The sequence below is a fragment of the Lepisosteus platostomus genome, chromosome 21 (genome assembly GCF_059453375.1).
Source record: "Lepisosteus platostomus isolate fLepPlt1 chromosome 21, fLepPlt1.hap1, whole genome shotgun sequence".
Taxonomy (NCBI): domain Eukaryota; kingdom Metazoa; phylum Chordata; class Actinopteri; order Semionotiformes; family Lepisosteidae; genus Lepisosteus; species Lepisosteus platostomus.
This window is the reverse complement of record NC_142631.1, coordinates 5818276-5890364: the sequence shown is the minus strand read 5'-3', so window position 1 is coordinate 5890364 and position 72089 is coordinate 5818276.

Below are 72089 nucleotides of genomic sequence, written 5' to 3'. Positions count from 1 at the left end.
CCCTCTCTGGGTGCCTGATTTGCTGCCATCTTTAACCGCTTCGTGTCCAAATCGCAGTAGCTACGCGTACGAAATAAAGTTCATCCCAGCTACAAAACATATACATTTTTGTGGTAAGAGGGAGCAAAACATCAGTATTTACTGCTATTAATTAGTGTACGATTTATAGTTGAAATCTGAGCCTAAATATAAAGTTAAAATCTCGACAAAGCAATGTAGGAAATACAGAGAAAATAAATCCTTTCTGACATCTAAAATCAGTTTCGATCAAGGTCTCTAAAACGAACAAGAAAAAGAGGATTTTCGGAGGGCAATTCTGCTGTATTTATATAGAATAAGTGATTTATGAGCAATCTAATTTCTTGTTCGTTTAAAACAGTGAAATGTCAGCTGCAAAAGATCGCACCAGAAACAGTACTCTCTCTGCCTGTCATAGATGTTCAGGAAAGGCTGAATGAAGTCATGTCAAGTACAATTATTCAGTGATCAATAATAACAGTTGTAGGACAAGAAACAAAAGATAGTGAAAACTTAAGGCTAAAACTCAAATTCATTCTACAAATTAATGCAAATGAAAATTCAGGACGTTAAAGTGCACAAAAATGTACATGGGCAAAAAGTTTTAGACATGGAGCAGGTGTTGCTTTGAAATAAACAAACAGAAAAAAAGCCATGACTATAGTGCAGAAGAGGGATGCAGGAACACTTGCTTAGATATACAAAAAGGTGTATGTTACAAAAGAACATGCAAACATGTTCATCATGTACATGAACATGTACATCAATTTCCCTTCGCGATCAATAAACTCTTGTCTATAAACATGAAGCAGAGTGAGGAATCAGAAAATTAGCATGCATAAAAAACAGCAATTCTGTCAATGAGCCCTAAATGAATTAATAGCAACCATGGTTTCATGGAGGGCTTCTCAGATAGTTGGGCATTCAGGTAGATTGCCAGGTGAAAGGATTTGTAAACATACTTTGTTAAAGCAAGTCAGTTTTTTCCACAACACATAAAATACATTTTTCCAAGAAAGTTTAGCCTTTGTCACTAATGAAACCACTAAATAAAGACATAAATATAGAAATCATAAGATTTTTTTTATTCAATGTTGGTAGCAGGATGAACTGTGCTAAGTGTATATTTTGTCGCAGAGTTGCTGCAAGATGTTAACAGTGAAAAAAGGTATTTAGAAATGAGTTATTTCAAGAAGAACATTTTCAGAATAATTGCAAATCTAGCAGGATAGAGAAAGCACAGAAAACAGGCAGTTAGATTGATCAGATTAGTATGAAAAGTTATTTAGCAAAGGGAATGAGAAGAGTGACAAACTAGTATGCTTTAGATCTTTTTATCTGAACCAGGGAAAACTGATCATGTTTCTCTATAACAATAATAAAAAACTTTATTTTATATATCACCTTTAAAAGTGGCATCTCAAAGCAATACAGTAGATATAAAAACAGATAAAAGGACCACAGATAACAAAGTAAATACATATAAGAAAGACAAGCAGTTAGAGGTGCTACCAAAATTAGAAAATGAAGCAGATACAGACACTAAGTCTTCTGAAAAGAAAGGTTCTGAGGTTAGATTTAAATGCACTCAGGGTACGTGACTGATATCACTGGGAATACAAATTGAGAGCTCTGGGGTGCAGGTAGAGAAGACCCTGTCACCCACAGAATGTAGATGTTCTTGAGGACAGCTAGAAGACCAGAGTCAGACGGACAAAGGTGGGGAGTAGACAGATAATAAGCCATATACTGTAGGTACTGAATGAGGATGAGGATTTTGAAGTTGACTCGAAACCTGATAGATAACCAATGCAAGGACTTGAAAACAGGTGCAATGCATCCCTGATAGGATTCTCGCTGTCATATTCTGAACATATTGAAGATTGCTCAGTGTGGATTTAATTTCCCCAGTGAACAGGATGTGCATTTATTAATTCTAGAAAAAAAAAGCCTTTCTTGATTTCTCTAGTTCTTAGTTTCTCTAGTTCCCTTTAAAATAAACTATTATTCCACAATGCAGAGTATTAAATGGCCAGTATTTACACATGATATTTGTGATTTCAAAAAATTAACACAAGCAGCTTTTGGATATTTAAGTGTTGGCTGAGTTATTGCAGGATAAAAGACTAGAGATGTTGGTAAGAAGAAGATAATTTTGGGATAGCTGAGGAATACACTGATAACAAGAACACTTCCTAATGGGGTTAGGCATATTTTTGATGAAGATGATGAAGTTAACAGACTGTATGTTTACATAGATACTGAAATGAGGATTGTATTTTAGATTTTGTGTAGTTGCTAGCGTTGAACTGTGTGTTGGATGCACATGAATTGAAGGAATGGGCAAACATAGCTGATGCGGATCCACAGAGCCAGCATATTAAGATGTTTATAATTAGAGGCAATTTGTTTAAATAACTAGGTATGGATACTGATGTGCAAGAGAGGTGGAAAGGCTGTTTCCTTAAGCCAACACTATAAAATATTTTATTCTCAGTGAGATGCTGCCATTTCATAGTGGGTTTCTAACACTGTGTATAGTTCCATCCACACAGTGCCTTTACTTCCATCCATTTCTAATCTCTTTATCCAGTACAGAGGATTTGGAGCCTATCCCAGTAAGCGACGGACACAAGGCAGAATACACCCTGGACATAGCGCCAGTCCATCACAGGACAGACAGACACAAACACACACACACCAGGGCCAGTTTAAATCTAACCTCAGAACCTTTCTTTTCAGAAGGCTTAGTGTCTGTATCTGTTTCATTTTCTAATTTTGGTAGCACCTCTAACTGCTTGTCTTTCTTATATGCATTTACTTTGTAATCTGTGGTCCTTTTATCTGTTTTTACATCTACTGTATTGCTTTGAGATGCCACCTTTAATGGTGATATATCAAATAAAGTTTTTTTATTATTGTTATAGGGAAACATGATCAGATTTTCCCTGGTTCCGAAAAAAAGATCTAAAGTATACTAGTTTGTCACTCTTCTCATTCCCTTTGCTAAATGACTTTTCATACTAATCTGATCAATCTAACTGCCAGTTTTCTGTGCTTTCTCTATCCTGCTAGATTTGCAATTATTCTGAAAATTTTCATCTTGAAATAACTCATTTCTAAATTCCTTTTTCACTGTTAACATCTTGCAGCAACTCTGCGACAAAATATACACTTAGCTCAACCTGACAGTTCATCCTGCTACCAACATTAAATAAAACAAATCTTAAGATTTCTATATTTATGTCTTTATTTAGTGGTTTCATTAGTGACAAAGGCTAAGCTTTCTTGGAAAAATGTCTTTTATATGTTGCGGAAAAAACTGACTTGCTTTAACAAAATATGTTTACAAATCCTTTCACCTGGCAGTTTACCTGAATGCCCAACTATCTGAGAAGCCCTCCATGAAACCATAGTTGCTATTAATTCATTTAGGGCTCACTGACAGAATTGCTGTTTTGTATGCATGCTAATTTCTGATTCCTCACTCTGTTTCATGTTTATAGATAAGACTATTGATCGCGAAGGGAAATTGATGTACATGTTTGCATGTTCTTTTGTAACATACACCTTTTTGTGATTTTTTTGTATATCTAAGCAAGTGTTCCTGCATCCCTCTTCTGCACTATAGGCATGGCTTTTTTTCTGTTCGCTCAATTTCTAAAACTTTTTGCTCATGTGCATTTTTGTATTTTTTACACCTCTAGCACTTTAACGTCCTGAATTTTCATTTGCCTTAATTTGTAGAATGAATTTGAGTTTTAGCCTTAAAAATCTTAAGTTTTCACTATCTTTTGTTTCTTGTCCTACAACTGTTATTATTGATCATCGATTTATTGTACTTGACATGACTTCATTCAGCATTTCCTGAACGTCTATGACAGGCAGAGAGAGTGCTGTTTCTGGTGCGATCTTTTGCAGGTGACATTTCACCGTTTTAAACGAACAAGAAATTAGATTGCTCATAAATCACTTATTCTATATAAATACAGCATAATTGCCCTCTGAAAATCCTCTTTTTCTTGTTCGTTTTAGAGACCTTGATCGAAACTGATTATATAATTACACGAATTACACGAATATAATTATATCTTATTAATTTCTTGAGATACGCGATTCTTTTAATACAGTCTTTGCTGTGCTCTAGAGGATCCTTGTGATATTTCGAGCTCTGGTTGAATGATAAGTGTCGCAGTTTAAATCATTTTCGTAGTTAGAAATTATGGAACGCTTTGTTAAAAGCAAGGGAGTTTTTATGTCCGTTGCAGTTCTTTTGCAACATGAATATAATTATATCGTTATTAATTTCTTGAGATACGCGATTCCATATTATATTCCCTATTAATCAAATTCTAAAAGTATGCTTGTTGACTCCGGTATCACGTTAGTTAAAGACTTCGAAGCTTAAATTGTTTAGGGAGAAATGGAATACTGGTGTGTATGTTATCTTTAAAGTACCGAGACCAGCCATATGCTGTATGTTTAAGTTCCAAAATTAATATAGTTTATGGACTTCACACGCGTTGCAGTATGCTCCTATTCTTTTTATGCTCAGGCACTAAGATTTCCCTTCTGCTTTGTGTAAGGATGGTATCAAAACCAATCTTAAGTGGTGAGAAAGCTGTGCTCAATGTATTTAAGGGACTTAAAAGTAAAAGGAGATGCTTCATATTGCTTGACTAATTTTAAAAACTAAGTCATAAATGCAGACGCTCCCTCGGTGCGCAGCTCTGGTACGCCGGCTCTTACACAGTGCCTGTCGGCCGTAAGCGTTACAATATACATACCCAACACTGCTTGTACCCATCTGTCATGCAAATAAAACACCTTGAATTGAATTGAATTGAGGGGAGAGGGGGGGAATACTAAAGCCAATACTGGCTCAATACCCTCAATGGGCTTTGACGTGCTAATGCGTTGGTTTAACAGTCCGGGTGTGGCAAGCTTCCAATGTCAACTCGACTCGATTGGAAGACAATGAACGTATTTTAGCCCTTAATGAATTAATAGCAAACATGGTTTACATAAAATACATTTTTCCAAGAAAGTTTATAATAATATGATCTATAGTTGAAATCTGAGCCTACTGTAAATATAAAGGAAAAGCATTTTCAGAGAGCAATCACGCTGTGTTTATGTAGAAAAAGCGATTAGGTTTATGAGCAATCTAATTACCTATTCGCTTAAAACGCTATATAAAATAAAGTTTATTTAGAGATGAATGATCAGTGTCGCAGTTTAAATAATTTTTGTAGGAGGGCTTGGACAGATTCCAAGTGCATTTTTGCAATTTACGTTGCATTGCCCAATGTTCTGTTGTAATACAGGCTAGAATACAGTTACAGTAGTCTAAGCTTTATCAGCCTATTTAAAATAATTTTTTTGAATCCCCGGCGGAACACACTCTATAGGAATCAGCGCTTTTATACAGTATATCGCCTTTAAACACATATATTTAAACACGCGTTTCAAATCAATATAAATGTATATTTTGTAACGCATAGGTGACTATTCATTGTTATTAAAAAGACTTAAATTCGATCATGTTGTGATATTTAGAAATATAAATTTGTTTGGTGCGAGTAAGGTTTTATTTAATCTCTGACCAAGGGAAACGTTTCATTTTTTCAAAGAAATGTTTGTTAAAAAATAAAGTCATAGGTCCATGGGATTCAATCACAGACCATGTGACATGGGAGTCAGGAAACTAACACACAGCGCCAACGGATTTAATAACGCAATAAAAATGCTATAAAATAATGTGACTAGGCACAGAAAAAGTTTACAGCACAGTACAATAATAAATGCTGACCATGACTTTAGAAGCATAAATTACCTTACACTCAATTTAAACACAAGCTGTCTTTCTGTATGAACCTCTAAGCTGGTTCATACAGAAAATGTAGAAATGCATTAGCCTGATTATGATTAAAAAACACATAATTAAACACGCGTTTGCGATTTAAATCAGAACACGATTTAAATCAATATAAATGTTTATATTGTAACGCATACTGTCCAGCCTCCATTTCTCTATAAAAATTTACTCTGTTGCACACACACACACAATAGAAGTGTATTTTTTTCTTTAAAGTACCAAGACCAGCTATATACTGTATGTTTGTGTTCCAAAATTAATATCGTTTATGGCCTTCACACGCGTTGCAGTATGCTCCTATTCTTTTTATGCTCAGCTACTAAGATTTCCCTTCAGTGGTAAAATTCAATATCTACAACGGGCACAGTAAAGACATTTACAGTAAATCTTTCTACGACAGACCAACGGACCACGAGTGCCCCTGTCGGTCAACCAATCACGTACCGCGTCATCTTGCGTCATGATACGCGATACCGCAGCCAATTACCTGCGGTACGTGTCTGTACCGCGCACTTTGAATGGCTGCATCTGTAGATGAGAAAGGGTATCAGCAAATGACATTCGATACAATGTCAGTTAAAGAGCCTAAGAGAGAAATAGCAAAAGTTATGGGTGTTAGTATGGGAAAAAAGGACTGGGGACTGGCGAGACAGGGAGATAGTTCTGGCTGCTGCACTATAATGAGACAGGGAATAGAGACTGGGATGGGGGTCGTAAAGGGGAGGACATTCTGATTGATCCGATCCCCAATCCCCCAGGTCCACCAAGCGCCTCGTTAGCTCCAGTGACTTTGAATCATGATGGAGTTTGCAATGTGCTGGGGGGGGACTGAAAAAGGGGGCAACAGAGACTGTTTACAGCACAAGAAAGTGGTCAAATACTTCTTAATCTCCCAGATCTGAAACCTAATGATCCAGATACAGATTTTTGGAGTAGGTTGCGTAGTGCAGCAAGACATTTCAATCTAAGTATGGAAGACTGTCAGCAGATGACAGAAGTTAAATGTCTGAGTTTGTAGTGGCAGATGATTAATTGGATTAACTGGGAGGACCCACCACAGACTGTGTCGGCTTGGGAAAATAGTTATGCAGACTTAAAAGGACAGGTCCAAACAGCTATGGGGAGTGGAGTGTGTACTTGGTCCACTATTATGCAGAGCGTCAGAAACCTGACGAGCTGCCCAATGTACTGTATATATTGATAGAATGGGTCAGAGATATAGAAAGTGGGCTGATATTAATGGAGGGAGGCACGATTTGAATGATACTGAAGGGTTAAAAATTCTTTCTCTGTTCAACAAAAATGGCAGCATCGTTTCAATATCTGCTTGGAGCCTCCAGACACAAAGAATGCTTGTTTTAAGAATCCCAAATAATTATTTTGTGTAGAAGGCCAATTATAACTACCTGTCTGAAGAAAACACTGATATAGCTTAGTTACGTACAATAGACATCTTCCGATATTCTCCCTAACCAATAGAAATTAATTGAGACTGAAGTTTTTTTTCTTTTGAGACTTAAGCTCTTTGTATTCCTTACTGAGTACTGTAAGTGTATAAAAGGTCAGCTGTAACTTTTCTTGTTGGGACCATCTTCCTTATTGCATGGAGGGTGCTTCCCTTTGGCCCAATATAAAATATACACCTCTTCTGCTCAGCAAAAAGGTCTCCAGTGGATTTTTACTCTACAGTGTTTTCAAAATACAAATGTTAAACAAACCATTTTTGGTAAGTCCTGCAAAAACATTGACTTGACTCAGTTAAGTTTCTTAAAGTAATTACAAGTCTTTATTATATTACAAGTATACAGTTCACTGCAACTTATTACTTTTTAGATTTGTCCCCCAACATTTTAAAAATTAAAAATGTAATCCCTTACAGAAGTAATTTATAATCCTAATGGATTTTTAAAACTTTTCTCAATACAGTTTATACCTCCAGCATTTATTAACAAAACTTTGCAAGCGTGGTTTTAAGCATATACATTATTTATTACTGAGATACAAAATTTATAGAATTTTGTAGGTGAGAGGAGTTTGAAAGAGTGGGTAGCTTATATAAGAAAATAGGACAGAGATAAAGTACTGAAATTTTGTAAAAATATGAACAAAATTTTGCACTTTGTTCATATTGTTTGCTTTTTTGCCAGCAGAGAATATATTCTGAATAAAGGATGTCCTACAAAAAGAGTTTCATAAGTAAAATCATGGTGATAGAAAATAAATAAAAAATAAAGGTTCCATTAAAATCACTGCTTAATTTTGCTGTCTAGGATCATCGCTTAAGCAAGTGAAAGAAAACATACAATGTTCCTGAGATGTGATGAGCAGATGCACTTTATTTGTTTGGAATTGTAGTGCTTAGAATTAATCTAAAATATGATTAATCATGTTTGGTAAATCTGTCTCTAAACAGAGAGGGATTTAAAATGGACAAATAGTGTTTTTGATTGACAGTGATATTTTTTTTTCCATCTGATCCTGTTTCTTCCACAAAATGCAAAACCAGAAATCATTTACTGTACATTTTAATATTAAAAAATAAATATACTATATGCTATATGCAAAAATAATTAAGAGTCATACAGATGCAGCCATTCAAAATGCACGGTACAAACCCGTACCGCACGCAACTACCCACAAGCCACCGAAAAATGACCAACAGGGGCACTCGTGGTGCATTGGTCGGTAGTGAAAAGATTTAATCATTTAATCTCTTTACTGTGCACATTTTAATCCGCTTAGTATTGAATATTTATATGGAATTTTACCACTAAAGGGAAATTTTAGTACCTGAGCATAAAAAAAAGAGGAGCATAACGCATCTGAAGGTCATAAACGATATTAATTTAGAAACATAAACATTACTGTATGTAAACTGTACTGTGTATGGTTGGTCTTGGTAGTTTAAAGAAAAAATACACACCAGTCTTCCATTTCTCCCTAAACATTTTAAGCATGAAAGTTTTATGAAACGGTACCCAAATATGCGATTGCTGTATAGAATGAATTTTAATTTAAAAAAATTATTTAACACGAAAATTAAGCTGTTTACATCTTCCGCCTGAGAACATAGTCACCCGTTGCTACCCGACGCAGAAACACAGCCACTAAATAGCAAAGAGAGGACATTAGCTATCCAATATGATTAAGAAATAAATGATTATTTTGTTTATGTCTTTTGCACATTTATTTGAACATTTCCATCGATTGTACAAGCACTTGGAAACTGTCCAATCCCTAGTTCATCAGGCATTTTCTTTTACGCTGCAGGCATTCTCCCGGCCTGGCTTCTGTGTGTGTCTTCTAGGATATAATGCCAGAGATTTTTTGTTAAATTTGAGTTTCCAATAATGCGGCAGCAAACTCTTGTTTTTATGTATAATATAACAGACAATCTCCTTTGCTTTTAACTGAGAATTTAATAATTTCCTAAAATGAAAATGATTTACTTTATTTCCCTCACGGGATCAATAAAAGTATCTATCATCTATCTATCTAAACTATGGGACAGAATTCTGGGGTCTCCCTATACCAGAGATTACTTTAGGGCTTCAGAATGGTGATTGGCTGACACCATCTGACACCCCTCTGATTGGGGAAAAAAGACGTGCTGATCTGCTCTACACACCAGGAAGTCAACAACATATGTTGTTTCTATTCCAAACGTGTATTTTAAAAGTTTAATTAAGAAGTTAAACCTTACAGCGTACACAGATTTCTAAACTGATCAGGAGGAAGAAAAACCCATGTTTCGTGCATAAAAAGTGGTTATTAACTATCAAAACCTGTTTTATTTATTTTATTTTTATTAAGATTAAGAGTTCCCGTCACCCCCATTCCCATTTAAATCACAAACCCGTGTTTAATTAAATGTCTTTTAACGTAAATTGTTATCTTTGTCTTCTGCATAATATTGTTCACCACTCTGTCCAGTACGTTAATAATAAACTTTATTTTATATAGCGTTTTAAACGAATAAGTAATTATATTGCTCATAAACCTAATCACTTATTCTACATAAATACAGTGTAATTGCTCTCAGAAAATGCCTTTTCTTTTTATTTAGGCTCAGATTTCAACTATAGATCGTACACTAATTACTAACAGTAAATACTGATGTTTTGCTCCCTCTTACCCCAAAAATATTAAAAATAATGTTTTGTAGCTGGGATTAACTTTTTTTCGAACGTGTCTCTACCCGCTAAAATGCCAAATAGGAGTAGTTTTTAATTCAGTTTGAATTATAACTGTACGTACTGTCTTCGTATTTGGCCAGGGCTTTAAAGAGAGGGCACGCCAACATTTTTCAGTGTTGTCATCTGTGCTTTAAAGGTACCCCTGTCGTGGAAGAAATTGACCTCGGAACGTTCACCCAGCGTAATTATTGTATTTCATTGCACTTTGACAGATTGTCTTTAAAACAATTGTTGTCAGAATATCCCCACCTACAAACAAGAACAAAACTGCAACGATTTTATTAACTGGCTGTTTCCGTAACCTAAAGTATATATTTAAAGTAATAATTTAACAATATATGTAAATGTTTTAAGATATGTTTATGTTGTGAATGTCTGTAGATTGTATCTTATTTTTAGTTTTTGTTTTCTTTCACGTTAATTTTATAAGGGAATCTTGATTAAAATACTTTTATTTTTTCACAATCTGGTAATGCCAGACAGAATTCACATTCGCTGCAGCCAAATGGCCTTGCAGATCAGATATCAAGGAACAAAACAATTATCACGCCCAGCTCCTCAATGGAATCGCTTTAACATACTAATGCGCTGCTGTAACACTCTGTGTCTACAGTACATTTTGAACAAACAGGTTTCACAGGTATTTTCAACCCCCAACTACTGTTGTTTCATCGGTTGTTATCCTGTAAAGCGCTTTGAGGGGCCACCTTTAAAGGCACTATATAAAATAGTTTCTTATTGTTATCATTAATATTGATCATATTTTTCCTCCCAGAACTTGTAAATTGTTGTTATTGTTGTTGTTATCCTGTAAAGCGCTTTGAGAAGCATACTGTCCAGCTTGTCAGGTGCATTCTCTTGTAAAATAATAAGTAGAGCTTTGGGCTTATTAGTGCTCCGCTTACAGCAACCCAATGTAAATACATTTTGTCTCCAAATCCACCACCACTTGTCACATAGCCCTGCCAAATGATGCAAATTCCGCTGCAATGGTTGTGTGCAGGAATTTTTCAGTATGGCATCTCCATGTTCAAGTAAACACTACTCTGTGTGCAAATGCAAATGCATTTAAAAAAAGTTTTTTTTTTTAAAAAGCCACCTTTAAAGGTGCTATATAAAATAAAGTTTATTATTATTATTAATATTGATGATATTCTTCCTCCCAGGACTAAATTGTTGTTGTTATTGTTGTTATCCTGTAAAGTGCTTTGAAGCATACTGTCCGGCATATTGTATTTCCTGCCAGGCACCGAGGCAGCCGGACCCCCAGGGCGCTTACCGTGAACTTTGGGGCTGCAAGGGTGAAAAACACCCCTTCTACCTTGCCCCAGTCCGCGAGGAATGTATCCTGGGGTTGGACTGGTTGCAGCAAGTGACCTCGCCGCTGGAGGGCACCCGCCAACCCTGGCGCAGCACCCTGTCCCTCACGCCCAGGTCAAGGCAGGGTGATGGTCGAACCGGTGTCGACGAGGGCCTGGCAGGGTCTGCCCTCGATGAGGCAGGGAAGAAATAAGCCCCGGCTGTGGCCAACCCTTCCCACGGCAGGAAGGGTGAAGCACTCCTTCTGGCTTTCCGGAGCGGGGGTAGCGTCGCTCAAGGGCGGCCTTCCCCCCTTTAGGCCACCCCACTCCCGTTTCCCAATGGCCTCTGGAGTCCTTGGGGATCCAGAGCCTGGCACTCCAGGGCGATGTGCCCCCTCTCCCCACAGTGATGGCAGATGACCAGCCGTCGTCACTCCCCCAGCACCGCTGCGCTGGCCGTCTCCTCCTCCCCATCTGATTCCCCGTGCACCCCTCCGTTGGTGCCCACCAGTCTCCTTGAATACGGCATCAGCCTGCTCAGCCAGAGCCAGGGCCTGCTCCAAGAGGACCGGCACGGCCAGCATCATGTGGCGCTGCACCTCAGTCGGCACCAGAGCCCAGAGGAACGCCTGGAGCGCTATCTCCCGGTGGGCCTCCTCCGGGAGAGTATGGTAACCCTGGCGGGCTAAGTAGGCCACGTCTGCGGCGACTAGACCCACTGGCTCTCCCGCTAGGCAGCAGCGTTGGGCCAACCTTGCCCGCAGCAGTCCCGGTGCCTCCCCTCTCCTGCCAAAAAGTCTCCACAGGGGTGACACAACTGAATTTAAAAAAAATAAAAAACGTTTTTTTGACAGCTGGTTTTTGTTGACAGCTTGACACAAGTTTATCAGTGAAAAGACCACGGGCATTCTTCCTCCCCCCTACATTTTCAGAGTAGAATAGAATTTATTATCAGCACAATTTATTACAGTGCTAAATTTAATATTATTGATTACTAATAGTTTATGCTAACACCTAGCTTTCTTAACTAGGTGGATTTGCGCCCTACAGTTCAACCTGTGGTACCGCTGTGTACTGTACATACAGTACAGTATGAACACGTGTTATTTTGAAATATAAAAAATGTCAATATATTTTAGGAGAAATTGAGTATTGGTGTGTATTTTTTCTTTAAAATACCAATAACAGCAACATACCGTTTACATAATATGTTTATGTTCCTAAATTAATATCGTTTATGACCTTTATGACCTTCATTATGCTCCTCTGCGTTTTATGGTTAGCTACTAAAATTTCCCTTTAGTGGTAAAATTCCATATAAATATTCAATACTAAGCAGATAAAAATGTGCACAGTAAAGAGATTAAATGATTAAATATTTTCGCTAACAACCAATACACCACATTATCTTCCGTGTCGCATTAACATTGGAATGTTTTTTTTTACAAGTGTCAAAAGAAGCGATACACAACCTGTCTCCTCTATAAATCTTCACTTTACAGAGAAATTCCACAGAGAGCCTCACAACATTGTCCAATACTCTTCTCGTGTCTAATTTTTAGTTAAACAGGATTTGAGCTACAGACCATAACAGACCAAAAAACAGAATCCACCTGCGATTCGGGTGTTAACAAAACATGTTTACAAAGAAAGTGAAATACAGTAATACTACCAGCTATATAGATACATAGATTTAGAAATTTAGATCCTTAAATTAATATCATTACTAATTTATTTAGATACGTGCTTACATATTCTTGATTATTAAACAGATAATTCGGTCCTGGAATCTAACTGGCTGACACCCTTCTGAAGTGGTACCATAATCTCTGGTATACGGACGCCCCTGAAATTTGACTTGTTACTGTGTGATAAATTTTGAAGACGTAGATAAAGAAGCTTGGATTCTCATGTATCTGGTACACATATCTTTTAGAACAGTCTTTGTTGTGCTCTTGAGGATCCTTGTGATATTTTGAGCTCTGGTTGAATGATAAGTGTCACAGTTTAAATAATTTTCGTTTTTAGAAATTATTGTTAGAAAGCAAGGGAGTTTTTATGTCTGTTATACTAAAAGAAAATGTCCGACGAACTAAGGATTGGACAGTTTTTCAGTGCCTGTACAATCGATGGAAATGTTCAAATAAATGTGCTAAAGAAATAAACAAAAAAAGTAATTTATTCCTTTATCATATTGGCTAGCTAATATCCCGTCCTTGTTAGTTAGATCAGTGAAATGCTGTGGTGTTACTTTTTGTCTATGAAAAATTAAAGTATTTTCATTTAAAATGACGGTTACAAATAATGTGGACATGCGTAATACTTTGAGTTTACAGCTTGTCCAAGGTCATTCATTATTAGTAATATCTTCAGTCACCCTGGAGTCCATGTGGATCCTAATGCCCCAGTATGGTGACGGGGACACTATACTGTAAACAAGCGCCGTCTTTCGGACGTAAAACCGAGGTCCTGACTCTCTGTGGTCATTAAAAATCCCAGGGTGTTACTTGAAAAGAGTAGGGGTGTAACCCCTGCGTCCTGGCCAAATTTCCCATGCCTCCTTATAATCCCCCTCTATGAATTGGCTACATTACTTTGTTCTCCTCCCCCCCTCCCACTCCGACGGCAGGCGTAGCAACGCGCCGGTTGGAGTATTTCTCGGTTGCAGTTAATGGCAACGTCAGCTGAAAGATTTGGTTCAAACCACCAAATGGAGACTGGTGTGCCGACAAGCGGACCCTGCTGATGCGGGATTAACGCTAGGAAGGAAAGAGAGAGAGAGTTATATCTTCGGTAAAGGCTTTGATGCATAAAATATTTATGCATAATTAAAATATTTATGATAAAGGTAGGTTGTGTACTTTTGCCCAACTGAGCAATCTTGCTTTCATAAAATATACCAACTTTTTAATGACTGATGATTAACATGCTGTAATACACAGTTTAAATTTAAAAGCTCAAATGCTGTATATGAGAGGTTAAGCTTTATTAGCTCCTCCTGGCGGTTTTACAAGGTGATTCCGGATACTTTCCGGTATGACGTCAAATGACGCAGTACACCGCGTGATACTGCATGAAACTGCGTTTTGATGCGACATGCCAACCGGGATATACCGCGAAATACCTCACCCGTTTTGAATGGCTGCATCTGTACAGCCATGAAATGTTTTGCTCCATGAAAAATACACATAAAATGTCAACCAAATTTAAGTGAAGGTTGGATTTTTATTTATTTTAATTTGATAAAACATTACCTCGAGGGTGAGACATATGCTGTCTTCCAAATCCAGGTAGCTCAGTTAAATTAGTATGTGTTTTTAAATACAAAATGTCTATATTCCTTTTCTGCAGGATAGACTATATTCACTTATCTATCTTCAATCTCAGGAAGTGCATTGGTTTATTGGAGCCCATTGATTTTGATCACTCATTCTAAAGTTGTGGATTTTCTTCCATTGTCTTCATATTTCTCACTCCATCCCTACCAGCCTCATATATCATCAAGAATACAGGAAAGAAAGATGGAAAGCAGGTTAGTGGGATTGATAGTGGAGGCTGCTGCTGTTGTTGTCAGGTCTTTGTTCTATTTTAACTACTTTATTTACACCTACTATGATTACTGTACTGTCACAGCTGACTGATTTCATTCAGGAGGAGAGTGAACATACTGTAGTGTGATGGAGGGGTTGGCTGATATTTGGGTGTAAATGTTTTTGTTGGGCTACAGTTCTTTGTTTGTTACATCAAAAATTGGAAGAATCTGATCCAAATGTATCACAAACTGTGTCCATAGGAAATAAAACATTTTTGTATTGATTCATGCACATTAAGTTATCAAGAATAGAAGAGGAAACAAAAGCAAGGACCCCTTTTGATCATGTCAAATTATACATGACCTATACTGTGCAAGGTGTGATTAGAAGATTAATGTTCTAAATTTTAGTTTGAAAATGAAATATTCATTCCAGGTTCGATTTATAAGAAATACTATTTTCAGATCAAGGAGGTAAAAAATTGGAAATTCTTTTCATTTTATTAAATAATTTAGTGCTCTTGCTCCTGTACTCATTAAGAATCTGGATAGAAGACACAAATGGGACAATCAAATAAAAAAAAGAACATCCAGATGTACTGTACTTCTGTGCTGAATTAAAATATGCATCTGAATTTAAATTGTAGATCAATTAATAGGAAGATAGTAATCTTAAAGGCAAAGATTACACTTTACTCAAAAACATAGCCATGTTTTAGGCAGTATTTTTAATTGAACTCATTTGGCGCAATAATTTTGCTCAGAAGAAGACTAGCTCATACTTTATTATAGTACTGACGTACATAGACATTTTCCCAGCAGCCTTTTGAACATTTACAGTATCTTCCAGTTTATTCCAGCATCCATTTCCTGCTAGAAGCAGAGGTGAGGCATTAGTCTTTAGCGTATGACCTACTGTGAGAAGGAAAAGAAAGCTTTCTAGTATTCTACTAAACAGTATCTTAACCCAGACCTGTATACAATATTTTTGCACTGTATTCTACACCATATACGGAGCTGCTAGAAGAATTGCTGGCATACATGTGTTTCTAGCTCAAAATGGCTTTCATTGATCAATTGAGAGCTATTCTAGATTCTCAGCAACACCACAGCATAGTGTATAAATGAGCCACTGGCATTTTCAGGAGATCCTTGGCTGCACTTAACATGTCAGATTCAGTTGCACATTGTATTTATAAATTTTGTGAAACTGAGGCATGGAACATAATGTTTCAAATAGTAAATTGTCATTCCAAAAGAAACATGGAATTTAAAATATATGGAACAGGATATGTAAAACAATAAATCTGTTTTAGTAACTCTTAATTTAATTTCCTGAAAGTATTGGTTGCCAAGTTTTTTGTGTCATTGCCCTATGAGGAAAAAACAAGTGTTAGCATAGGGCAGTGGTATACTTTTTGTTAATATGACTTCAAGTTTTTTTTTCCATTAGTAAGGTATGTTTTATCATTTTACTAATTTTATACTACTTTTGATACTAATTTTATCAATACGAGCTGTTTTTGTCTTCCAGCACAAATAGGTCAACTTCCTCTGCAAGTGTTAGCTTTGAAATCTTTAATTCCTGCCTCATCACTGTAAGGAATGAGAAAACGTACATACAGTAGTATCCAGCTTCTTTATAGTCTAGTAGAGCTCTGTCTCTGACCAAATAGTGGGTCAAACTCTAAAGGTAAGATTTGAATAAAGAGCCTTAATAGAATATCTCACCAGACTGAGGAGAATAACAATAGAAATAAGAAACTAGAATACATACGAGGGAAATGAATGTGGAAATCTGGGCTCAGCTTTGGAAGACAGACATCTGAAGGCCCACCTATCCACTGGGCTCAGGAGCAGTGCAAGGGTGAGGTCTTATTCCCAGACATCCTGACCTACTGAGTCTGGGGCTCGGAGCGCCTTGTCCCATCAATGTTTAAATTATTTATATTCCTAATTTCCTGTTCCATGTGTTCTTCTCAGATGGATCTCCAGGCACCTGGACCTTGTTCTGTGCCTTGATTTCCCCCATTGGACTTCCTTTTGGACTCGTTCACCTGTGCTCCCCCCATGCAACAGATCACTATCATCATCATTCATTTTATCTATCCAACCTGATCCTGCTGTGTCTTCCCTGATGTCCTACAAAAGTCACTTCCGGATTATACCGTCTTGCATAGGGTCTTTAACAACGCATTTCATGGGAGTCTGACTGGGTTCATGTGACAAATGTTTTTGCGTGAGGGTGAAGAAAGTGAGCAATTGAGTAACCTTATAACACTGAAGCAGAATCCTTAATTGCGAAACATGGCAAGGATTCTTAAGGCAGTTTAAAATCAGATTTGAAGTAAACTACATAATTTCAGAGGAGTAGCACTCAAGGGATTAAATGCAATGGCTGGGATTCCTCCATAAACTGGGAAGGATGCTATGCCAATCCAAGGAAAGACCAAAAAAGCGTTCAGTGCTGAAGACTGCTTAGTTAGCAGTTAGAGGAAGTGGCATAGTAAATTTTCATTCACTGGTCAATTTGTTGAAGAATACTGGGTTGAAAGGGATAGCTATCAAAGATGAATGTAATTAGTAGCAGAAATTGGAATGTGTGAAAAGAGTGTTTGTAGACTGATGGGAAGCAATGAATGAGTGGAAAGTTCAAGGTAGTGCTGGGCTATAATTCGATAACGATAATTATTGCGATATAATTTTCCTCTATATAATTTTAACAAAAGTTCGATAAATGTTCGATATATGTTTATGCCTTGCGCATGTGCTCATCTGCACGAGTGCGCGTGCGTGTTGCAGACAGGGCAGCTAATGTGGTGTTGTTTACCCACACGGTGGTGACTGAATGAAAAAATGAGCGACACTGAAGCAAATGTAGTGCTGCCAACAACCAGCTCGAAGGACGATGACATCGTCGATAGAAAAAGTCATTCAACTTCGGTAATTTGGAGATATTTTGGCTTTTTACGATCAGACATAGAACAGAGCACTTTAAACTTTGCAGTCTGTCTGAGCCATCTTCTATGTGTGTTTTATCACACTGTAGTATTTAATTTTTCTATTAAGATATTTATTTTGTAAATTTTACTCATGCATATTTTGACATAAAAAAGACTTGAATACTCTCTACCTCAGATTTGTTTAATGTTTCTGCTGTTTGGCAAGTGTTTGTTGTGTTCTTAAAATAAAGAGTTGTTTAATTTACCAATCAACTGTCTGGTTTCTTCAACTTTCACTCAGGAGAAAAAATATGCCTTTAAACTTGAAAGAAATAATTATTTGACATTTATCGTGATTACTATCAATATCAACTGATATGAAAATTTTTATCGTGATAATGTTTTTGGCCTTATTGCCCAGCCCTAGTTCAAGGTGCTCTAAAAAAGTGATCTGAAGAAGAAGAAGAGGAATACAGAAAGAAATAATGGAATATGACTACTCAGGAGGTGTAGAACTAGTGTTGGTGGTCCTGAATTTCTGATAAAGTAGTGCATTTTAAGAACTGGTTACAGATAGAAATACTGTATAGAACTGGACATAAAGATATACAACTGAGTTGGAGGACAGACATTGTGTCCAAGTGAAACCCCAAAGAAGTATGGAAATGACAACAGGATTGCAAAATGCTACAGAAAAGTTTTCAAGAGAATCATATGGCTGCAAATTATTTTCCTGGGTAAAGACACTATTGCCTATTCAGAGAGTGGCACCATTGAAAAGCTTGTGGTTTCCAGGGGATAGAGTGTTTCCATTAAAGAAAGTGATGCCATGCCACTCCTTCAAGAGTAGGAGCCACTGCCTTAATTTGCTGTGCATTTGGCATGCAGACTAACACAGTAGCGCAGAAATGTTACAGAGGAAGCAAGTTCTAGAAGATAAGAGACTGGACTTTGAGGAACAACGTGCGTAGTTTAAGTGACTGAGGAGGAGGAGGAGCTCAACTTGAATAAGCATGGAAGAAAATGGTGAGAACTGTCTTAATGCAGCTAAGGTAGAGAGGTACAGACAGGTTCGAATCAAGGACTGTTTAGGGGAGATTTATGATTTCACTGCATAGATGGTGAAAGCAGTTCTTCACCTTTTTGTAACTCTGTACTGGGACTTTTGTCCCTCTCAATAGATTATGAGCCAAGCAGCCATATAGAAACCTTTTTCACATATTTACATTTTGCATCAATACCTAATCTCGGTAACTGAAAGGGAATTATTTTAACAGTACATGCCACTGACTTACTGTATATCATTTTCTCACAGCAGCTGTTGCTGTGAAAAAAACATAAATATTTTATGCACTATCTGTATTTTTGATCTCTTTTATTCCAGCAATATCAATTACTGCACACTGTACTGTATATTTGTGGCTGTAATGAAATATTAAATTTTAAAACTATCACCATCATTTTAACAGTCAAATAAAGGTAGTAAATTAAGTAATTTAGGAATTTACAGCATTTACAGGTAGATAATTGCTAAGGGTTTTATTTTTAAATTGAAAGGCATATTATTGGTATAGCTTCACTGAAGAGCAAGACTTAATTTGTAAAATAAAATATTCTTGGTTCTAATATTTAATAGATAATCCAATACGTCCTAGTTAGAATTATCGTCAGTTCCAAATAATTACAATCCTTTTACTTCATAGGCTACATACTGTAAAAAGGGTAAAACTTTTTTACTTGTTATGTATTTTGTCTGTTTGTGATCATAATCTAATTAATTTTACTAAAGGTTCCTCAGAAATCAGAGGACCACAGTATCTAGTGTCAAGTGTTATTCCTGTGCATTTCAGTCCAAATTCAGTATGCCATGATCAAAAAAACGTTACCATTAAAAAAGCAGGCAACATCGATTATATTTATTAAATGTCCTTGGAATGAAATAAACCTTTACCTTTTCCTTTGCAGCCTATGCTGGAAAGAAAATCAAGTAACAAGGGAATTTGTACAAATCACACTAGTGATTTTGATTCTCAGCTAATAAACTTGTCGGATTTGTACTGTAGATAAAATGTTTGTATTTAACAAATTATTGTATTTTTATTGTAGAGGACAATTAAATATTTTTAAACTTACTCCATAGATCCTTTAAGAAATGGGCTGATCTCATGTTTTGGATCAATAAGCTACTTATGCAAACAACCAAGTATTATCATGTCTACAATATTTGAGTTGAGATGCCCCTCCTCTCAAAGTATTTAAAAACATTGTGAAAGGACATCAAAAATCAAGAGCTGTGACGAAGTCCAAATCTATTATTAGGAAATAATAGCAGAGTTTTGTAATTAACGAAGCCAAACCAACATGGATGTCCCCCTACTTACTTGAATTGCTTAATGGTTACAATATCTGTTCCAGAAGACAGAGCATTAGGTCATGAAATGCATGGTTGTGACATGAATAGCAAAGTGAATAATTTATGCTTCCAAGTAATATCAATGTAGTTGAAAAAAAAAACAGGAAACAGGAAAATGTCTTTTTGTCAAGCTTAACCCATAGCCATAGATGTGTAGCTGCGTCTTTGCATAGCCTGCAAAGCAAACACAAAGTTTCGGCTGTAGAGCATTCTTCTGGTGTTTCCTGAAGGCTCCACAGCCAGAAAGTTGTGTCTCTTTCTTGCCCTTTCAGCATGAAATAAACCTTTACTTGTTTGCAAAGTATAACATTAAAATGGATATTGGTACTTATTTTTCTTCAGCAACCAATGAGATCATTTCATCTACTAGAATACATTTAATAGATACAACTGTAACAAATGCACAGTTTGTTCAACTGCAGATGGGCCCATCTGCTAGGTTCTCGGTATAATTTTTCATTGCTAGTAGAAATGAGAAACAACAAACATTATTAGTGTGCTGCCTTCCTGCCTCCCAGGCAACAATAAGATAACAAATCAAAAGGTTTGGTATTACAGAATTAATTTACAATGGTTCGAGACTGAATGAACACAAATCTATATTATGTTATCTTAAATGAATATTGTGCTATATTTATTTATGCATGCCATTTGAATGTTTCATTATAAAATTAGTGAATTTCTTGATAGAAACTACAATGGATCAATGCCAAGCCAGTCCCATTTGATGAAAGGTTGCTCTGCCTTGTAATTTTTTTTTTTTACAAAAACATTTAAGATGAGCACTGAAGAATTAATTTGTAAAGATAAATGGCGCAGTTAGTTGTATTGGAACAAATTATTATTCAAAATCAGTTTGTGATGTAAAGATCAATGCATCACTGCTAATGGCATAAGCTTCTAAGAAAAGTGTGGTATTATAATTTCTGTCACATATGTTTTATTATCATGTAGGAACTCAGTATTTTAATTGAGAAAATACAGTAAATATGCAAAAAAGAACAGAAATATCAAGATGAAAATGATTATCAAAGTTAGAAAATTAAGATACAAAGACTTAATCATGGATTATTTTTAAGATATAAATCTTAGCAGGTAAAAGACTCTAGCAAGAGATTTGCAATAATTAAAGAAAGAATTAAATCACCCCCAGACAAAACAAAATATTTTCCTGAGTTCATAAAATAACACATATAACCATATTCTTTTTTTATCTCTTCATGGAGTAGCTAATAATTATTATTCCCTGTGTCACAAACTCTAGGATATCATCTCTAATATTTTGGATCCAGGGCCTTATTGTGTTATACCCATAGGATTTCATCCTGGAAAAAATTAGAAATGCAAATTCAGAAAGCCCTTGTGGCAGTATGCTGAGATTGTATAATTGAGCCTTTTCACATTATATTATTTCAGAGCTTTTTCTATGTAGCGCCATCTGTGATGTATTATTGGCAGAATTACCATGTCGCAGCAACACTGACTCAGTGTAGCCATCAATGTGCCTATATCTATAAAACAATGTTATGCGTCTTACAGTATGAGAAGTATGTTGGCTCAGTAACAAAACCAACACATTCTAATAATAATGGGTTGATAATATTAGCACAAGACTTGATACTTAACACAACAAGTGCTGCATCATAATAAGTAATGACCCATAAAAGTCATACATATGTTTTACAGTTGCATTCAATGTTACATTCTGCTCTTATTTCTTGAACAGTATTAGATTACTACTGTACTTGTAACCTACATACTATACTTGCAACCTACAAAAAGAGTTGACTTGTCAAAGACTTTATATTTACAGTACCTGATCCTGGTTACCTGAGCAAATGATTGATTAGTGTTGCATATGAATTGTGGTTGTAAGTTGAATGTGAGCTGCCTATCACTGCCTATTTTCACAGGGTAAACATTTGGACAGACTAAGCTCTCTAATTTTTAAAACAGACACAGAGGTCAAAGAAATCAAGGACTACCACCCATTGCTGTAGCACAAGGTTAATTCTTGCAAAAAGCATTGTGTAGCATTGTATAGACCTTGACAAAATATTGAATAAATAAATGAACAGATGTAATAACACTGACTCAAAGAAGAAGGATTTGTCAGAGGGTTCTCCCAATTATTACTTTGTTTCTGATTCACACAAGACACAAAACACTTTTATTTTAGATCTGATAAAGAATCAAAATAGAGAAGTGATAATTGAGAAATAAATGTTCACAGCAATAAACACCAGGTGCTTGTGACAGTGAATGTTAAATTTCTATCCAGAGTTATTTAGCATGTACATTTTTGCATAGTGTTTTTACAGAATAGGTTTTAAGTAATCATGAGGATTAAATTTTAGACCAAATACAGGGGGTGACTTCTAGGGAAGGTGGTGAGATGTAGTCTGTAGAAGAGGAAGTGTTACAATAGGGAACTGTTGTTTTGTTATGTTGTTTATGGGCAGTGGGGGTATCCATGAAGAAAGTTTTTAAATCGGTGAGGGGCAAACATGAGAAAAAATGGAATTGTTCTTTTTCTGTAATGTACATTGGATTGTTTCCCCCCAAAATAAAATGAACATATAAAAATGCAATTTAAATTGCATGTTCAACAGTTCAGGCAAATTTGAATTTCAAGACAAAGGCATAGAGTACTTATTATTATTTTAGTTTTCACTGTTGACTCGCCTAGCTGAGGCATGGTCATAAAGTCAGAAGAATTAAGCATTTCCAAAGAATGAACCAGGGAGGCTACTGCAAGTATGAAGATAGGGTGGAGGGAGGAGTGGTAGAAAAGATGCACTGCATACATAGGGGATTCTGCAAGCAATTACAGATGAGAAAACAGAAATGCAAGATTACAATTTATTACTATTATATGTATATGTTAAAGACATGTGAAATAATATAGACTTGGTACCTAATCCAACACTGATCTTGAAGAAATCTTCTATTTTTCAAACTCTCAATGTGGGTGTGTTCACCAAACAGCCAAGAGTATTTCAAAACCTTTACCCCAAGATCCCACAATCCCACTACTTGAGATTTTCTAGGTTGTATGAAAGAACATAGCAAAGTGTTAATGGCACAGGAAAAAATCTCTAGTAAAGTCTGACTGACTGCTAAAGTTAGAAAGAACGGTCAATATTGTGTACCGGAGGCAATCCTGGGCTCCGAAAGTCCCAGGGAGAAATTGCTAAAGCTCCCTAAGTGAGCCTGCATTTTGGTTGGCTTCTCTTCTATTCCATCAGTGACTGCTGCTCCACTCAAACAACCCGCTGCCAGGGGGCTGAATTCTTCATCTGCCAATCAAAACTCCTTGCCCAGTTTTCTTAGTGCAAAGCTTAGAGCTTAGAGCAAGTCAGGTCTTCCTGCAATCCTCCAAATGTGACATATTAAGAAGAGAGGTTTTACAGTACATGTAATTATTTAAATTCAGCACAAATATATTGGGGGTTTGGGTCACATGTATTGCTCAGATCTGCAATGATTCTGTATAACACAAATCTATATATAATTTACTGTTTTTGGACAAGGGGTTTTAACATTTCTATTTTTTGTATAAAGAAGAGGAAATGATATTACATGATGCATTAAAGCTGAACACAGTATTGAGCATGGGGCTTATGGTCAGAGAAAGAAAATAGTTCTTCTGCTTTGAGTATTTAGTTTTATTAGAGTTTTCAGTTACAAACAGTACCTGTATGACACGATGAATAGGTACAGTATATGTCTAATAGATTTTATGCATTCTCATGGGTATCATGGAAAAGTGAAGTTCAGATTCACATTCCTGCTTTAATCATGCTACAGATGCAGCCATTCAAAATGGGTGGGGTATTTCGCGGCATACCCCGGTGGGCGTGTCGCGGTATCACGCGGTATCACACAGTATCACGCGGTTAATCGCGTCATTTGACGTCATGCCGGAAACTATCCGGCGTCACCTTGTAAAACCGCCAGGGGGAGCTTAACCTCAGCATTTGAGCTTTTAATTTTGAACTGTGTATTACAGCATGTTAATCATCAGTCATTAAAATGTTGGTATATGTTATGAAAGCAAGATTGCTCAGTTGGACAAAAGTACACAACCTACCTTTATCAGAAATATTTATGCATCAAAGCCTTTACCAAAGATATTACTAATAGTATTAATAATGAATGACTTTGGACAAGCTGTATACTCAAAGTATAATTTCTTAAGCACATTTGTACAAGCACTTGGAATCTGTCCAAGCCATACTTTGTCAGGCATTTTGTTTTACTTCAACGGGCATAAAAACTCCGTTGCTTTTAACAGGGCGTTTCATAATTTCTAACTACGAAAATGATTTAAAATGCGACACTTATCATTCAACTAGAGCTCAAAATATCACAAGGATCATCAAGAGCACAGCAAAGACTGTATTAAAAGATACTTGTATGAGATACATGAGAATCCAGGCTTTTTTTATCAACGCTAACTTTTCCGTATACCAGATTTTATGGAACCACTTCAGAAGGGTGTCAGCCAGTCAGATTCCAGGAATCGGTACTTTAAAGGAAAAATACACACTGGTATTCCACTTCTCCCTAACGATTTTAAGCATCGAAGTATTTAACTAGCATGTGAAATAGCGTGTGAAAAAGTGGTAGTTTTAAGCTTTTCTGCTAATATAATATGGAATCGAGTATCTAAAGAATTTAATAACGATATGATTATATTCGTGTACTGCGAAAGGGCTGTGTAGGGCTGTTTCACCTCTCTCTTCATGTTACTTCCCTACTAGCCTACTGGTCTACGTGCCCGATTACCAACTCACGGGTTGTGTGTTCAAATCCAGCTGGTGCTGGACTTTTCTTTTAACAAACATTTCTTCGAAAAAATAGAATAGCAATATTATGGACAATCAATTGACTTTTATATTTCAAAATATCACAACATGATCGATTCTAAGTCATTTTTGATAACAATGAATAGTCACCTTCTTCCCTTCTGACAACGGTCCCTGCTTCTGCTTCCTGCTTCTATTGTGTGTGTGTGTAATAGAGTAAATTTTTATAGAGAAATGGAGGCTGGACAATATGCGTTACAATATTAACATTTATATTGATTTAAATCGTGTTTTGATTTAAATCGCAAACGCGTGTTTAATTATATGTGTTTTTTTAATCATAATCAGGCTAATGCAACATAAATTGATACAGTATCTTTGTCTTCTAAGTATCTTAATAAACTTTCAGCATAGCTTTCTACCCGTTTAGATTTATATTTCTTGGGATTTTGGGATCAAACGTGGAAGGATTAGATTGTAATCATTTTTATTTTTCAAATACGTTTTAGAAAAGTGTAATCTATACCAGCCCAGACTGTACGCCTTCCTAAACCCCGCCTTTCACTCCTGTCCTGCTCTTCCCCGCGCACCCCAGCCGGGCGCTCTTCGGCCTCTGCCCGGGACGAATGTATATTTTGATATTTACACCCAGCGCGGCACCGAGGGATTTATAACTGCATTTAGCACAGTGGCATCTCAAAGCAATACAGTAGATGGAAAAACAGTTAAAGGTTAAACATTAGAGGCTTGCCACACCCGGACTGTTAAACCAACGCATTAGCACGTCAAAGCCCATTGAGGACCCGGGCGCAATAGTTGTTTTGTCCCTTGATTTACTGATCTGCATTAATTATGGAAATCTAGTTCCTGCTCTTTGCAGACGACCTGGTCCCGCTGTCGCCCACAGAACAGAGGCTGCGCCAAAACCTGGCACTGCTGGAGCAGCACTGTCAGACCTGGGCGCCGACAGTCAATCTGGACGAGACCAGAGTTACACTTAACAACACATTAACACCTAACAACGGGAGCAGGGACGAATTACGCCAGTACCCACTATTGTTAAACATACAGAAAAGAATTGAATATTAGTATTGGCTTTAGTATTAGCCATACAGAACATTAAAGTGCCCCTTTTCCATTCAGCGGGTGCCTGAGCCGCTGTGTCCTATCTTCTGACAGTTGCCGTTGTGAATGTCTGTAGAGTGTATCTTATTTTTAGTACTATATTTTTGTATTATATTCCCTATTAATCAAACTCTAAGAGTATGTTTCGGCTTGTCCCCTCCTCCCGCCCCTCTCTGTGTACAGTAGAGCCTCCTGTCCAGCCAGCGCATGTCCACAGACATTCACAACAGCGACATATCATAAAACGTTTGCACATATAGTTAAATTATTAGTTGTTTTTCAGGAAGTTAAAAAAAAACACTTGAATTACTTATCCAGTCTCTCGAAATAAAGTTATTTTTCAAGCAATGCAACAAATGTCGGGCAATGTGTTTTTTTTAATCCAACATTGACAGCCACATCTTAAATCTTGTCAGTCAGCTCTTTTTTCTCTATTTGAATTGTGGCTTACACATCACACGACTTTAAAAGCTAGAAAGACAGGTTTCGATTCACATTAGCTGGCGAGCCTTGTTAACAAAAAAACTAATAATAATGTAACATGCCACTGTTTGTTCATGAACAAAGTTATACTGAGATTTCCTTAGATACGCGATTAAAAAAAAAATACAAAAAATTTTGAATCCCCGGCGGAACACATTCCATAAGAATCAGCGCTTTTACAGTATATATCGCCTTTAAAGGTGGCTTCTCAAAACTCTTTACAGGATAAAAACAACAAGAACAGCAACAACAACAATATTGTATTTCATTGCACTTTGAAAACCAAGTAATAACTTAACTATATGTGCAAACGTTTCATATGTTGCTGTTGTGAATGCCTGTGGAGTGTATCTTATTTGCCTTGCGTCCTGGTTATCTCGCTCGCCCTCCCCCCTTCTCTCCCTCAATTCAATTCAATTCAAGGTGTTTTATTAGCATGACAGATGGGTACAATCAGTGTTGGGTATTTACTTTGCTTTGAGATTCCACTTTTAAAGGTGATATATAAAATTTTGACTAAAATAAATTGATAGAACTGGACAGGCGAGACGTTTATCCAGAGAGCGAGTGATCAGAAAAAGGAACAGCTGTTACACCCAGGTTTTACGTTCTCTCTCTGTTGAATGAATGAAAGCATTTTATTAAAAACGCGTTTGCGTTTGTCTGGGTATTTACTTTGTGGTTTACATCTACTGTATTGTTTTGAGATGCCACTTTTTAAGGTGATATGTAAAATAAAGTTTTGTATTATTGTTATAGAGAAACATGATCAGATTTTCCCTGGTTCAGAAAAAAGACGATTAAAATCTGTAATCTTTGCACTTGTATGTCATCGGAAAATACAATCAGTTTCTGCTTTGTGTAAGGATGGTGTCAAAAAGTAATCTAAGTGGTGAGAAAGCTGTGCTCCTCAAAGCGCTTTACAGGATAAAAACAATAACAACAATAGTGGCTGGGCAAACGATTTTTTTTATAGAAATACAAAATGAGATACTGTATAATGATGTGCATGAACAAAGTTATACTGCAATTTTCCTTAGATACGCGATTAAAAAAAAAAATTTTTGAATCCCCGGCGGAACACATTAAACACATATATTTAAACGCGCGTTTACGATTTAAATCAAAATGCGTTTCAAATCAATATAAATGTTTATGTTGTAACGCATAGGTGACTATTCATTGTTATTAAAAAGACTTAAATTCGATCATGTTGTGATATTTAGAAATATAAATTTGTTTGGTGTGAGTGAGGTTTTATTTCATCTCTGACCAAGGGAAACATTTCATTTTTTCAAAGAAATGTTTGTTAAAAAATAAAGTCATAGTTCCATGGGATTTGATCACAGACCATGTGACATGGAAGTCAGGAACCTAACCCACAGCGCCACCAGCGCAGTCACGTGCTGAGGGCTGAAAAAGCACTACAGAAACATTATCGACAGACAATGTACAGATTTGATAAAGCTATAAAATAATGTAATTAGGCACAGAAGAAGTTTACAGCACAGTACAATAATAAATGGTGACCATGACTTTAGAAGCATAAATTACCTTACACTCAATTTAAACACAAGCTGTCTTTAGCCCTCTAACCTGGTTCAGACAGAAATGTAGAGAACCAGGCTCAGAACACACAGCTTCATTAGCGAATACATATGCAGGACAAGTGGAGAAGACGTTTTACAGTGGACGGATTTTTAGAAACATCCCATCAGTGACATCACTGAAGTCAACTCCTAGGTAACTGTCGTGTGGATAGTTTCACAAGAATCAGACAAAGGTTTAAGCATCGCTTGTTCTAGATAAAACTGCAAAAAAAAAACAACCCATAATGTACTTCTTTGTGGCTCTGTTTGCCCAAATCATATATTCACAACGTGAAATTAGAAAATAATATTACGTAACCAAAATCCGCAATATGGAAACAGAACCTGTGTAATTGTTGACAGATGATGTACTCGTAACATTTTTACAAGACGAACTACAACATTGAAAAAATGACTTGTGTGTACTTGATATCTCTAATCAATCCACTGCACTGCATTAAAACAAAACGAAAACTAAAACGCCCTGGGCATACCGTTTCGCGCTTCTTATCAGTTGCTCAAAAGTAATTTGACCGTATGAAATGCATAATATAAACCTAGAAACATATACGTGAGCAGTACTTAAGCACTGTAGTATCGGTGTCAAGACATACCTCTCAAATACTGTAAATCAAGTTAAAAATATCTCAAGACCGAAACTGGTCATAATGAAACCATGTTTCGTGTATGTTTTCTTTAAAGTACCGAGACCAGCCATATACTGTATGTTTATGTTCCAAAATTAATATCGTTTATGGCCTTCACACGCGTTGCAGTATGCTCCTATTCTTTTTATGCTCAGCTACTAAGATTTCCCTTCAGTGGTAAAATTCCATATGAATATTCAATACTACAACGGGCACAGTAAAGACGTTTACTGTAAATCTTTCTATGACAGACCATCGGACCACGAGTGCACCTGTTGGTCAACCAATCACGTACCGCGGTACCCCGCGTCATTTTGCGTCACGATGCGCGACGCCGTAGCCAATTACCTCCAGTACGTGTCTGTACCGCGCACTTTGAATGGCTGCATCTGTACATGCATGCAATGCTGAGGCTTTCCTGATCCATTTTAAACCTTCCACATGACCTAATATTCAAATAAGCAACAAAGAATGAAAACAAGTCCAACAACGATAAAATCTTTTTCCCTTCAACTTTTCAACTTTTTTGCAGAATGACATCAACAATAAAAATAAAAAAAATACACAAGATAAACTGTTACGTGCCAGAAGGTTCAGCAAGGGGATTGGACCCTATGCAGTGCTTAGCTAAAGATGTTATGCAAAGAAATTATATGGAGAGCAGATGCCAGGTGTACTTAGTCAAGTCGCGTTGCCAAAAGTCGTGGTCAGGAGGATGCGTAGGTCTGGAAGCTAGGTTTTCACAAGATGATAGTTCTCTCAGATGAGGAGTTTATAAAGAAGGTGAACTCTATAAGAACAAACTTAATACTGAGTGTAGTGGCAATTCTTGTTAATAAGACAGAATTAAGTGTTGCTGTGCTTTCCCAAATGAGGCCCCATCTCTCTCTTCATCTCTGTGGTGCAGCCACAGAGAAGCTATTCAGGCAGGCTGATTTAAAGATGTTTTCTTTTGATAAGGGACAGCTCCCAAAGGGGGATGCACTTAGCTAAGCTTGGCTATCATGATCAATGGTCATCCATTGGCACCTATATGTCTAGGGAGTGCCAGATGGGCATCTGGACTGCATTCCTAAGTGTCAGGAGTAAGTGACTCATATCTCACCTTGATCAACCAATCAGAGACTGGTAGGGCTGAGTAACTCATGTGGGTCTCTGATGCCCATGAAACATTCAGCCAAATAACAAGCTGAAGTTCCTCCAGGTAAAAACTGGCAACACAGAGAGCCTGTAGGAGAATCTCAAAGGAGAATTCCAGGGGTGCGAGACTATTCTAAAGAATTCCAGGGCAGGACGGCCCAGGAGCAGGAAGGCTCCCAAGGGCAGGACATTCTCGCAGTGCGCCTCCTGACCATCCTGAGACCCAGCTCGGACAACCACGGAACGGCCAGTGTGTCCGAGTACCAGAACTTCCCTCTGTTCTAAGAGTCTAGAGTGGAGGTTGCCAGAGAGTAACCAGAGGATCCACCCGAGGTTAGCATCAGCAGCAAGCCTCATGAACAGGTCGGAACTGTGGACAGCTGAATCACTATTCAGAACTAGTGCTTAATCAGGAATGGACCGGTCCTCTTCCTGACCTGCTGGGACCCACAGTCATCTTTTCTCCTGTGCACAAACTTCGCTAGTTAAAGCCAAAACTAACTAGCCGGTCTTCAGATAACATCAGCAACGCACTGTTGCAAGCCACACAGCACAGCCTGGCATGGAGCCAGAGAGCGCGAATTGGACAGCAACAAGTCTGCAACTGCTTCTTTGTGCCTGCAGGAGATCTGAATCCCCAGAGATTGGATGAGTATTCAACTTCACTGCATTACTGCTCGAGAATTCAATTGTTATCCCAACCAGTTGACATCAATTTAATTCCTAAGAGTTATGTTGTTTTGAGTATCTAATGTAGAAGTTGTAACCAAGTTCAATTACGAAACGGTCTAAATGAATGATATACTGAACGTATGTCCTCTTGATACGTGTAACTCTTTGTAACTGAATGAATATATACCTTTTGTATTCTGACAACCCTCACAATAAGATCTGTTAGGTTTACATGCATATTCCATGTATTAATAATTGTATCCTTGTGTATAAGTACCTGTGTGTGTGCGTTGTTTGAGTTATATCGCAAGGTTGGATTCTAAAGCCATTAAAATAATCATTTTGTGATTTACAGCTACAATTAATAATTGTCCCTGTAAATGCCCAAACCCTACAGAACTGGTGCCTCGTGAGAGCACACTACATGAGCGAGGTAGTGCAGGTGAGGAGCCCTTAAGTTCAGGGTAGTCAGAAGGTGTGGTGCAGGACTAGGGACGTGGTTGGATAATTAGGATTTGCATCAGCATCTGTGGGAAGAAGCAGGGGGTTGTGTCTGATTAGTGGAGGCCGTGACATAAACACCATGAGAATACACAGAGATGGTGTTGCTAAATACAGTAGGAGCAGAGGGGTAAAGAACAGAACCAAGTAAAGGCTCTTCTTAAGAAAAAGGTTTTGAGTCTGGATTTGGAGGAGTTTATAGAAGGTGACTCTCTGATATCCTTGGAGAGGAAGGTCCAGAGCTTTGGGGCGTAACAGGAGAGTGTAGATGGGCTTGGGGGACAGATAGTGTCATGGTTGACATCCCTCCCCTAGAGGGCAAAGCTTGGAGCCACTACTCCTGTCATAAGTTCTCTGTGATTGCTGGTATGTTCTCCAGGTGTGCCTTGTTTTGTCTCCCTCTATTTAATCCCAGCGCCTCTAGTGCTCAGGGCTCAGCATTAGGGTTCAGATGTTGTGAGGCCCGCCTATCACCAGGCTGCTGGATGCCTGAGGGCATAGGCCTCGCCTGACCTCTCAGCCCGGGGCCTAGACGACCTCACCCCGTGATCCCAGGATCTCATTGTGTTTGTGTTTTCCCCTTCCCGGGGATGGTATTGGATGCATTGACTGTGCCCTGACCCTTCTTCAGACGTGCTCAGATTTGGACGCCAGTCTTTGTTTCCTTGTTCACTGTTTCACGAACTGTCAGTTACTTTGTTGCACTATTAAACCCCTGTGTGTTTTTCCCAAACTACGCCTCCTGTTTCCTTCAGCCCTTACCGCTTCGCATACGGTCTAACATAACACCTGAAACGGACCGCGGAGGAATTCCATAACAGATAGGAGACCAGAATTAGAAGAGTGAAGGTTGCAAGGTGGGGAGTAGTGCTCAGACAGGTACTGAGGTGCTCAGCCATGCAGAGCCTTATACGTGACCATGAGCATTAAGAAGTTGACACGAAACTTGACAGGAAGCCAGTGCAAAGGCTCCAGGATAGGAGTAATGCACTAGACCTGGTCAGGATTCAGACTACCAAATTTTGGACATACTGGAGTTTGTTTAATGTGGATTTGGATACTCCAGCGAGTAGAGCGTTACAATAGTCAATTCGGGAGAAGAGAAATGTGTCGATCAGCTTTTCAGCCACAGTTAGTGATAACACAGGGCGTAGTCTAACGATATTTCTGAGGTGAAAGAAGGATGTTTTGACAATATGCTGCACATGTGGGTCGAATGTTAAGCCTGAATCAAATATCACCCCAAAATCACATGATTTTTACTTTTGGTGTCCACTCACATTTACTATATATTTTTTTCCTTTTTCTTTTCTTTGTTCAGTGGAGTATTTCACAGTCACGATTAACCTTAGAAATATTTTGCTGTGCAGCAATTGTAAAAAAGCTGAATGTGCAGATATTGTGCTCAAGGCACGAAAAAGCATTTGACAAGTAGTACATATTCCAAAAACACTCATGTTATTAGGAAGGTAGTCAGATTATTCCATTTATTATAAGCAGCAGATCAAGACATGAAAAAGTTTAATATTTTTCATTAACAGTCTAACTTCACTATGGCAGCTTTATTTATGGTGGCATCAATGGTTTTTACAAATGGACAGATCTTTTACTGGGAAGTACAGCAGATTATTTTTTTAATTAGTACACAAATCCCTCAAGCAAAAGGAGGATGTGTGACAGATGGGGGCATGAAAAATAATGACACATGGAAGGATTAAGCAAATTGATTGACATCTTGACTGACAGGTAATTTGTAGCACAGTTCTTATTTATGACATTGGAGTGTTTGCAATAGAAAACAGCTTGGCATTCTATTGCTTAAGTAAAAAAAACATTAATCTTTAGATAAAGTTATTTTTCTTCACACAGAGAATAAAATGTCAGGTTAGAACAAATGTGATTCAAGTGATGCCTCATAATTGTATAAAAGTATAGGAATTTTAAAAGTTCTGCTTACTCTGTTTTCTTGGTTTATTTTGTGATTCACAGTTCATTATGTGAAAAAGAAAAAAACTGAAAAACAACATGGAACATACAGTATATGCAAGAGCTAATACAAAAATACAAGAAATTAACACATTATACAGTAACTAAAAATGGTCTTAACTGATAACTCACTTAAACAGAGAGCAGATCCCAGGCTTCCATTGCACCATTTAATCTAGCTCTTGACTTCTCATGGTGAACTGTTCTAAAATGTTTGCAAAAGACAGTAAAGTCTATAAACTATGGCACATAGTGAAAAGAAAGGACAATACAATAATTTTCTTATCTTTGAGGTTTGCTTGATTTAAATGTAGCTTTCCACCTCAGTCACTTGGCTGCCACATCGAGTATAATGCATTACTAAAATAGGTTAAAAATAGTAGTCACAGTTACGCTTCTCCAATTATATTTGAGAGGTTCCTGCTATGACAAATATAAGTAAATGAAACATATAGCATATAGGTGCCAGAAAGACCTATCCTGTTTTATGTGTTCACCATCTTAAGAAACAAAAGCAAAGATACTGTATGAACATTCAAAAAAAGGCATTCAACCCATATAGTTCATCAATTACTCTTGTTCTTATGATGTCAGATTTGCATCAAGTCATTAATTGACATATCTTATAAAAAATCTCTTTTACTCCACATCATGGTTTGTCAGTTTTGAGAATACACCCACAACTTCTTGGCTATAGATGTGTATGACACAAAGTATCTAACAGAACCAAGACTGGATAGCTTTCAAAATTCTGTAATCGGTACATTTTTTGTCACCATACATTGAGACCCATGACAAATTGACTCCAACTGTGTTATAAATTCCAGAGAAACCTTCTAATGCAAGACTTTTTTTCACAAAGAAGCTATAAAAGCCTGTTCTGAAGACATGAAAGTGGTAAGTAAATTTGTTGTTGCACAGGCAGATGACCTACATAGAGTTGGTGTCAAAGAAACTAATGTTAATTGGTTGTCAAGCCAGATGTTCTGAAGCCTGTCAAAAGCAGGTAAACAAGGTTAGAAACTATAATTTAACTCTTTCACCTCCCACACCTTTCTAAAAAGATAAATGGTAAAATTGTTAAATTATAATAATTGAGAGAATACTGTAAGAGTCTAGAAAACTTATACAACTTAAGAGACTAACAATGTCAGACCTTCACTGGACATTATAAAAGTTTGTTTAGTCCAGGTAGGTTTAAGAGTAGCAACAACAACAGAATTAACAGATGGAGATAAATATTTCTGATAAAACATTTAATCTATGAAAAGTCATAAAACAAACTGCATGGTGAAGATGAAGATCAGAACATTTATATATTAAGCTCCACCAAACAGAGCAACAGATCAGGGTATATTACATTATACAATAGGTAAAAATATCCAATTTTCTAAAGGGGTTTTTCAGTCTAAGTACCTCATAATTTAAATGAGCCATGAACAATTATGTACTGTGGATAAAACAAAAAAGTGTGTTAAATGTATTGAGATTATAGTATGATTAATCTAAATAACATTGTTAAAATAATAGAAAAACAAATGGATTTGTACAAAGTGTTGTTTTGAAGTCAGTGCTTCAAATGAAGCATGATTCAAATGATGGCGCATATAATCAATATGGCTCAACTACTGTGTGTACAATAATAATAAAACAACAGTCAATGTTTTCTGTTTTCTAGGGAAGAATAGAAAAAATAAACTGTTTGATGAGAACGGTATATCTTTTGTAATTTTGAAGAAAATATTTGATGGGATGAATGCCTTGTACAATGTACATACTAAACAGAAACAAAATTGAGCCCACAGGCATGGTTTTTATTCAATTCAAGCCCTGCCTCTCTAAAGAGCTTTAGAAGATGAAAAAAAGACATGCTTGTGACAGAGCCTTCTGAGCGGCTAGGACAGACTTTGACCCATTATTGCTTTGATGGATGGGCTGCTTGCATTACAGTGATTTGTCAAGCCACCTATCAAGAGTTTTATTCTTGCTTTCCAAGCCTCCACATAAGCCATCTCTCATCCCTTAGAAATCAAATCTGATGTTTTCAATCAATGTAGAATGAGTAGAATACAGACCAGGAGATTTCACAGAGCTTTCTGAACCAAGAATTACTGACACTACTCCTCACGTCAGCATAGCTAAGAATAAAATCCTCAAATCTGCAGGTTATTTGCAATGTGGATAGTGCAATCACACTGCCAGGCCTACCAAGCACAGATCCTGTTAGAGACTGGCCAGTAAAATGTTTAGTCACCAAATAGATGAAACAGAAGGATTACTGGAGTGCAGTGAATTCCAAAATATGCAGTGATGGAATGGACATAGAGTGGGACAGGGGATTTAATGGGTCAATGCCATGTTAATAATTTTGCCTCATTCATGCTGTGGCCTCAAAAAAAACCTGAAAATCTTTTACTATCCATTGAAAGGCGAAGCCACTGTCAAATACTTTCCTTTCTAAAAATATTTATTGAATACATTTCTCAGATGAGGTGGGTATATTGCTTTTAAATCAGAGTCTACCCTCATTCCAAAACTCCCATTTTTGCAATTTGAATAAAAAAAACTGTCCTGTCCACTAGTTAGTGAGCTAAAGCATAGTTTATGGTTTGAGCATGGTTTATGTCCCCACCAGACTATGACCTAGATTTCTTGAGCACCAGCACTGCCAGACATAGGGCTGGTAATAGTTAGTCTGAGCTATTGTACTGTATAGCAAAATAACAACTCCACAGACTTTCTAGCAGTCAGCAAGCTTACAGTGACGTCAATGAGCTCCTCCTCTAGTCTTCACTAAATCTCCTGTAAAGCACTGTCAAAAGATGAATGGGCTTCTCAGACACATTGTGCACTTCAGGAATCATTGCAGTGAGTTCACATGTAAAGACACAGTGGGTAAATGTACATGCAAATAGTGCAAGTTTAAAATGCAAGATATGTATATATAGGGTGTAGCGGCGAGGCTTATTAATAAGACAGAATTAAGTGTTGCTGTGCTATCCCAAATGAGGCCTCATCTCTCTCTTCATCTCTGTGGTGCAGCCAAAGAGAAGCTATTCATGCAGGCTGATTTAAAGATGTTTTCTTTTGATAAGGGACAGCTCCCAAAGGGGGATGCACTTAGCTAAGCCTGGCTATCATGATCAATGGTCATCCATTGGCGCCTATCTGTCTAGGGAGTGCCAGATGGACATCTTGACTGCATTCCTAAGTGTCAGGAGTAAGTGACTCATATCTCACCTTGATCAACCAATCAGGGACTGGTAGGGCCAAGTAACCCACGTGGGACTCTGATGCCCATGGAACTTTCAGCCAATCAACGAGCTGAAGTTTCTCCAGGTAAAAACAGGCAACACAGAGAGCCTGTAGTAGACTATTGTGGAATTTTCTAAAGGGAATTCAAAGGAGAATTCCAGGGCAGGACGGCCCAGGAGCAGAAGGCTCCCAAGGGCAGGACATTCTCGCAACGCGCCTCCTGACCATCCTGAGACTCAGCCCGGACAACCACGGAATGGCCAGTGTGTCCGAGTGCCAGAACTTTCCTTTGTTCTAAGAGTCTAGAGTGGAGGTTACCAGAGGGTAACCAGAGGATCCACCCGAGGTTCGCACCAGCAGCAAGCCTCGTGAACAGGTCAGAACTGTGGACAGCTGAATCAGTATTCAGAACTAGCGCTTCACCAGGAACGAACCGGTCCTCTTCCTGACTTGCTGGGACCCACAGTCATCTTTTCTCCTGTGCACAAACTTTGCTAGTTAAAGCCAACACTAACTAGCCGGTCAGTGAGCATCAGCAGCGCACCGTCGCAAGCCGCACAGCACAGCCTGGCACGGAGCCAGAGAGCCCGCAAGAGATCTGAATCCCCAGAGATTGGATGAGTATTCAACTTCAATGCATTACAGCTTGAGAATTCAATTGTTATTCCAACCAGTTGATATCAATTTAATTCCTAAGAGTTATGTACTTGTTTTGAGTATCTAATGTAGAAGTTATAACCAAGTGCATTTACGAAACGATCTAAATGAATGATATACTGAACGTATGTCCTCTTGATATATGTAACTCTTTGTAACTGACTGAATATATACCTTTTGTATTCCGATAACCCCCTCGATAAGATCTGTTAGGTTTACATGCATATTCTATGTATTAATAAATGTATCCTCGTGTATTAGTACCTGTGTGTGTGCGTTGTTTGAGTTATATTGCATGGTTGGATTCTAAAGCCGTCAAAAGAATCAATTTAGTGATTTACTGCTACAATTAATAATTGTCCCAGTAAATGCCCAAATCCTACAGAACTGGTGCCTTCAGAGAGCACACTACAAAGGGAAAGTGCCCACAGAAAAGCAAAAAAAAATTTCATTGCATATGCACCATGACTAGAAGCCTATAGATATAACATTTAATTGGAAATGGACAAAGTATTTATCCCTGAGATCTTTTTAGTCCTGTGCATGAATTTTTTCTAATATCTTTTTTGCTGTTATTCTTTAAAATACTAACTATCCCATTGTGTAGCAAAAGAAATGTGATATTTTGTGTTGAACACGAACATCTGTTCGTATCTGCAGTATGAATCCATAATATCAAATTGCCAGGATCTCAGGTAACTCAGGTAACTCAGACAGTTGATTGGCAGAATGTTACTTAATTAAAGTAACTTTGTGGTCAAAGTGGTCTATCAATCATATGCTTATCAGAATTTAGCAACTGAAGGTTTCACCATATTTCAATACTACAGACAAGAGCCATCACTTGAATGTACTTGAGTATTGTTCTAACTTGGCTGAGTGATATATACAAATTATTGTACTATAAAGATTTCCAGGAATCCCAAAAAGTTAACAGACAATTGATGCATTAAGAAGTTGTCTAAGTTAAGAAGCTGAGAAGCTCACTCGGGCTTTGTGCCTTTGGCATATTAAGCCTGTGACAAAAGTGTTGAAGAAGCCTCTGTTTTATACAGTGCACAACAAAGAGTGAAAAAGAAATTCCAATTTTTGCTTTCATGTTATTTTAGGACATATAGGAGTATACAAGCTAGAGGAAAAATTGGGGAATTTAATTTTTTTACATTTTTGTAAGATTTGACAACCTCATTGTGCCTTTTCTCGTTTTTAACAAGGTGCTAGATGATATTCCTATTAACTAGCCCTCCTCAACAACACAGTGGATAATAAAGCTGCTATGCAGTAAATTAACATTAACCAGATCTTAGCATAAGTAAAATGGTGAATTCTGTTTGCCTAAAAAATTTTACACTGGAATCTGTCTAATTAGTATTGTAAGTAAGAGCTCTTTTCACAAAGTACCAGGGCATATACAGTAGCTCTCTTAATGTAACAAATAATGCAATCACAGTTAAAGCATAACTGTAATGATTTATTTGAGTGCAATCTTACATGATCATCACTTTCTCATAATGACTGCATACTGAGTTAGAGTAATTAATATATTTATAATAGAAGTTACAGAAAACATATTAGCTACGTAAACAATCATAATCCTAATCATAACGTTATCCCTAATATAATTCCTAACCCAAACATAAATTCATAATATGAGCTCACACAGTGGCCATAGCCTTAATTTGTTAGCAATAGCTGATCGCGAAAAGGTGGTAGGATCCTATGTGGTGCTAGCTGAAGATTGAACAGAGGAAACTGAGGTTTTATTGAACGGAGCCCGTAGTCAAAAAGCCCGTAGCACAGAAAGAAGGATTTCAAAGAAGTAGAAGTCGAGGCGAAGGTAGCTTGGTGAAGGTTCACTCAATACTGAGAGTGGGAGTGTAGGTGAGTAGCCCTTAAGTAGTGATTGTCAGGAGCCAAGGTGCAGGACAAGGGTCGTGGTTGGGTAATTAGGTTGTGTGTCTGCGTTTGTGAGAAGTAGCCTGGGCTTGTGCCTGATTAGTGAGATCTGTGACAGTACCCCACCCCCCTTTATGGGTGGCTCCTGACACCCTAACTGGGTGATCCAGAAAAGAGCGATGAAAGTCCTGCATGAGACTGGGGTCCAGAATGTCTTTTTTGGAAACCCAGGAGCGTTCCTCGGGACCATATCCTTCCTAGTCTACAAGATTGTGTATAGAGCCTCTGTGCCAGTGAGCATCCAGAATCTTATGGACGGTGATGGCTGGGATGCCGTCAACAAGCCGAGGAGGAGGTGGACGTGGTTGTGGTCTAGAGAGGGGGGATCTGTTGAAGGGTTTGAGAAGGGAGACATGGAAAGTTGTATGAATCTTAAGGGTTGGAGGGAGAGCAAGGGGATAGGAAATGGGCGTAACCTGGGTGAGTACCTGAAATGGGCCAATGTAACAAGGTCCCAACTTGTGTGAGGGTTGTCGTAGGGGTAGGTTTCTAGTGGACAGCCAGACAAACTGTCCTCATCTGAGTCTGGGAAAGGGTCGTCAGTGGCGATCGTCTGCGATCTTCTGCCAATGGGCTGTTTTCTGTAGTGTGAGTCTGGTAGTTTTCCACAGTTTCCGGAATAAGGCGGCAGACTCTTAGAAGGATGGGACCTCAGAATCCGTGAGGGTGTCTGGGATTAATGGGAGTTGGTATCCTAAGGAGCAACAGAAGGCAGACATACCTGTAGAGGAGGTGTTCAGGGAGTTGTGTGCATACTCAGCCAAAGGGAGCAAAGCAACCCAGTTGTCTTGGGTGGCAGAGACAGAAACCCTCAAGAACTTCAGGAGGTCTTTGTTTGTTTCTCTCCTTCTGGCCATTAGCCTCTGGGTGATAGCATGAGGTGGGGAAACGCCCCACCATGGAGCATGGAGTGAAGTTGAACCAGGGCGTTTGAATGTTGTGCCAAAATTGAGTGAACAGCATTGTTGCCTGCGGGATCCATGTGTACAGCTCAGTATTCTGTTAGCAATACAGTAGCTGTTTGCAAAATGGTGGTAGGATCCGATGCGGTGCGAGCCGAAGATTGAACAAAGGAAACAGGTTTTAGTGAGCGGAGCAGGGTTTACTTATCCAAAACACATAGGCAATATTCATGGTCGAGGTCAAGCATGGGTAGCACAGGATGAAGGATTTCACAGACGTACAAGTCGAGCCGAAGGTAGATTGGTGAGGGTTAACTCCATTCTGTTAGCCTAATAGCTTCGGAGTGTAGGTGGGTAGCCCTAAAGTAGTGATTGTCGGGAGTCGAGGTGCGGGACGATTGTCGTGGTTGGGTAATTAGGGTGTGCAACTGCGTTTGTGAGAAGTAGCATGGGCTTGTGTTTGATTAATGAGAATCATGACATAATTTTAAGATATCTTTTGATGTGTGCTGTGATACGTGTTACATACTATTACAAATACTTGTTTGGCTGTTACATTATGCCTTTTAGAATAGTCATAAATCCGAATACATTTTGTTATCCTGTCATACACTATTGTGCAGAAGTCTTTTTGGATTTAATAAGGAGTTACTGTATTACACATGTATGCCATGGTCATAAAAATTAAAACTGCTGTATATTTTGGTTGACATGGTGTTTAAAGACCACCATGATTATACCAGTGCCGAAGAAGTCTTCTGTGTCCTGTCTCAATGACTATCGCCCTGTGGCACTCACACCAATTGTCATGAAGTGCTTTGAAAGGCTAGTCATGGACCACATTAAGTCCAGACTCCCCAGCTCTCTGGACCCCCTCCAGTTTGCGTATCGTCCCAACCGGTCTACCAATGATGCTGTATCCCTCGCCCTTCACCTTTGCCTATCCCATCTGGATAAGTGGGACACTTTTGTAAGAATGCTGTTCATTGACATGTTCAGCATTAAACACAATCATCCCCCAGAAACTGACAGAAAAACTGAGCTTGCTGAACCTTAACAGCTCCCTCTGTAACTGGATTCTGGACTTTCTGACCGAGAGACCTCAGACAGTCCATATTGTAAGCAATGTCTCTAGTACTACAATACTGAACACCGGAAGCCCCAGGGTTGTGTACTCAGCCCACTCCTGTTCACACTGATAACTCACGACTGCACTGCTAAGCACAGTGCAAATTATATCATTAAGTTTGCTGACGACACAACAGCCGTGGGCCTCATTAGTAACAACAGTGAGGCACCATACAGATAGGAGGTGGAGGAACTAGCAGACTGGTGCTTCAACAACAATCTGTCTCTGAATATCGATAAAACAAAAGAGTTGAAAACTGACGTCAGGAGGGCCCTCGCTGATTACTCCCCACTACACATCAATGGCTCCCTTGTGGAGACAGCTAGAAGAACTAACTTTCTTGGTGTGTATATCACAGATTACCTCACTTGGACCATCAACACCACCTCCCTAGCTAAAAAAGCACAACAATGTCTCCACTTCCTGCGGTGACTGAGAAGGGCAAACTCCCCCCCCCCCATACTATCCACATTCTATAGAGGTACCACCGAGAGCATCTTGACAAACTTTATCATTGTTTGGTTTGGGAATTGTAGGGTCTCAGACCGCAAGTCCCTACAATGAATTGTCATACAGTAGAAAACATCATTGGAGCCTCCCTTCCATCCATTTAGAACATACGGACGTAGCCATTCAAAATGCATGGTACAACCCCGTACTGCGCAAAATTACCCACAGTTCATGGCGTTGTACCGCAGTACATGAATTGGCTGGTCAAAATGACCGGCAGAGGCATTTGTGGTGCATTGGTTGTTAGTGAAACTATTTAATCATTTAATCTCTTTACTGTGCATGTTTTATTCCGCTTAGTATTGAATATTTATATGGAATTTTACAACTAAAGGGAAATTTTAGTAGCTGAGCATGAAAAGAAGAGGAGTATAACGCGTCTGAAGGTCATAAACGATATTAATTTAGGAACATAAACTTAAATGGAATAAGCATGGAGCATGGAATAAACCTATTATTGTTCCCTTACTGTAACTACTGCATGATTTCTTTATCCGTTTCAATAAATCAGGGGAATTAAATCAATCAGAATGTCTGAGTGCCAAGTATAAAAATAATCCTTCTTCCTTCATTTTTTTAACTTCAAGAATTTCATGAAGAAAGTTTGTAATTTAGGGCACTCTGAATGAGTTTAACTTTGCTGCAGGTCAAACAAATGTATTTCCCACAAGCTATACTGTAGTGGCAGTACAGTAGCAGTTTGAAATGATCCATTGTTATTAATAAATCACTTAGCTTTGAACATGTTGTGATATTTAGAAATATAAAAAAATGTCAATATAGTGTCCATAATATTCAGATATTAATATTAACTAAAACTATTCTAGTTTTTCAAAGAAATGTTTATTTGTTAAAAGAAAATACTTGATGACAGCTGGGTTTGAACCCCCCACCTCAAGCATGCAAGGCACACGCCTAAGCAATAACACCACACACAGGAATTAGTTAAACTGATGCAGACATTTCCAAAGAAAGTGAACTACTGTGATAATTTCTAATTTCTTTAGTTATGCGATTCCATATTATATTCCCTATTAATAAAATTCTAAAAAGTATGCGTTTTTTTACTGTGATAACGAGCGCAAATATTCATAAGAAATGTTAAAACATTATAACTTTTTATGAAGTATGTAAACTTAATACAGTCCGAAGGAGCACATAAAAACGATTCCAAAATAGCCATAGTATGTAAGCAAATGAAGGACTCTGATGCTTATATACAATTTACATAATATGTCACATAATATGTTTATGTTCCTAAATTAATATCGTTTATGAGAAATCTCCAGGAAATCATAATAGGCATTGTGGATCTGAGATTCTCAAAACTTACTTTGTATGATTGGAAACGAATACGTGATTGGATCAACGAAATGCTTTGAAGAAAGAGGTGCTCTTTTCCTCTGGTTTAACAGTCTTTGCAGCAACAAAACAATTCATTTAAACAAGAGTGGTGTTACTTTTTGTCAATGAAAAAATAAAGTATTTTCATGTCGCAACAGTTAAACTGATGCAGACAGTTACAAAGAAAGTGGACCACGGTAATACTTTGAGCTTACAGACTGTCCAAGGCCATTCATTATTAGTACTATTAGAAATATCTTCCATAAAGACTTTGATGTATAAAATAATTCAGCATAATTAAAATATTTATGATGAAGGTGGGAGGTTGTGTACAATTGGCTGACTGAGCAATCTTGCTTTTATAAAAAATACTGACTTTTTAATGTTTAATGATTAACATGCTGTAATACACATTTTAAAATTCTTAAATGTCTAAAGAGTACACAACTTAAATTCTTTATTGGAATAAGATTGTCCCTCAGCAGTCACCGGGATTCAAAACTGGGAGTTTTCTGGCGACAGCTCAAATGCTATATACAGATGCAGCCATTCAAAATGGGTGGGGTATTTCGCGGTATACCCCGGTGGGCGTGTCACATCAAAATGCAGTATCACTCAGTATCACGCGGTGTATCACGTCATTTGAAGTCATGCCGGAAAGTATCCGGAATCACCTTGTAAAACCGCCAGGAGGAGCCAATAAAGCTGAACCTCTCATGTGCAGCATTTGAGCTTTTAAATTTAAACTGTGTATTACAGCATGTTAATCATCAGTCATTAAAAAGTTGGTATATTTTATGAAAGCAAGATTGCTCAGTTAGACAAAAGTACACAACCTACCTTTATCAGAAATATTTATGCATTACCAAAGATATTACTAATAGTATTAATAATGAATGACTTTGGACAAGCTGTAAACTCAAAGTATTACGCTGGTCCACATTCTTTCTAACCGTCATTTTAAACGAAAATACTTTTAGTTTTTTCTTTGACAAACACCACAGCATTTCGTGGATCTAACTAACGAGGACAGGACATTAGCTAGCCAATACGATAAAGGAATGAATTTTTTTGCTAATTTCTTTAGCACATTTGTACAAGCACTTGGAATCTGTCCAAGCCCTACTTTGTCAGGCATTTTCTTTTACTGCAACGGACATAAAAACTCCGTTGCTTTTAACAGAGCATTTCATAATTTCTAACTACGAAAATTATTTAAACTGCGACACTTATCATTCAACGAGAGCTCAAAATATCACAGGGATCCCCAAGAGCACATCAAAGACTGTATTAAAAGATATTTGTATCAGATACATGAGAATCCAGGCTTTTTATCAACGCTTTCTTTTCCGTATACAAGATTTATGGAACCACTTCAGAAGGGTGTCAGCCAGTCAGATTCCAGGAATCGGTACTTTAAAGAAAAAATACACACAATTCCATTTCTCCCTAAACATTTTAAGCATCAAAGTCTTTAACTAACATGTGAAATAGGGTGTAAAAAAGTGGTAGTTTTAAGCTTTTCTGCTAATATAATGGAATCGCGTATCTAAAGAAATTAATAACGATATGATTATATTCGTGTACTGCGACAGGGCTGTGTAGGGCTGTTTCGCCTCTCTCTTCATGTGACTTCCCTAGTAGCCCACTGGTCTACGTGCCTGATTACTAAACCTACAGGTTGTGTATTCAAATCCAGCTGGTGCCGTGACTTTTCTTTTAACAAACATTTCTTTGAAAAAATAGAATAGCAATATTATGGACAATTAATTGACTTTTATATTTCTAAATATCACAACATGATCGAATTTAAGTCATTTTAATAACAATGAATAGTCACCTATGCGTTACAATATAAACATTTATATTGATTTAAATCGCGTTTTGATTTAAATCGCAAACGCGTGTTTAAATATATGTGTTTTTTGATTCACAATCAGACAAATGCAACATAAATTGATATCTTAGTCTTCTAAGTATCTTAATAAACTTTCAGCATAGCTTTCTCCCCGTTTAGATTTATTTTTCTTGGGATCTTGGGATCAAACGTGGAAAGATTAGATTGTAATCGTTTTTATTTTTTTAATACATTTTAGAAAAGTGTAATCTATACTGAAAAGCTACACCACCTGCTATAAAGATACATATTGTAATACTTTCGGGCTGGGATAGGACGGACACAAGAACTCAGACTTGCGGAGTTAAAGCAAGTTAAAGCCTTGATTTTATATATCACCTTTAAAAGTGGCATCTCAAAGCAATACAGATTACAAAGTAAATACCCAACACTGATTGTACCCATCTGTCATGCTAATAAAGCACCTTGAATTGAATTGAATTGAGAGAGAGAGCGGGGGGAGGGCGAGTGAGAGAGCACAGCCAGGACAGACAGGCAAATAACATACACTCCACAGACATTCACAACAGCGACATATCATAAAAAAACGTTTGCACATATTGTTAAATTATTACTTGTTTTTCAGGAAGTTAAAAAAACACTTGAATTACTTATACAGTCTCTCGAAATAAAATTATTTTTCAAGCAATACAACTAACGTTGGGAAACGTGTTTTTTTTAATCCAACATTGACAGCCACATCTTAAATGTTGTCAGTCATCTCTTTTTTCTCTATTTGAATTGTGGCGATTCAAACAACTTGGGATAACAAGTGGTCTCAAAGTCACCGAGCTCACAGAGCTTCAACAACAGATGACAATTTCCTTAGTCCTTCCTTACTCTTCCTGAAATTGTCAGATTATGAGTGAATAAAAGCATTTTATTAAAAACACGTTTGCATTTGTTTGGGAGCTATATTATGTGTTTTTCATTTGTAAGATATAATGATGTGTTCCTGCTTACACATTGCACGACTTTAAAAGCTAGAAAAACAGGTTTCGATTCATATTATCTGGCGAGCCTTGTTTTGTCAAAGGAAAATTCTGTTCTACTCTGAGAATTTAGGGGGAGGAAGAATTCCCGTGGTCTTTTCACTTACTGCAATATTATGGACACTCAATTGACTTAATTAACAATTAACAACTTTTTTTCTTTTGACAGCTGGTACAGCACCCCACCGCGCCCACATGCCATCATTAAATTCTCATGTACGGGTAGAATATGTTCATTGTCTTCCAATGAAAGAAGGGTTCCTTTCGCCGTAGTCGGGAGACATTAAAAGCTTGCCACACCCAGACTGTTACAGCAACGCATTAGCATGTTAAAGCGTTTTCATTGAGGAGCCTAGCTTTCTTAACTAGTAAGTACTGTACTTACTGGGTTTTGGAGGGGGGAGGCGTATTTCGCTGGAAATCTTGCCCCCTTCTACTTTGGAAATACCTGTGAAACCGGTTTAATTCGTCACAGCCAGCACTTCCGCAGAGAGGGGGGTTGTACTTGCAGTGCATCGGTATAGATGGGAAAGCTGAGTCAAGTCTAGCCATATTTGAGTCTAGTCTCACAGAGCTTCAACAGCAGATGACAACTTGTGAGTTCGATTAAGAATGAATAAAAGCATTTCATTAATAACGCGTTTGTCTGGGTGCTGACAAAGTAAAAAACAATTACTTTTTGTACAGCGTACAGCGTACAGCATGTACTATTCTTGTGTTGCGGTACATGAATATAATTATATTGTTATTAATTTCTTTAGATACGCGATTCCATATTATATTCCCTTTTAATCAAATTCTAAAAGTATGCTTGTTGACTCCAGTATCACGTTAGTTAAAGACTTCGATGCTTAAAATGTTTAGGGAGAAATGGAATACTGGTGTGTATTTTTTCTTAAAAGTACCGAGACCAGCCATATACTGTATGTTTATGTTCCAAAATTAATATCGTTTATGGCCTTCACACGCGTTACAGTATGCTCCTATTCTTTTTATGCTCAGCTACTAAGATTTCCCTTCATTGGTAAAATTCCATATAAATATTCAATACTAAAACGGGCACAGTAAAGACATTTAAATCTTTCTACGACTGACCAACGGACCACGAGTGCCCCTGTCGGTCAACCAATCACGTACCGCGGTATTTTGCGCACCGTAGCCAATTACCTCCGGTACGTGTCTGTACCGCGCACTTTGAATGGCTGCATCTGTATGAGACGTTAAGCTTTATAAGCTCCACATAGCGGTTTTACAAGGTGATTCCGGATACTATTATCATAACATGTGGTATGATGCATTATGACTTGTTATGACAAAGTAGGACATACCACGCCTACCGCATTTTAATGCAGCGTACTCTGCGCTTTTTGAATGGCTGGATCTATATACCACAAACGCTGCACACACAAAGCCTCCAGTATAGTGGACGATCCCTCCCACCCCTCCTGTAACCTCTTTGTATTCTTACCATCTTGTAAAAGGTATCGCAGTATACGGGCCAGCTCCACCAGACTCCGTAACAGCTTTTTTCCACAGGCCTCAACACCCTGGTACCTACTGCACCTACCTCAAATCTGGAAATCTAGTTCTTTTTGTCTAATGTCAGGCATACTGTCTGATGTATTCTTTGCATGATTCTTTGCACAATCCTGTAAAGTAAATTGCACTATGCACATTGCAATTTATGTATCCTGTACCCTGTCAGAAATGTATATGTCTACATTGTCTGTAGCATTGTCTTGTCAGTGTCTGTCTGTATTCGCACCTTAGACCTGGAGAACGATATCTTGCTCCTCTGTATATGGCTGGACTGACAAATAAACTTGAACTTGAACTTGAAAAACATGTTTATCATTTAGTGATCTTAATTTTTATTGATCAGAACTTAAATAATGTGATCACAGAAACCCGAATTAAACTATATATGACTAGGCAATATGAAGTGCCGTAATACTGTACCTAATCCATAACATTCACTAATCAAATCGAATTGACTTATTCAGTAACATACTGTACATCATTTCAACACATTCTAAACACAACACAAGCTAAAGACTGTTTTGTACTACAAAATAGAGGTCTACAGTAACCGGATTAACTATTAGTATAAAACTAATTAGCTAATATTTCAGTAAAAGGTCAACATTAAATTGACTTTCTTGCATACAGAATGAAAAACATTGAAAACACTGCAATATTTTGTGAAAAGATTGAGTGAAAATAATAGAACAAGTCTTCTCTAAATGAGGCTTGCAAATCCTCTGTGAAATTATTTATAGAGACAGTCTCCAGAATTAATATTCCACTGTAAAAGTAACAGTTTAATAGTCTTTTCAGCTTTCTGGTGACGAAAGACTTCCAATACTAAGTTTTAGTATTTATAAGGCATTAAACATTCTTCGTGCTTAATTTGTCTAAATTAAAAACTTATAAGACCACTTTGCTCCATTATATAGTATGTTTTGCTCCTTTCTCTAACTGTTTTGCTCTATCCTCTAAATAGAGACCATTTCTAATCTCAAATTTATGCTATGATGCCTAGCACCGTTGTCATACTGTACATCCAGGTTAATGGGTTTGAATTTGTCTAGGGGCTTTTTCATGAATGGGATCTCCTCTTTCACCCTACCTTTGAAAGGCATGTAAATTATGTTTGAGAGGTTATTCTTAGACTGCCCCGTAGCATGATAAAGCCACCTCTTGGAGACACATACTGTAAAAACTGATGGAAGAGGTTAGTTGTTTCATTTAGTGACTACGTTACACTGGTATATTACAAGGAAATACCATCTTTGTGAGTTTTGTGTAAGACATCAGCTTCCTACGGGTCTTCCCATGTGTGATCTTTTTACTGCAGGGGACTGACGACCTGCATTTAAGAAGCAGCTTTTTACATTTCTACAGCTTCATGTTTATTTTTGTTATTATACAGATGGCTTCATAAAAGAACTGAGAGATCCAGATTGTTGTTCGGTTGTTCATTTTTCATGTCGGTCTAACGGACGGCCGAATAAGAACACAACACTAACATGCTGTTAACTGTGCACAGAAGACGTCCGTTATACCTGCATGGAAGAATCTATGAAATTTGATTAATTTGCTTGGGATTTGTTTTTTTAAGCTCTAGAATCTGATCTGAACAATATTCCTTTTAAGGTTAAACAATATGCACAGCACAGAGGTAAAAACAGAAACTTGTTGAAGACCGTGAATATTATGATTCACAGTATTATGTGAATGTTCAATCATGAAGTCCATTAGGTGAAAAATGGGTATGTTTTGACAGCAAAGCAGTAAAGTCTGATTATGTGCCTACTGAAAATCTTATAGTATCAGTTCTACTTTTCTGCCCAGAGAGCCATACGTGACAGATTAAATGAAGAAATGTGTTTTCTTCTATTCCATGTCTGATTCGGCATCTATTGTTTAATGAATAAATGGTTTTTGGAGATACTCTTTTCATTCAGACTTCACTCGTAAGGAAAGTCTAGTCTGGAATTTCATATTTTAACTGTTAATTCATGCGTATCTATCTTATAAATCTGACATCTTAACTGGCACATATTCAATCTGTTTCCCATATTTTTGTGTGGCTTCATGACTCAGTAGCACAGAACAATATTAATAAACACAGAATAAAATATTAATAATAAACACAGAATAATATTCAGAATAATAGTTAAAGAATTGTTTTTAGTATGATGAATTTTGGTTTTAACAATAGATTGATTTGGATTTTACGACAGAAAAAGATAAACTGCTTTGTCCATAGTCGGTGAAATAAATATTTTAAATATCATAATACACAAGTTACTTTCCTATGATTTTTTACACGGAACATGGGACCCCTAAAATATGCTGAGATATTTTGTATGTAGCAAAGAGAGCAAAATACATTATTAAACCACATTAAGGTTAGAGGACATAAAAATCAGCTTCTCTATAAATCATCTTAAAGAAAGGCAATAGAAAAGCCATGATATATTTTTCTTTTTCTGTAATTAGGCAGAAACCCAGTTATGAGAATGATTATGTCAGATTTGCTTTTGGATCTCATACTAAACAGAATCTGTTTAACACATACTGTATACAGAAACAAATTCTATACAGTCTTGAATGTATTAGATTTATGACTTCAAAGTCAGTTTTAAAAAAAACACATTTCACCTAAAATACAGCTGGGTCTGCAAAAATTGGATTTTTCATATGTGGTGAAAAACATATTTAATTGAACCTCTGCAATACTAATTCAAAGTCATACAAATTGCTACAGACCTCAGTACTCAGAGCAAGGGTGTACAGTAAAAGTATATGGAACATTGGCCAGTACCTAAAAACTGAAGAAACTGTGAACCAGGGCCTTAGTAGAGCAAAGGTCATAACATAAGGTCTATGTATAAATACAAATTTATTCCCAATGATGCCCAAAGATACAAGGCTTTTCCAATTCTTATTAAAGGGACACATATAATGCTATATATTCTTATTAACACACGTTAATTACCTAAAAGGATGCAAAAGTGGTAATAAACTAAAGTGAAATATGTTTATATTTGTAGTACAGAAGATGCTTCTATAGAAGATAAAATTAGTAGTACTGTATTTGTAAAATTTGCATCAGATGGGTGGTAGGAACACATCTTAGAAAACAATTTGACAAGCAGAATTTGACTGGGGCAATCTTTCAATAAGTTAACCTTCATAAACACCAAAAAAAATAGAATCTCTACTTCATTTAAAAACTACTCACCATAAACAGTTTATTTATTTAAAATGTTACATCTAAATTCCATTCATTCGTTTTAGATGATACCCTCAGATTGGTGACCTGTTTTTATATATTTGTTTTACAAGAAATACTGAAATCATTTTTCTTTCAGATATGAAATTAAAGTTTGATCCTTCCATCAAGATTTTTTAATAAATCAGGGACGGTATGATCCAGTTGCCTACTAATAAGCAAAACTGTCACATTAACACTGGATGAATTGGAAAGTATGGCAGCTATAAATTAATAAGCAATCACATCTGAAACAGTCGTTATGTCAGAATATTAGGGCTGACAGTTTGCTATTTCCCTAGGGTCATTGGAGAAAATATGGTCACTGTAGTAATTGACCAAATATCATCTGCTCCATTCATTAAGAAATGAATAATGATTACATTAAGAAATGAATACCTCATTGCTTGCAGAAAGCTTAATACAGTGTATTTGCTTTATCCAGTCCTCTTAATAGTTTCTTTATTAAGAAGTAAAAAGCTTGTACATTTTCCTGAATACAGACAAGATTAAAGAAATTTAAAGCCCTTCTATGTGGTATTGTACAGTATGGTAAAAAAGTGTACAGCACAGTTAATATATTGTAAAATATATATATAAACTGAGATGTGTTGAAAAGTCAGATGTGTGACACAGATACAACACAGCCATAGGAGAACTGTGAAATTGCCATTTAAACTCACTTTCAATTTAATTTTCATCTTTCATGAAGGAATGCAATGCGAAACATCCCTTCTTGACGGAGAATTCCAGAAAAGGCTAAAATGTCAGTGTGATGAAAAATGTTTCTGAAGTTAGGAGCTGTTTAAAATCCATTCAACTGAAGAACGGAGATTAATTTAAAAAATGGTTATAACTATATCCAAAACATAATATCTACATATAGCCTTAAATTAGCTTTCTATCAAAATATTTTTTGAATATACTGTAGTTTGCCTATTTGGTTAATCTACTAAATTAAATACATAGTACAGTATAAATTAAGAAAAGTTACTGTATGCATGAAGATGAAGTTCATGCAGAATACATGAAGATTAAATTACATCACATCATTTTATCCTCTATACTTTTAGCAACAAAATAAAATTACTTTAAGACACTAGAAACCACATAATATTACAGTTTGACCATGTCACTGACTTTTAATTAATCCTGGAAAGTGGTTTATGTATCTGCAATTGCTTTCATATTGGTTCATGGCAATAAATGAGTAAGTAAGCTGTGGGCTGTCTAGAAGAGCTAGCTGTTGGGGAAAATAGGGTCATTATAACTGACCAAGTATCATTTGCTCCAATTAAGTGCTTGAAGATAACTTTTGTTTTGAAAAATTTAATGTTTTGTTTGGATGTTGAAATCTAGGAATTGATTTTCAATCTAACTGATGTGGTTTTGTGAGCCACGTGGATGAATGTCACTGATATCAACTCTAGGGAACATCAGGCACATCATGAGGAAATGCTGAATTCTGATCAATTAAGAAAAGAAAGCTGAGGTTTGATGAGGCCTATTTTTTATCTACTTTCCAGAGCTGGAAACAGGCTGTTGGATTAAAAAACATGAACAAGCTATTGATTATCAGTAGGACACTATAACAGCTGATCTAATCAAATCACAAGTTAATAGAAATTACAGACATGTTACTTTGAATTTTTCCTCACAGTGCCAATGGATTTTCAACACGTACTTTTAGCCTCAGAAGTAAACACGTTAGCCTCAGGACGGATCAAAGTGAAGCAAAATTCCTTAGGTCATACTATTTGGATGCTTCTGTTTGACACCACATATTTTCAACCTGCTTCTCACTTTTTATTAATTTCTTACTAATTTTAAAATAATTGGTCCTCATATCTCTTTTTTAAGAGATGATTAAATTAATGTAAAATGGAATAAACATTAAATACAGAATACTAGAGACTTACCTTTCCAGATTCTGAAACAAGGTTTAAAGTTTGTCTGTCTTAAACTACCACCCGACTGTGACTGGGATTCCTCCAACAGTGGCATTCAATTGGCAGATCGCCATCAGTAGGGGTTGTGATTAGTCACCCAGAGTTGTCTTTGCTCTAGGCAAAAAAATAGACAGAATTCTTCCAGATGCCTGCAGGCCTCTGTGAGCTTCCTGGAGGAAGCTGGCTAGAGGTAGCAGAAAAGAACACTACAGTACTCTATACCAATTTAAATACATTTTCCAGTTTGAAGCCAATAAGATGCAACATACAGTACATCTATTTTTTACCAGCAAAACTAAAAATATGTCCGTAAGTATTGTTCTATTTTTTTAATGCTCTATACATTATTGTATGAATGGGTTAAATATACTGTACAAGTATGCCAGTTTCTGACCTGGCCAGAAAGGTGCAGCTTCAGAACCCGGGCAGAATATTCAAACAATCTAGAACATGGCAGTAGCTTTTATGTAGAATAGAAAGTACAATGACGTAAATTGGAAGAGATCAAGAAGTTCCACAAAGCCTTGATATTCAGATGTTTTTACAGATTAGTCAAATGAAAGAAACTGTCAAAACAAAAGGGGGAGTTGATTTTTAATCCAACATTTAATGAACGTCTTGTTTTTTTTTTTTGTTAGTCATGAATAGTAAAACTCTCACTCAGGTAGAGTATACAAACAAATGGTCAAGTTTACAGTGACAGACATCTGCATAGAGTTTCTGCTTTGCTTTCCCTGGCTTTAAAATTCTTATGTAATGCAATCTTGGTATTTTCTTTTATTAAATGTCTCTCATAAATGATGAATTAGCCACACACAAATAATTCATTCTCATCAATAACACAACAGTGCACTTTTTTATTTCCTCATACAAGTATGTCTGGCTCTCTTGACTATAATATAACATACCATTCTCATGTAAATGATTTTTTTCTGTTACACTTAAAGACAGATAATGAAAACAACCAGTCTTAAAATAGATGTCATATGCCATTTCTCTAGACTTTCATTTCAAATAAATCCTTCTTCAAACAAAAAAAATCATTATACATTTGTTAGGCTGTTTTATAGTGACACCCAAGGGCTTGTGGCATAAATTACCACATTATGGGCCAAAGGAAAAAAAAAAGATTCTTAACCAGCACTGTAATAATAGAAAAGGAATGGGAATATTAACAATCTCTGGTATTACACTCCTTTTAAAAAAATGGAAAAATAGAGCTGTTTGTCAACAGAAAAACTGCTTTGAATTTTTATAACCCTTCAGAAAAGCATTATTGGATAATAATAATAATAATAATAATAATAATAATAATAAAAATAATAATAATAATAATAATAATAATAATTGTTTAAACTTATATAGTGCTTTTCTGGACACTCCACTCAAAGCGCTTTACAGGTAATGGGACTCCCCTCCACCACCGCCAATGTGCAGCATCCACCTGGATTATATTTATTATAATGAACAGTCATTTAAAAAACATAATAATAATAATAAACTTTATTATATATAGCGCGTTTAAAGGTGGCTTCTCAAAGCACTTTACAGAATGAGAACAACAATAAACAAAAAGAAAACACAAGATAAAACACAATTACAATATACAGAGGAGACCAGGGATGGTGGTACTAGGAAAAGGAGAGGGGTGAAAAATGGAAAGGCTCTTCTAAGGAAGAAGTTTTTGAATCTGGATTTGAAGGAGTTTAGAGAAGGTGACTCTGATATCCTTGGGCAGAGAGTTCCAGAGCTTGGGGGCATAACAGGACCCTGTCACCCATACAATGTAGACGGGCTTGGGGACAGTTAGGAGACCAGAATTAGAAGAGTGAAGATTGCGAGGTGGGGAGTAAGGCGATAATAGTTCAGACAGGTACTGAGCCTTAGCCTTGCAGAGCCTTATAGGTGAGCATGAGGATTTTAAAGTCCACACGAAATTTGACAGGAAGCCAGTGCAAGGACTACAGGATAGGAGTAATGTGATCACTTGCACTAGACCTGGTCAGGATCCTGGCTGCTGAATCTTGGACATACTGCAGTTTGTTCAAAGTAGATTTAGATACCGCAGTGAGTAAGCATTACACTAGTCAATTTGGGAAAAGACAAATGTGTTGATCAGCTTTTCAGCCACAGTTAGTGATAGCACAGGGCGTAGTCTAGCGATATTTCTGAGGTGAAAAAAAGATGTTTGACAATATGCTGCACATGTGGGTTAAATGTAAAGCCAGAATCGAATATCAACACAAGGTTTTTCAATTTAGACTGAAACTCAAGTACAGAACCATCTACAGATAGGGTTACAGCATTGGCTTTACGAAGTTAATGGGGGGTGCCAATAAGCATGACTTCAGTCTTGTCACAGTTAAGATGAAGGAAATTTTGAGTCATCCAAGTTTTTATGTCAGAGATGCAATTAGATAGAATAGAGACAGCCACATCAGTGTCAGGTTTGGTATGGATGTATATTTGAGTATCATCAGCATAGAAATGATAGCTGAGGCCATGTGATCTTAAAAGCTGACCAAGTGGAAACATGTAAATGCTGAAGAGCAAGGGGCCCAGTATTGAGCCCTGAGGAACACCAGACTTAACAAGACCAATTTCAGACCTATACCCATTAAGAGAGACAAAGTGACAGCGATCAGTGAGGTAAGACTTTAACCATTTGAGAGCAGTGTCAGAAACTCCTAATACAGTCTCAAGACGAGAAAGTAAGATGTCATAGTCAACAGTGTCAAAAGCAGTACTGAGATCAAGAAGGATGAGTATAGAAAGAGAATCAGAATTGGAAGTTATTAGAAGATCATTAGTGACTTTGATCAGGGCACTTTCTATGCTGTGAAGTTGATGGAAGCCAGATTGGAGGGGTTCGAAAAGGTTATTTGCCATGAGGTGGTTATGTAACTGAAATGTGACAGCATGTTCTAGAATTTGTGCAAGAAAGGGTAAGTTGGAGATGGGGCGAAAATTGTTAAGATTGTCGAGAGCCACGTTATGCTTTTTTGGCACGGGGGTAATGGCAGCAGGTTTTAGGACCGTTGGTACAATACCAGCGCTCAAGGATTCATTTATAATATTGATGACAATAGGACAGAGAGAAGAGAAACAGGACTGAAATAAAGTGGTGGGAATGGGATCTAAAATAGATGTGGTGGGTTTCATGTGTTTAACTAGTTAATTGAGGATCACTGAGTCAAGAAGAGAGAAGCTGGAGAGAAGGGAACCAGAAAAGTCGGATAAGGAGGGAGGAGGTATGGAAATGATATGCGTTGTGGAGAGAATGTGATGCCAGATGTTGTCGATCTTGGAGATAAAGAAATCTAAGAATGTGTTGCAAAGTTGCGATGAGGCAGGTAATGTGGTGGGGCAGTTTGGCTTTAGCAAGCTGTTGATGGTGGAGAAAAGGTGTCTGGGGTTGTTATGGTGATTTTCAATGATGTGAGAGAAGTAGGTGGATCTAGCAGACTCTATTGTAACCTTATATTCAGACAAGTAATCTCTCCAAGTCTGATAATGTACATTTAGCCCAGAAAGACGCCACCTACGCTCAAGTTTGTGGGAGGCTGCCTTCATAGATCGCAGCTGGTCATTGTACCAGGGGGCAGGGTGTGTGAAGGAGATGGTTCGAGTTTTTAAAGGAGCAAAAGTGTCGAGGGCAGATACACAGTAAGAGCACTGTCAAGTAACTATATTTTTTCCTCTAGAGGGTCAGAGGTAGAGAAACAAGATAAGGAGGACGGAACAGAACTTGCAAACCTTGCGTGATCAATTGATATCAGTTGGGGGAAATGTACAGAGCGTGAGGAGGAAATGTTAGAAACAGGTAATTCCAGATTGAAAAGAATAGCTAAGTGATCAGAGAGGCCTAGATCAAGGGGAGAGCAGTGGGAGACAAAAGAGTCATCGGCAATGATTAAATCTAGGGTGTGTCCTTTGTTATGTGTAGGGGTACAAACAAACCAAGTAAGATCAAAGCATCCCAATAGAGAAAGGAAGTCTTTAGCCAGACTAGAAGACCTTGAGTCAATGTGTATATTAAAGTCCCCTAAAATAAGGATCCTTTTAAACTTAAGTCATAAAAATGAGAGTAAATCAGCAAACTCACCTAAGAAGGCTTCCCTGGGTTTGGGTGGTCTATAAACTGCGGCAATTATAGTAGATTGGGGGATAGAGAAAAAAAGGCACTCAAAAGAAGAGGGAGGAGGTATAGGAATAAGACTTAAATTGTAAAAAAGGTTGTACATAACAATGATGCCCCCGCAGACACGGAAGGTCAAACAAACCATATCCAGGAGGAACTAGTTGATTAAACAGCAGTCCATCATTTTGTCTGTGCCAGGTTTCGGTTAAGCACAGAAGGTCCATTTTTTTTTCTTTGATAATGTCACATAAAAGAAGAGCCTTGTTGTTTATGGAGTGGGTATTGAGTAGCGCTGGTTCAGGGGGAACTGGAATGCGCTCCAGGTCCAGTAGTGAGAGGAGATTTTTGAGGTCGGCACCAGTACGGGATGGACTTACGGTCGTGCGCCGAAATGCAGGGATATAGATTCCGCTGGCAGACGAATGAAGGAAACAGCGTCCTGGGCTCCGATGGATGTAGCGACTCGGTCGTAAAATCCCAGTAATACGGTAATAAACAAATGTGTCTTTTACCAGGAAGTAGTTTTGTTTTAATTGAAGAAGTTGCAGTGCGGTGTACCTCCGAGACATGATCGATGAATCCAAGACGGTGCAACAAGATGGGAAGGAGATCCAGAGTAATGCAGTAGCAGGTGGTGAAAGTCTTCAGTCGAGCAATTTCACAATGCAAGTGGAAGTCGCATTTGTAAATTGCAACGTGGAGAGGATAACGTGAAGCGGATAAAAATAAATAATTAGAAACCAGTGTTGCTGAGAAGAAAAATAAATAAATTAGTAGATAAGAAATGAAAAAATACTGTATAGAAGAGGAAAGTGAAACTGCTGATCTGAAAGTACAGTTGAACATGTTTTTACAAAAAGTTACATTTGCTATTCTAATGTAACAAAAAACTTTTTTTTTCCATTATACTGGGTACATCTAACCAATACACATAGAAAATGAATAGTGAATGCATTGACTAAAACAAATTAGTTATTACAGTGTGAGAAAACACAGGGGATTGTAATTGGAGAGGATGCTAGCAAATTTGTGTGCTAGAAATCAACACATTGAAATTCAAAGATAACTTCATTTTTTATTTTTCAAAATAAAACCATGGTTAATGTTATTCCAGCAAAAGCCATGAAAAGAAAAGAAAGACACATATTTTCTCATTTTCATATTTTCACATTTTCACATTTCAAATTCAAATCCAGCAATTTATACATAAAAGAATGGTTCATCAAGCCTCTGGAAGACCAAAAGCTCTTGGAATGGAATCATGTTCTATCCGTCTGTGCAGGATAGAGTCAGCGTTCGATTAACTGAAAAAGCTCCACAAAACACCAATTGGCAGGTCGCATAAAAACTGACAAGAAAAAAGGTCTGAAGAAAGGAGGCACAAATCAGTCCCTCTCTGAAATTAGAATTTACCAACATCACAAATACTCATAAGGAGAAATGTGCTGAACAGTTATGTCTCAAAAAGCTCTCGTGTTTAATGGGAACTTCTAGAATCAGCTGGGAAATTTAATTTACTGTTTAGACAAAGAACAAAGCTTCATTTACAGTGTCATCTGCCTTGGGAGATTCTCCGACAGTTTTCCAGCCAGACTGCATACCCTTCACAGGAAATGTTATTGCTGGCTCTGAGTACAGACATCAGAATCGATATTGCATGATGCGTCAAAATTCAGAATAAAAAATGGTAGCACAATGTAGAAAAATGGAAGAGAAAAATGCCTAGTTTTGCCATTAATGCTGACACCAAGGGGGGAATCATCTCAACAAATTCAATACACTTAAATAAATATATCTGGGCTAAATCTCCGTTTCTGCCACATAATTCTCCATTATTTTTTTTTTATACAAGCATGAGCAAACCTTATTGCAATAGAAATAACATGTGGAAAGTAACTTGCCATTATGCAGATAATGATACTGTATGTACTGTATATACATTTTTACTGTACTGTATATACAGTACCATTTTTAATTGCCATAATCACTATGCTTGCTTCAAGGTATTTATAGAAAACCCAACAAGACAGCTACATAAAGACAAAAATATGTACCATGAGGACTAAATAAGGATACTGCGAACAGCACCCTTTACCAAAGCTATTGGTAGTGGGATGCCTTCTGGAAATAAAATAAAGATGAAAACATAATCCTGATATAATCTCTAGTACTATGTACTATTGATGTTAAAGTTATATTCGCAAGCTGTCCTGGCTATCCAAGCAAACCTTGAGTAAAACCAGCCTTTTGTGTGTATGTATGCATGAGTATTTCAAACAGAAGGATCGTTATGTTAGTAAAGGGAGATAAATGAATCTTTTCAAATACTGTGCTCAAACAACCTTCCAGCAAAAGGTTTTTAATTCTTTTGAAGAACAACTAAAAATCACTAGCTCGATTAGAGCTGTAAATGAGACCATGAATCATTGATGGAATAATTTGCAGTAAATGTAACTGTTGTAGTCGTTATTTGGATTGTTTTTTGCTCTTCAGACTCCCTCGGCCCCTTAAGAGCACTGTCCTTATGGTCATTACTCAAAGGTCAAAGCCTGAAACAAGATTTAAAGCTCTAATGGTTTCTCTATCAGGCTGTAATATGTCTAAATTCACCACAGGCTTCCTTCTTATCCATGTTGGACATGTTAAGAGACACTTAATAATGTCAAGTGTTCTGCATGTTCTGATTTCATAAATGAAATTACAGAGTTTTTAAGAAAGGACCTATCATGAAATAACATAGATATTTTCTTGAAAAAGTATGCAAGAGCAGGCATTTTTGTCTTGCACAATCCATGCATATCGTGCATAATCTGGGGTATGCGAAAAGACGCATTCCTAATGCAAGAAATTGTATAGGGCTAATAAAGAAACATTATTATTATTATTATTATTATTATTATTATTATTATTATTATTATTATTATTATCCTCTTTAAAAACAACCAGTACACCACTCCCATTTCAAAGTACAGTATTGATTGCAGCCAACAGTTTTACTGTAATGTGTTAGTTTGTGACTAAGGATGTTTCCCTTCTCCTGTTGATTTTCCTGTGGGTACATATAGTGTTTAAAGGTTTAAATTACCCCCTCCCCAACCACTGCCAAAATATAAAGGAAAATGGATTACAATATGGAGAATGTGGCAACCAATATTAATTGTGCCAGAAGAGTTCATATAACAATTTCAAATCCTCATAAATGTCAAATGTCAACTGACATGTGTGGGTGAGGGGGTGGAAAACAAGAAGACCTACTGTATAACATACTGTAGGACTGTCTGAGCACTGGCCAGTTGTTAGATTAGATATTTTGTGCTAGAGTGAAGCTCATCACTGTTAATTTTGTTTTAACCTTTTAGTGCAAACGTGGCCGCATGCAGCTACAGTCTAAGAAACTTGACTTAAAAGGAGCATCTCACTTCATCGTTTTACATGAAAAAAACTTGTCCCATGCTTGGCGTAGTCACAAGCGTCCATGGTGTAAATCAATGTTTACTTTTGATTCCTGCATCATATTTAAGCATTTTTTTTTACCAACAAAACCATAAAAACATGTTATCAATTGAAAAAGGACAACCGGAGATTTAAGAAAAACGTTGTTTTTTTTTAAACAAGACTATTGATCACAAAGTCACTTTTTATCTGATGATGTACTTCCAAACTTCCAAAATGCATCAATAAGTTAATCAATAAGCCAGCAAAAAACATATATATCCCATGTTTTTACCTTATTCTGAAGCACGATATATCCAAAAAAGGCTAGACTAACCCACCTCTAGACTTGGAGGAATCTGAACGTTATTGACTTTGGAATAGATAGAAGCAGGACTACCATAAGGCGATCTGATTGGTAAAAAACGCTGTCATTCATTGTACTTTCAGCCATTCAGAGCCCTTAGGGGGTGAGACTTCGTCTAGAACAGTGGTTTTCAACCTGTGGGCCTCGTCCCCCCAGTGGGCTGTAGAAGTACTGCAGGGGGGTTGTGAAATGATTGTTGTAATCAGGACTGGTGCTACGGGGGGTTTAATGAGTGCAATTGCACCCGGGCTCAGATCTAAGGGGGCCCGTTGCTAAGGTCATTAAAACGACAGTTCGTATGTCTGGGGCGGGAAACGCAGTGTATTTTCCAATAGCAATATTAGTCTGGCATATTTAAAATTAAAACACAATGATCTATTGGAAAACACAGCTGTGCAGATGATTTGTAAATGGTCATTGGCACGTTCATTCCAAAATATTTACAATTGGAGAACGCAACTTGTTCCCCTGCAGGACTGAGCAAGAGACAAGCTTACATTTAGCTAAGCTATTGTAGCGCATTCGCCCCGGGCAGCCAAAGATCGCCCGGCTGGGGTATGCGGTGAGGGGCAGGACAGGAGTGGAAGTGGTCAGGTCGGGGTTTAGGAAGGCCGCTGACCAGTGCAGCTGTCCCACAGTGAAATGGGTGTACAGTCTGGGGAGAACGCCCATTTTCCGTATAAGTAATTCCCTGGTTCCACACCCCTGGGTGTTACTCTCTCTCTTTTCTCTCTCTCGCTCACTCTCTCTGGCTTGGGTTCTCGCTTTTGCTCACTCTCTCTGGCGGGCTGTCTTGTGTCTCCCTCTCGGCTGGGCGCCCGGGAGTGCTGGCTGGCAGGTGGTGACGAAGAAAGAAATAAAGCGCTGTTTTTAACTCCACAAGTCTGAGTCTCTGTGTTCGTCCTCACCGAACCCGAATTCATTACACTATGTTCGTTAGTGTGCAACATGAAAGCGATCCAGGAATGCAACTCAGGCAGCGAGAAATGTAAAGAACAGAAAAGACCATTAGAGAGGAAAAGTTTAAAGTGGACTTCGTCAATTGCTTACTGGACACTTTCATCAGTGAGAAAGAAGGACATTTTTTTTTCTTGAGCAAATTCAGCCATCTTTTTGGCATTTTGTTTGACATTAAAAATACCGGACATAATTCAACTGAAGCTGCAACGAACTTGCCTTGTTTTTAGGAGACATGGCAGAGATTTGTCTCCGGATTAAAGTATGTCTCATCTGCGCCCCAATGAAGTCAACACTCTGTTTGAAGTACTGCAGTATTTGGTCAATAAAGATATGAAATCCGTCTTGCCAGACACAGTGATAGCATGTCAAGTGTTTTTAATAATTCCAGTTGCTGTCGCCAGTGCTGAATACTAGTTTAGCAAACTGAAATTAATCAAAACTTATCTAAGGTCCACCATGACACAGGGACAGACTGTCAGCTCTGGGTTTGCTGTCTATAGAGAACAGCACCACAAGGCAGGTGGATTTCAGTGATATCATCGCTAAGTTTGTTGTGACGAAAGCACGATGACTCAAGTTGTAAATTTTATGTATTTACATGCACCCGAGCCCAAGTATGGGTTGCACCGGCCCTGGCTGTAATTGTAAAACAGTCATAAATATATAACATTATATATAATATAAATAACATAATATAAACATTTGTATATATTATGGCTTAGCATGCAGGCATGACGTGACCGCCATTTAGCGCTATTATATGTGACATGACAAGAAAGCTTATGCAGAATGTAGTATAACTGCCTAACTATGCTTCATGTCATGGATAAGTGGTTTGCGTTTGGTTCTCTTACGAGGACATAGAGGAAGGCCCATTGAAGCCAGCAGCCATGTCACCCTGCAACTTACAATTGGCAGGCAACTGAAGCTAAGCAGGTGTGAGCCTGGTCAGTAGCTGGATGGGAGACCTCCTTGGAAAAACTAAGGTTGCTGCTGGAAGAGGTGTTAGTGAGGCCAGCAGAGGGCACTCACCCTGCAGTCAATGTGGGTCCTAATGCCCAAGTATGGTGACGGGGACACTATAATGTAAACAACCGCCGTCTTTCGGACCTAAAACCGAGGTCCTGACTCTCTGTGGTCATTAAAAATCCCAGGGTGTTTCTTGAAAAGAGTAGGGGTGTAACCCCTGCGTCCTGGCCAAATTTCCTATGCCTCCTAATAATCCCCCTCTATGAATTGGCTACATTACTTTGTTCTCCTCCCCCCCCCTACTCCGACGGCAGGTGGAGCAACGCGCCGGTTGGAGTATTCTCGGTCGCATTTAATGGCAACGTCAGCTCAAAGATTTGGTCCAAACCACCAAATGGAGACTGGCGTGCCAACAAGCGGACCCTGCTGATGCGGGATTAACGCTAGGATGAGAGAGAGAGAGGAAGGCCCATCTACAAGCACAAGAAACCACTTCAGTGTCTAATACCAGTAACCCAAAATCCAAACCCAAACTAACAAAGAGAAAATGGGAACTGAGAATGAGCCGCTGCCACTGTGTGCTGTGTTCCCAAGTGTTATCAAACAAGGTTTTAAAGCCAAACAAAATACGTCGTAAAACTGAAAGAAGTAAAGGTATTGGCAGAAAGAGCTGTAGCAGCTCTTTTGTTGTTAAAAAACAGTCAACAAATCATTTTACAGCAAAAGTAAAATATGCCAGAATACATCTTTAATGTGATGTTATAGAATATAGCATTATGAGCTCAGTTCTCTATAGCACTCAGGCTAGTTTCTTAACTACAACTTAGAGGTGCTTTGCTGGGCAGAAGTGGTAATGCAGATAATGTATAAATGTGTTTCAAATGATGAAAAAAGACATGTAACAAAGCGCAAGCGGTTGGATCTAAAGTAATGTAATAGGCTTCTGGTGGCTCTTTTTTCTTTTTGCCTGTTCCATCTGGATTTGTATTTTTGCCATTGTCTCTGTAACTCACATCAGCACTCAACAACAACACCAACAATGACAACATCACAAACATTTCTGTTAGCTGCATATAATTGCAAAATAGTTCAGTGACAGCCTTCAGTAACAAAGACTATATTTGTTCTATTAAGGTGTTGGCTGTGCAGGATGAATACACCATGGAGAAAGAGAAAAGAAATGGTAATACTCTGCTTTAGGAACTTTAGCAAATTGCTTCCCCTGCAATGCAATGATTTCATATTAATATGAGCAACATCCTCTTTGGTGCCGCAGGAGTGAAAGCACTATAGAACATGTTTGAATTAGGGCCACTTAGGGACTGAGAACATTGGTTTACAAGAATTAGAATAAATCTTCCTGATATCTCAATTAGTTGTTTTGAGTTGATTAATAGCCCCATTTTAATCACTTATCGGAATATAATTACAAGCTAGCCAGTGAATGCACATTGTTTGTTTTGTATTATTCAAAGGTGGACATAGCTCTAGATGCACCACAAATACTGTGTTTACAACAAGGACACACAGTTAGGTGGACATACTGTAAGTGACAGCACATTGATTTTCTCAACTTTGTAAAACTAAAATCCAACCATCCATTTTCTAACCGCTTTATACAATGAGGGGTCACAGGGGAGCTGTAGTCTATCCCTATAATTTCATGGTTTTCTTGAATTTGCATTGCTTTATATGTTACTGAAGAAAAGGAGCAGAAAATTAGATCATATTTCACCCCAGAGTAAGAACACGGTGAAGAGAGACTGCTATCACTGGGTGTCATAAATGACTAACACCACTCTTTGTCTTTAAGCTGTGACTGTCAGCAAGCAAGGACATGTATGCTTGTAATGCCTTTTTTTCCAAGGTGTCCTCCCACTGAGCATTCATACACTAGCTCATGCAGGCATTGCCAAAGACAGGGTAAAGTTAATTATGACTTGTAGACAAAGAAAGCTGTCCTATACAGCTGCAATATTCTACATCGAGTTTAAAAGGACAGTCATGTGAAACAGTGAGATACCAGAAAGTGATAAGGTCATGTTTTTCTGAGTTTTCTGCTGTGGCTGTATAGGCATAAAGGCATAACGTTGACTTGTAGTCTCTTGGTTTTAGACAAATATATTATAATATACAGTAGTTTCCTTTACTTATGTCTTCTTTAGTAGGAGGTAACTTATGCCTTATAAAATGCAGACTTGGACAGTTACTTTTTTACTTGAGGTTCTTTTTTATTCTTTCAAAAGATTTATGATAAAATAAACTGCACTATTGTACATCCTCATCTATGAGATATATTGTTTCCACCCAGTAATAAATACTTTATCTTCTTCCAAAAATATGCATTTTTTTATTTTTGTTGCACTGTGAAAGCACATACTGTAGAGTAGCAATCTTAATCTTATACTAAAGATTGAAAGACAGCTATTCAACAATTACACAACTAATTCCCAGTAACCAAATTCGAATGAATGTCATTAAAACCTGTCTTATGAATCTAAACACATCAACTAATGCTTATTTAGGTGTTCAAGACTTTGTGATTAATGAGCATTGGATATTGTAACACTTAATTACAGACATACTGTTACACATAAGCTTGCAGAAATGTTCAATCTAATGCTGTTTTCTTTGTAATTTCTTACTGCAGCAGATCTAAAAGATCACTGTTATTGAAAATAACAATATTCATTATTATTATTGATACAAATTCTGACTTTAAGTCTACATGAAAACCTGTTAGCAATGAGTATATGGAAACCACATACTGTAAATGCATGCACCCTCAGATTTCTCTCCTAATGACAAATAACCTGTACTTTAAGAGCTCATTCTAATTTAATTAGGGGCTCATATATGCATTAATGTACTTCAGACATCCTTCCTGCAACACGATTTCCTTCCGCTCAATTCACTTGGGGTCTCAGCCTTCCCAAGCATGCCCTGAACTAAAAGGCTGATACATACTGAAGCATTAGGGTAATTGTTCTATTTAGTTGAAAGCTTGGGTTTCATTATGTGCTAGTGTGTGTATTTGCAGACTGGAGAGGTAGGACATTTTATTATGATCTTTATGCAACACTTTTCTAACAAATCTGGCCTCCACAATTTTACTACCAGGCTACGAGTATTTAGCTTCCCCTATTTATAAATATCATAATCATTAGCTAAGTAAAACAAACGTAGTTGCAAGAACTCTATGTATTCACACAATTGTAGAAGTCATGTTTATCAGTGTGGTAAAGGGCCAGGAGAAAACATAAGCTGCACTTTTACACTGAAGTTCTTCGTGAAAAATAAGCCAATGTCCACTTGTGCACTATATCTCTACTGTCCCTTTGCAGCTGTGTCTGACATTATGGTTATAGACGAATAGATAGAAAACTACAAATCTGCCTGCAATTATGACTTGTAACATCACTTCAGAGTAGCTCCTGTCAGTTTAAACTGGAGAATAACTGTTTATTTATTGGCTTGTAAAGGGGCTTCTATATGTCATGTCCATTCCTGAAATGAATATAGGCTTTAACTGGGATAGTGAAATGACGAACAGATTCATCAAAATGTCCATAATGCAGGACACCCTCTAAAATTTAGTGTAAATTGATGACACTTTTGTTTGAAATGTGTTTCTGTTATCTGCACTCTGGTGGTCTCCATTCTTATGAACAAGAAAATGGGATATTTTGTATTTAATGTAAAATTATCACTGGTAACCATTGTTAGCTTCTTAAATATTTCTGCATGCTTAATTTGCTTTGTGAAGCCGATAATGGAAACTGAAACATTTTGTTGAGCAATGGTATAAGATTAAAATGAAATTATTACGAAATAATAAAAATAAAATCAATTAAACATAAGTTCGTATGAATGGGGAGTGGTATAAAGCTACACTTTTCGTCAAACGTTTTGATAGGTGCCACGCCCCCTTTTTCAGCCAATGGGGGGCCGCGGTGTGCGGATCTCCCGCCCCCTTTTCATCCAATGGTGCGTTGTTATGGTCGGATGTCCCACCCCTCCCAAGCCAATGGTGCGTCATTATGGGTCGAATGTCCCGCCTTCCCTCAACGAGCGGCCCTGAGCCTCAGGGTCCAAACGCCCCACCACTGCATGCCCTCGATTTATAAATAAGTGGATAAAGCGCGTATTAGCGATGAGGGTTGGAAGGTGATCATGTCTGCCGCGGGGTTGAGGGCGCTCTATTATAACCCTAGGGAAAAGGGGAATTACGGCGGTGTGGGGAGTCTGGTGAGGGCTGCAAGAATCCCGGGGTGTGAGCGGCACCAGCCGCGGCCGGGTGGCTGAGTGGTTGTCCAGCCAGCTCGCTTATACGCTGCACAAGCCAGCGCCGAAATGGACTGGCAGTGGCAGGCTGACTTGGTGGACATGAGAGAGTACAGCGAGTTCAACAATGGTTTCTGTTACGTCTTAACATGTATAGACGTTGTCTAAATACGCCTGGGCCGTGCTACTGAAAACCAAGTCTGGAGGGGGCATGACAAGCGCTTTCCGAAATATACTTCAAGAGGGTCGTACTCCTAAAAAGCTACAAACAGACGAGGGAAAATAATTTCTTAACAGGACCTTCCAAAATTTTCTCAAACGTGAGAATATTGAACATTTCGTTACGGCCAGCAATGTGAAGGCTAGTGTGGTAGAGAGGTTTAATAGAACTATTAAAACACACAAAAACACCTTTCTGATCTTATTTACTCTTATAATCATAGTTACCACATGACTATTAAACGAACTCAGGCTTCTGTTACAACCCACAACTCCCTTGAGGTGTGGAGAACTGTCTATGGCGAAACCATCAAAGTTTTCATTTAATGCGGGTGATCATGTACGGGTGTCCAAAATAAAGGGAGTGTTTGAGAAGGAGTATGAACAGACCTCACAGATGAAATTTTCATTGTCAAAGAGCGGACCACGGCTCTGAGACCCTATTACAAACTGCAGGACTAAGCAGGCGATGACATTGAGGGCTAGAAAAGATAAACCCCAATGCTGAGAGCGTCTATCGCGTCCAGAAGATTTTAGCAGCCAGGGGGCGTGGTAGAAACAAACAGCTTTTGGTAAAGTGGGGCGGCTGAAGCGATAAACCCACTAGTTTGGTAAAGGCTTCCTAGGTCAGAGACATATAGAGGTGGTGAAAAATGAACCCCAATGGCTTCTATGTTACGCTGGCCAGTAATTCATCCTCAAAGATGTTTCCAAAGAACACCAGCACGTATTTCACAGTGTATCTAGCAAAAGCAACTGACCTGGGCAGAAGCTGGGAAGTGGGTCTAGTCGAGCTGCACTATCCGCATACACTAAACACGTTTGATCAAGATGAAGATTTTCTGTTTGTCAGCGAAGAGCTTGCGACTATATGGACATGTACCTTACCTAGAAGGTACTAGAGCAACATCGAGCAGCTCATGCATGAAATGAAATGTGCTCTGGAAAAATCCAAGTTAACTAATGTAAGTTTTAAATACAACCCCATTAGCCGGTCTGTAAGGATTGTTGGTGATAACCGGCTTGTTATGCACGTGCATAACCGTCTGGCGAGGGTGTTGGGTTTCAAATCGGGTGTCAGAAGTGTAAAATCACCGTACCCCGTCGATATGACTGGTGGATTTAACACCATGTATATATACAGATATCATAGAACACCAGTTAATAGGCGACGTCTACGCACCGCTTTTGCGTTGTGTGCCCTTCAAAGGCATAGATGGGGAATTCTTCGTGAATATTTTAATCTGGTGGAATCAGCCGGGAAGCATCTGAAAGACAAACCTCTTCTGGTGGACCGCGAGGGGTATGCGCGCAGTTACACTTTGTTTGCTTTCAACCTCAGCCCTAACGATGAATGCACAGGTCATTATTCACTTATTAAAATGGGTAATCTGAGAGCTGAAATACGCTTTGCACAACCACTACCCACTACAGTTAACATTGTTGTGTACGCGTTGTTCGACAATGTGATATGAGACGTCAAGTCATTTACGACTTCAGCTAAGAAAACGGAGGCCACACAACCTACACATAAAGATGAACACCAAACAGCTGGAAGACATTCCAACCCGAGACATCTACACCAGAGACAGTTTTCTAAGTGTGTTCCCCAGCGATGCACTGCCAATCGAGAGACTGGAGCGGCGTCCTTTGAGTTTAATAGTTAATACTCACCCACACGACCTCCCCGGCGAACACTGGCTCGCTATTTACCTATCAGATGACGACAGAGCAGAATTTTTCGACTCCTACAGATTTTCCTTTTTCTTTCCCAAGAACATTATTGATTTCTTAAACAGAAATGCTAATTCCACATTTTACAACATCAGACAATTGCAAGATACTTTTGCAGTGACCTGCGGACTACATTGTGTCTTTTTTCTATACCATAGATGTAAAGGCTTATCTTTTAGACACATTTTAGAACTTTATTCCACGAATGCATCCAGAATGATAGCATGGTTGAAATGTTTCTGAAAAACCGACAACGTGTAAGACGGAGACCCCTGTACCCTTTTAAGCCATTTGAAAATACGAATGTTCAATTATATGTGTGCTTACGACAATTTAAAACATGCCATAAATGTTAATCATCCATCTAAAATAAAAATGAATTTGAACCATTTCATTGTCTGTGTGGTTATTTTTTTTTTAAAGAACACAAAATATGAATTAAAATCAATACTATATTTTTATTATACATTCACAGTTACATAAGGTCATATTGCTCAAGCTTTTTTTAATACACATTGCATCCAAGTCATTTATTACAAACATTTTTACCGTAACTATAATGCTCATGCTTTTTTAATATACATTTCAAGTCAAGTCATTTATCACAAACACACATACCCTCAGGTGAAAGAAAAAAAGTTACAAAGACAACCATGTGGGTCTCGGTACTTATGGTCGTCTCCTAGACATTTCAGCAGTTATCTTAGAGGCCGGGTGGGCAGTCGACATCTCTACAGGGGGTTTTAACAGTTTTGTCAGACGCTGCACACCCGAATTTTCAGAAACCTTCTGGCGTACTAATGTCAAATACCGTTGTAGCACCTAACTATACAATTTTACTTTTTTATATTCGTCCAGATGCGAGTTCTGAAGAATGTCTCTCATCTCATCATCCAACCTGCGGGTTGTTATTTTTTGCACATCACTTTCGTTGCTGGACCGCTCTCGGGGGCGATAGAGCTGTTTCTGAGGTACAAGGTACATTTTTTCAGCGTGCTCCATTATCGGCGTTAATAAATGGTACTGCAATACTCAACAGTATCCCGATAAAACCGCCGGACTGGTTTACCAAGTGTCTCTTTCTTTTAAGAGAAAGACCCTTTCGACTCAAAGTCTTTATAAGCTTATTCTTTCTCTTCAGGGTCACAAACTGTTTAGCAGATAACGGTATGTTCCCTTTCAAGGTATTCAAGGTGATTTCAGCTATGGCTTGCACAAGATCATTTGAAGCCCCGCAGAGAATAGGTTTCCGCTGATTGGGGCTGGCTTTTATCAGAAAATGTAAGAGAGTCAGGTTTCTCAGAACACGTGAAGACATGTCAATGGACCAAATGTCAGTTTTTTCGTCTGAGTCTATGGTTGCGAGATCACCAACTTTTAGATTTTTTAAATACATAAGCCGCGGGTACATCTGGGGGGGAAAGACTTGTTCGCAAGCGATAATCATCTGGGGTGTCGGCATTTAAATCCACCAACAAGTAACCGAAAGGTTTTTTAGTAGCGTCATCGAACGCTTCCAAAACAAATTTGGCTTTACCGGGGTACATCTGCTGGGACAGGGTTGTAATCTGTAGTTTATCTCTAGGGTTTTTAAACAACACCATGTACTTTGTATGTAATGCGATGGTTCTACTTTTGCGGCCTTGACAAAACACATTTTGGACAATATACGTTATGCTAAGGTTTCTGTGGTGTACATACAGTATTTAGTCAAAGCTTTTTCTACCTCGTTATTTTCACACGCAGACTCCATCAAATCATCAACTATAATCAAATTTACTCTATCAGGTGGCACTAGCTGATCGTCAGAAAATGACGTCGGTAGACCTTCTATAAACTGAATGTATCGAAATTTCACAAGCAACTCCACGTATAGAGGTTGCCAGCAGCTGTAACACCAGACAACGTTTTCGGGTTTACGAGTCATAACGGTATCACCGTTCTCCAAGAGTTGTTTTATAAAATAACTTTTACCGCAATTCGAGGGTCCGGACAAAATGCATGAAAAAGGGTGCTTTAACCTGACATCCATCGTTTAATATCCGTATGGCAACGATGTAAAATTTTCTTGCAGCACCCGCTTGTCGTACACCACTTTCTGGGTTTTCTTTAAGGTCCGGGTCTCAATGCGTCAATCCTTTTTAGCATGCACGATCATTGGCTGTTGAATAGAAATATGTTTAAATTCCCGGCACCCATCATAAGGGTTAACGCTGTAGTCAAAAACCAAGTCCTGCAGACTCTCAAAGTTAAGTTTTTCGCAATTGTTCACATTGAGCGTACCTTTCACCTTTAAACAGGCTTTCCCTCCAGATAGTTTGTACCCGTACGAATTGGGCCCTGTTGATACAAACTCGGTGATGTGTTGACCAGCATCGATTTTGTTGGTAAGCTCACCCAAGTAGTCACCCAGTTCCGGATTCTACTCCCCCTCACGACTCACAAAGATGACCAAGTCTGTGTCGTGATACTGACATCGGTCTTGCAAAGCATTTAGCAGCGTGTATAACTCCAAGAGGGCATAGGCAGTTGTGAAGCTAGCAATAAAAATGTTAGTGTTTGAATGGCCTGTATAGTGGTCTTAAGTGTGTTTCCATGTAACACAGCCTGTGTTTTCATCGATAAACTCACAGACTGACACCTCATGATAAGGCACAAATAAGTACCTGAACAATTCATTGGGGTTTCTCACAATGGTGGTCTGTGATAAATTGGGTCTTTGCTCGTACTTGCCCCATAAACTGTTCAAGGCAATTTTTGAGAGCTGTTGCTGGGGTCCAGTCGGACACCCTCTTTTTCATAATATTCGCCGATATATCTTTGTTGTTTCGCGACATCAGTACACCACTCTGGAAACCCCGAAGCTTCCTGTTTCCCTTTCAGATGCAGCTTGATGTAGTCGGAAAAAAGATCGTGTGAGGACTTCTCGAAATGCCAAATTTTGTAAATTATACCCACCCTATACTCCAGACCTAATGCCTTCTGTAATTCCGGAGTGCATCAGACACCAGTCAAAGCGCGATCTTCATCACTGTGCGCACAGGGAGTGGTCTGTTTTGTTTCGGTGCACGTATGACAGTGTGAAAAACAGTTTTTTGTCAATTTTGGTTGGTAGAACAGGAAAGTACAAACGTCTGGGTGGATTAACTTTCACCCTCTCTAAACCAAATATCGTTTTAAATCTTCAAAGTTGTTAGAAATTATTCTGGGATGACCCAGTGGGTATTTTTTAGTTTTGTTCACAAACGGATACAGACTGGTGAAATCCTAGTAATGAATTTTTTCACCGGGTTGCGCTGTGTAATGCAAACAGATGGCATTTGTTCTCCCCCCAAAAAGCTAATTGCGCGGTTGCAGAGGCTCTGGTAACTGAGCAGC